At 44.3% G+C, this 72,089-nt stretch overlaps 3 long non-coding RNA genes across 3 annotated transcripts in view; 2 read left to right on the top strand and 1 right to left on the bottom strand.

Annotated features, from left to right (window-relative positions):
- The window catches only part of LOC137865613 (uncharacterized), a 3,603-nt gene extending 2,434 nt beyond the window's left edge, over window positions 1-1,169 (top strand). Inside the window, exon 2 of the long non-coding RNA XR_011102023.1 lies at window positions 1-1,169. This exon is cut by the window's left edge and continues 612 nt beyond it. This is a non-coding gene — a long non-coding RNA (uncharacterized lncRNA).
- Window positions 1,170-44,750: 43,581 nt separating this feature from the next.
- On the bottom strand, window positions 44,751-51,003 carry LOC137865536 (uncharacterized). The gene is made up of 3 exons (XR_011101970.1): window positions 50,719-51,003; window positions 47,061-47,137; window positions 44,751-46,144 (listed from the first exon to the last, which is right to left on the bottom strand). It is a non-coding gene; the product is annotated as an uncharacterized lncRNA (long non-coding RNA).
- A 10,663-nt stretch (window positions 51,004-61,666) lies between these two features.
- Window positions 61,667-63,131, top strand: LOC137865198 (uncharacterized). Its single transcript, XR_011101820.1, has 2 exons — window positions 61,667-61,784; window positions 61,925-63,131. It is a non-coding gene; the product is annotated as an uncharacterized lncRNA (long non-coding RNA).
- The last annotated feature ends 8,958 nt before the right edge of the window (window positions 63,132-72,089 follow it).

Genomic DNA, 72,089 nt, shown 5'->3' with positions numbered 1-72,089 from the left:
TTAAACCTCATGATTTTTTTAAAGCCATTTCCGTGTTGCCTCTGTGTGCCAGTGCTGAGAGAAGGAAGGACTGGTGGCCCGATTCATTGCTGCATCACTCCGGGGCCGTGCTGGGAGAGCTCTGCAGGAGTTCACAGACCTGAACGGGTATAACTGTGGCATTTCAGGCTGCCCGGTGGAGCCTCTTGATTCTGAGTCTCAGGCATGGTCAGCTTTGCCCAGCCTCTGAGAAGCCCTGGCAATACTCGTATGTGGACTCTCAAATATCCCGTAAAATAACCTCTTCCAAAGAAGTATCCCTCCGGACTCCTATCTGGGTCTCACTTTATGCAATTTCAGATAGTCAGAGAGCTTTACACGCTACATTGCTCTCAGAAATAGAATTCTCCTAAAACACAGCTTTAAGCAGCAAGTATTTCAGTGTCTAGAATTATGCTAACCACTGCTCATCTAAATTATTATATTAACTGGAAAGGGGGAGCACACACAATTTAGCAGGGGAGAAAGAGCAACAAATCTAAGAAGAAGAATTGGAGCTTTACAGAGAGAAGAAAGCCAGGAATCTGGTGACGATAAAAGCTTTGCTGGAATTAAAAAATCTTTTATTGGAGGAATTTCAAAGCTCTTTCTTCTCAGGGTACATGTTCTGGAAGGCGATGCATGGATCTGCTAGGGAGAAGCACGTTGACAGGGGCCTAGACATGAGAGCTGTCACTAAGACATTGCAGTGACGGAAGGAGGTTTGGATAGACCTCAAAACCACGCCATACATCACCAAAACAATTCGCGCTCCATCCTGCCTGGGGAAAGCCTTCCCTGCCAAAAGGATGAGTGTCTGCTGGATCTCCTTCTCCCACCTACACCAGGCTGTGCAGAGCTAATAATTTAGATCTGAGCACATTGATCTGAGCACACTGTTTCCCCTCAAGGTTGCTCTTTCAGAGATCAAACGCAGCTCTGCAGCCAGCAGTACCAGTGGAAGAGAAGCCTCCCGTAAGCCTCCCCAGTCAGAGGACAGAAATGATATTAAAAACATGTATATGAAAAGAGTTAATGATTCCCGCAGCTGCTAATTCAGCAGGGAAAAGATTTTCTGTGATTAAAGCAAAGCAAAGCAAATGGGAATCACAGCTCCTGGGTCTGCTACCTGGTCTCCCTTTAGCTCACTCTCATGCTCTGGGCAATAGTCCTTAGCCATCTGAGGACTTTGCTTTCTCCTCTGGAAACAGAAAAATATGTGTGCATATACATGCAAATATAAGTGTGTGTGTGCCTGTATGTACATCATGTTTATAAGCATATTTTACAAAGTGTTGTGAGCCAAATAATGAACGCTTTTAAAGTGTTTTGAAATCTTTTGTTGACAGCAGCTGAAGCAATGCAGAACATTATTAGCCATTTCAGAGCTCTTTTTTGCAGAGCATGCAAGGAGCTGTTAAATAAACAGAGTGAAATACAGTAACACATTGTAATTTACATTTCTTTGGGAGAGAGAAAACTCAACTTTATTTACTCAATGTTTTTGCTTTGAATATAAAAATACCAGTTACAAAAATGTTTCCTTATTACTGTAAAGCATGTTGTCTGAGATCTCAGCAGCAGTGGAAGGTATATTTATCATGTAGCAGCAGTAGGAATAGCTAACACATACATAAACCTCCTTCAGTCCCAAAGTAAACTCAAGAAAGGAGACCCTGTGAACACTATGAGAAGACAATACGAATTCATAAAGTTCTTCAACCTATGTAATGCCTATGTGCATGTATTGGTTTCTTATTGTATTGATTATATTGCAGTGATAAAATATAAATTCAGTATACTCAGCAAAGACAACTTTACTGCCTTATTGTGCTGATCATTACAGAAAGCATAAATTGGGTCGTAATTCTGCAGAGTCATCAGAAAACCATGTGCAACTCCAAGTTATTCTTTTGAAACAGTGCTTATGAGATCTTCAGGAGAAGATCAATATAGACGTGTGTGTCTATCAAATGGTGTGGGGGGGCTCTGATATCTGATGCACACACACACACTCAGGTGGTCTCTCCTTTGCTCTTCTGTGCAGTCAGGTTCCTGGAGCACACATGCACTGCTGTACACAGACCGCTGGCCACATCATACATCTCATCTTGCCTGCTCCTGCAAGTGGCTGTTTATCCAAGCAGACAGAGCAAGAGAAGCTCTGGATATTTATCATTCATTTATTTCTGTCCCTTAATCTCCAGTTTATGAGGCCTAGGTCGGGCCAGCATCCTTGCCAGTACGTAGACACTCCTGTTTGTACAGACAGCTTCAAAGGCTGGGCTGGCCTAGGGAATCACATTGTTTCTCCCTGCCATTTATAGGAAGCCTGAAATGGGAAAGTACAAAACCCTGGGGCTGGGCAGACATCTCCATCTCTGCCTACTGACCGTGTGTGCTCCCTGCCCTGGACACCAGCGCTGCTCAGGGCAGTGGCTGTGGTGTTGAGCCTGGGGATCCGGGAGGGGAATAGAGAAACCCTCACGTCCCCAGTGTGCGAGCACAGTGCCTGCCTTCGCTTCCAAGCCCCTCACTCCCAGTGCTAAAAAAGACAGTTTTTACTTTGCCCTCCCTTAACTTGGCTATGCAGAGGCAAAGCAGGATCTGTGCAGAGTGCACCAGCAGTGAGCTGCTGTGAGCATGTAGTCACATTGCCCTGTGGGGAGGTGGGGACAGAGCAGTAAAAGTCACAGGTATCTGATGTATCTGATGTGAAGAAAGGGAAGTCTTGAGGCATCTGCTCAGGCTGTAGCTGGTGGCAACATTAGCTTCTCAAACACCATGCTGAAGGATTTTTTCTTGTTTCAGTCAATCCTGAGTGTCATTCTCCCTCCTGTCCTCGTCCTCCATGCCATGTTCTGTATTCACATGAGCAGGGAGGAGCAGCACAGGGCTTTCCCATGGGCTTGTGAGCCAGGAGAATGCCCTATAGCAGTGGGCAGGCTGGAAAATAAAAAGCAAAAAGGAGAAAAAAAGAAAAGCAGGAGAAAGAAAAAAGGCAAAAAGAGAAAATGTAGAATACATTAAACAAACTTTAAACACATTTAATCTTCTCTCCTTACCTTCTAAAATTTTAGTAAAAGGTGAGCAGAGGAAAGCATGAGTTGTAATTGAAATGTGTGGTTATAATTAATCATTATTTTAGCAACATAAGTGGTCAGATTCCACCATGCCATGTGTAAAGTAAGGGTCACTCTTCTGCCAGAAAGGCTTATAGAGAAACAGTATGGACTGGAAAAAAAGCGAATGGCAGGTGAGTGCAGGCATGTAAAGACGCTTACTGGGGAGATTCCCAAAGACAGCATTTCACTGCTCTCTGCAACAGGTCAGACCCTTGTCACTACTTTTCAAAGTAACCTGTAGCAGGGGTTGCAATGCCTGGACCTGAGTCCTTCTGGGGAGTCCATGAGACTTGCACCCGGAGGTGCTTTACTCTTCTACAGACCAGCTAACATGCCCCAGACACTACCAGAGCCAAGAAAACATCAAGCCAGCTTGTCTGCATTCATCAGCCCTTCTAAATAGCTTCAGCACTCTTCCTCCAGAGAAGAGCTGAGCTTCATGACACTTTCAGTCCTGTTCTGGGAGTTAGGAAAGGGCTTGATAAATTTCCACTGTGTCTATTTGCTTTAACCTCTCATTGCCAGCCCCTCAGTGTCTGGGAGATAGAAAAACCAGCAGGGCTTCATTTCCCTAGGAAGATGCACGGGTGTGCTGAGGGCTCAGGCACCAGCCCTTACCCTTCTCTGGCTCCCTCTGTCCTTGTGTGTGTTCTCACCCTCAGAGAAACATCAATAAGACAACCAAGGACAGGACCATAATGCTGTTTACAGTGGCGGATAATCGCAATAATAAATATTTAATCCCCTCATTTCTGAAACACTGTCAGAATTTGATAAAAATATGACTCAATGAGCTGAGGAGACAGTGGAGGACACAGGACCAAAGCACTCTGAAGAGCTCTATCAGTTTCTATTTTGTCTTCTGCACACCAACAGCTACATCCAGAAATGATTCCTCGGCATGTGATCTTGGAGCCCCCCTGGATCCCACACAAGAAATCCTTGCTGGAACGGGAGAAGCATGCTGGGTGGGATCAAGGCTGAGCAGATATAACCATCTCACTCTCAGGAGTAGCTCTGTAGAGACTGCATTTTACTTTCCATAAGTGCTCAGCAAACAGCAGCCCATCTCCTCAATCAGGCTACTTTTGCAGGGCAGCACAGGTGTTTTTGTGAAAAACTGGACCCAGTTTTCAGGACACTAGTTCCCAGCTCTGGTCCCATCCAGCCCAGGACCTTTTTACTGACTGTTGCTTCACTGTAAGGATGAACTACACACGTTACGGAAATTACCACGTTCTTTTTTTTTTTATTATTATTATTCTAGAAATTGGTTTTGAGAGCACGACAGCACTAACCACATATTCCAGCCCTCACTGCAGACTCACCATCAGATATGAACACAGGAACCCCAACACCAGCTCACAGACCCGGCCTGCAAGACCCACAGGAGCAGAGGCTGTCACTGGTGTCAGCTGTGCACGGGGAGGTGAAAAGGTGTGTGGGCTGCTGGTACTTAGCATCTCTTGTGAAGTTTGATTGTAACGAATAATCTGGTACCTTTAAGCCACAGAATGAATGTCATAGTCTCCAGCTGCAAGAATTGCACATCTGGTAAAGTTATGATCACCAAAAAATCAGATAAGAGTTTCTCAAATTTAAATGGAGTGCATAGACTACTGTCTTCCATTGTACTTTATCAATTAACCTTCAGCAAGCACAAAGGTTTTCCTAGATCTGGTGCTCCTGCTGGCATATGGAGAAAAAGAATCAAATTGTACAGATTTATTTTTTTTAAGGAGAATATTTTTAATAACCAAAATGTTTCTGCACTTTGAATAATGAGAGTGACTTTTCTCTTTCAAATGCTAAATTATTTCAAGCTGAGCTGTTGGAAACCATTAATAATTCAAGGAACTCTGCTTTGGTTAAGAACAACATCTGTTGGAAGGTGTTAAAGCACAGGAATAACCTGACTTTCAAAGTTATTTCACCATTTTGTTATTCTCTTTGTGAGAAAAAGGGATGCATTGGTAAATTAAAGTGAGAAGTTGTTAATATGCCACTTCCTAAACAAGGAGGGCTGAATGACTGCAGTCCCAAGGGTTCTAACTGTGGTCTACTTTGCCGTTCTTTTCCAGAACATTGGCTTCTTAGAGCTGTGGTTTTCCACCTCTTCTGATCAGCAGACCCCTAAATGTTGCCAGAGTAAGTTCAGTACCCACAGGGCTATTTTAATCAGCTTATTGATAACAGGCTAGTGTTTCCCAGTTTCTTTTCCCAGAGTCTTTAAAAATTGTTCATGAGTCATCAGAAGATGATACTAATGAAGTTCCCTAGTTGTAGTCAATGAAGAATGAGAGAAAAAAAACATGAACCCCTGAAGAGCAACTCGCCTCTCAAGCTCAGGATACACTTCAGAGGTGCCTGTCTCTCTCCACTGATGTTATAGAGAAGTTGTGTGACTGAAGGAAACCCAAAAACTGGATTTTGGATGGTAAAGCTGAGCAACATTTTGTCCTCTTTCTTGAAATGAGTTAAATAAACCAATGCACTTTAAAGATTAGCAAGATTTAGAATACAGATCCACATACAGTGTGGTATTTCAAGATCTCCACATGTTTAGAGATGAGAATTTGAGTCAGCTTATTGACAAAGCCGCTTTTGCAATGTTTAGTCCAGATATGGGTTTAGAATTATGTCTCTCTGCAAAGTTCAGATGTGGAATTATGCATGGTGCCTACGTCAAACCAGAACCTCCTTCATCCTCGTGCAATACTCAGCTGGCAACTGAGTCGATTTAAGAGCATTCCTATTAGCTATAATTCTGTCTCATGTACACTGAAGTGTTGCAAGCCAGCTATAACAGTCTCCCGCAGTAGTGCTGTGAGGCTAAATCCATCCTTACTTCCTCATCAAACATTCCTTCCAATTTGCATGATTTTCAATTACATTGTGTATATAGGTGCCATTGATACCACACAAGCAAGGCAAATTACTACAGATACAAGTGGAAAGTCAAGTCCTTCTCATGTATCAGTGGGTCTGCAGAACATCAGCACTTACATATTGAGCGAGCAGAGTATGGCAGCCATCAGATACATCATACTGGTCTCTTTCCTTTTTTATTTCTGTGCAGTTCCTGATTGCGATAAATATTGGTACCATTGTGAATAGATCTGATGTGTATTGAGAACAGATCTAATGTGCTCTATAGTAATTTATTCAGATGCTGTTGGAGCTGCTAATTAAGAAGGTGGCTGACTCATTACAAGTCATTGCTTGTGACACTTGGAAAGAGAAGACTTGGCTACTTTGCCATGGGGATGACTGGGCATGCTTACCATCCATTATGTGTCTGCCAGCTATTCAAAAAGAAACCAAGTGAAGAGCATCAAAAAAAAAAATCTTAGAAAGAAATTAAAAAAAAAAAAAAGAAGATTTAAAGGTTTAAAAAAAGATTTTGAGGTTTAAAAAGCCTCAAATGTGGAATTCCTGGTGGATGAGAGATAGCAAAAATACAACCTTTAGAAGAAACAACAGGAGGCAGATTTATTCCTCACCATGACAAGGTGGAGGAGGGTGAAGGAGGAGGCTTCATAGGGATATAGGGACTGGAGGATGTTCTCACAAGGAGAGCCCAGACTGGCATGCTGCCTGAACTCTGCATGGATGGGCAAAAGATGGGAGAACCGCTGTTCCTTCCTGCCCAAACCATTCTGTGATCTAGGCCGCTGAGCACAGTGCCCACACGGCTAATGCTGATGCTGAACAGGCCACCAGGTTTTGGTTCCTGATCACCCGCACATTAACAAGAGGCTTTTGGGAACTGGGTTTCTATGCCAGAGGCTTAGAAGGACAAAGGCTTTATTTTATCAAAATATGTTTGTTCAACAAAACATTTTAAAAACAGATATTCTGTGATTTCCTGTGTCCTTCACCCTGATTTACTGAGTCCAGACATCATCTTCTCATTTTATAGTCAGCTACATAATGTGTGTTATAAATTCATAAGTTTTGTGTTGAACTTAAGAATCAGCTCGTTTATCATGTATTGCACTTCCTTACTAATTTTCCTTCTTTTTCTCTATCCTTTTGTAGGACTCTGCAACAACAGCTAAGCCAAGAAGAAAGTTATCCAATAAACCAGTACTGTCTAGAGGATGAACATTGATTTTCCTGACACAATTTGGAGCTCGTTAGCATTTTCTGTAGCAGTGTTATATCACCCTTTCTATCATGTGAGCTGCCTTGGACTGTATTTTAAGAGGTTCTCTCCTGAGATAATGTAGATTGTGGGGTTATTTCTGAAGTAAAATTCCCAAGGAAATTCAACAGTGGTTGTTACTACTGATAGACATTAAAACCATGCTGACAGCACCAGCCCTGCTCTACAGATGAGAGGAAATTTTCCGAGAGCCCTGTTTCTCCCCATGATGGCACAATACACAGCACCAGGGTGTCCTGGTCAAAGTCCCAGTCTCCAACACCAGCAGCAACCCTGGTAGAGCCAGTCCTCAGCTGGAGACTGCATGATTTCCCCTGCCTTCATCAAAGTGTGACGTAGCCAGACAGGCTTCAGGGCTGTTACCTGCCAGGACAAGTGTCACCGTATGCTCTCCATGGCCCTGGGAGCGCTGGGCAGGGTCAAGCGTGCTGGTGGGACAAGGAGCATTTGGAAGTATCAGCAAACAAATTTTACCTGTGGATGCTTGTATTATGTTTTCATCTGACAGGATTCAGTGGCTTAAGAAGAGGGGAATTACCTTCTCTCATTATCCCGGCTTACACATAAAAAGAAGGTAAAGATTAATGCCATTAAAACATAACCAATTGGTGCTTAAATGTAACATGACAGATTTACTCAGAGCACATTCAAAACTATGGACTTTTAGCAGTGTTAATAAAGCATTAAGAGAGATGCTGAAGCTTGAAGTAACAGCAGAGAAACAGTTGCGTGCTGTGGGAACAGAGATGAATCCCATTCGGTTTTCAGCCTGTATGGAAATGGCATACGTGCTTAATGTGAGAAGCAGACATTTATTCCCTGGGCTAGTTCTTATAACTACTCCAACTGCAGAGCAATTTAAAACCCATGCATTTTTATAAGTGTCCATTTTTTACTTTTGATGAAAATAACCCTTTGGCATTGGTTAAATTATAAATAGAAAAAACAGGGATGATGCATTGCCAGAATACCAATAGAACAGCTGTAAGGCACCAGCAGCACTCACATTGGTAATACATAACAGTGTACGTTATGAGCTGGAGTGACTGCTGGTGCAGAGAACACCCCCATAAAGGTGATTTCATGAGAAAAGTTTCAGACCAGCTGTTCTGGATTTGTACAACCTTGCATGTCTGTGCTGCATGGTGATACGGAGAGGGGTCTTCAGGAGGAAACGTCACCGAGCCAAGCGGTGCGCATAAACTACGCTGTGCATGGACAGCAGCCAGTGGTTTGTTGCTACTGATATCAGCTCAGCTGGACTGCACTGATTATGTGTGCTTGTGGTGCTTTTTTCCCATGTCTGTTTAGTGCAATCAAATAAATACACCAATGAGAAAAGCACATGCTGCTATAATTTACATATTTTGGTAATGATGCAATTTGATTACTTTTCCCCTGTTTCTTAGTCTAGCTCCCAGCAATTCAGCTCAGTGCAACTCTGCAGCAAAATGCTCAGATCTCCTGTGTCATGCTTTTGTAGGCTTTAGATTACGCTGCTGAGCACATATGGATGTGTATGCACTCATGTATGCTGCGCAACCTTAGCTCATCCCCTCGGATGCATGCGTCATGATACAGCATATGCCTACACAGTCACTCAGAGAATTGACTGCAGCTCATTCAGCCATTCATGAGTTGTCTCCACGCAGAACAAGGTCCCTGCAGTCATGTTGCTACGTCAGCTAGGGCTGCGTCGTGGCTCTCAAAGTGCGCGGGACCAACCCACACTCCTCATGCTGGTGCCAGAGCTGGGAAGCCAAGAGAGAGCACAGACATGTCTCTGGGCAGCCGGTGAAGCACACTTCTCCCCCATTTTTAAAAATATCATGTGTCAGAAATTGTGTGCATATGAGAGACATGCATGAAGTTGAAAATTCAGCTCTGCTTTCCAGTGTTAAGGGGGATGTGGGCAGATATCTTCCATGAAGGTGCACACAGTAAACAGAGAATCTAACCCAATTTTACAAATCTAAGCATATAACACTGAGAAAGAAATAAGTACCTTTGAATAGGTCCTCTCCTGATATTGGTTGTGCACTTACCATCAGTGGTGAGCAGCTGTGGAACACATTAAAACTCTTTTTTTTTTTTCTTTTTTCTGCGCACATTCTAGTGAATATGACCTTCAACCCCGAGTTTTAATTTCTGATACCTTCCAAAACGTAGGACTCAGAATGGCTCATTAACTTCAGTATATGTGGTTTAAAAATTGACAAATATATAGCAAACCAAAGGTTTTCCACCTTTTAAGGCTTTTCCCATAAGTATGTTAAATTATGATCAAGCTGTCAGCCCTAACTACACATGGCCTGATCCTGGGGCTGTCCACCAGGGTGGTGGACACCTCCTGCCCTTTTTGGGGTCCCCTGCTGTCCTGGCACACAGACTGTGTGGGCTGTGGCTTCCAGCTTGCCCAGGCAGGCAGAGTGGCCCCGGCAGGCTAACACCTCGCTCATGGTATCTGTGCTTCTGTGCACTGATGGGTAGGTGCCGTAGGATGTAAGGTGCTGAACTTGGGATCACTTGAGGATGTGCAGAAGAGCGGTGGCTGGGATATGCCCTGCCTGTTTTGCATCCTGCACCAGCTTCTGGCTCCTTCTGCTGGCCCTGAATGTGCTGTGTGCTTCCCACCGCACTCATCAGGATTTTGTGGTTCTTATTCCCCTCTGGAGTGAGACGCTGCTGCTCCACAGCCCTGTCTGAGAGCACACAGCAGCTCCTGTTCCTGGAAATGCATTGCCAGCCTGCGTGATAAGCTGGAGTTGATCATGAGCCTCCAAGGATGCATTTGCTTAAATTTAAGTTCTGTGTGCGTGCTTCTTAGTTATTTGTTAGCACCCAAAGAGCTGTTACTTTCATTACGTTCCTTCATAAATGTAAAATAACGTCAGACAAATTGCACAAAAGCCACTCTTGGCGTCAACCTGACTGACAAGGATTTATTTTATTTACTAACTCCTTGGCCTCTTGGCCAATTAAGCTAGTTGAAGTATACTCTCTGTCTCCATCTCCCCAGAGGGGCTCCTGCACAGCTGTGAATGGACCCCCAGGCACAGGCAGTGACACTGCCCTGCCTGAAGGTTTACCTCTGGTCGCCGCTCCTCTGCTGGGGGGTACTGCCCAGTCCTTCTCAAACACCTTCTTGGCAGCTCTTGTGGTCACCCCCTCCCCTGTGTGCATCCCTCATGGGGTGGACTTGAAAAAAACCACACTGTGCTACTAAAGCTGTACACCCAGTGGGCACAGGTGGGTCTCTGATAGTTTTTCTTCAGTCCCATAGTCAAGGTTGCGCCTTCAAAATCTTCACACCAAGCAAACCCATGTGGCTTCTCCAGAGAGACACTCGGCGAAGCAGGACAGGCCACGTGGCATCTGGGGAAGCCTTATGCTGATGCCTTTGCCTAGACTACCTTTACATCTCCTTTTTCTACCAACCACACAGGGGCATCCCTTGTGCAGCTTCCACTTGTCCATCCCAGCCCCTGCCTTTCCTTTTGTTTTCCCATCTATTTTTCATCCTGTCTTTTCCCACTGCCTACATGTCCCATGACTTGCTATGGGCATTTGCAGGTGCCAGCACTCTGAAGTCTGATATAAATCAAGATTCATAAAACTAATAGCAATTGAAATGCATAATAATTGCACAATCTAATACCAAGCAAAAAATATGTGTTTCTATGGAAGTCAATGCTGTCGTTGAAGTAACAGAGGTAGCCAAATTCACAGCTGTTATAACCCTGCTGAAGTCAAGGGTGGTTTCTCCTATGGTTCATTTGACTCCGTGCATCTGGCTTCCCTGAGGAATTTCAGTAACCAGAGAGAAAGGACATAGAAAGGGCAAGAGCTGGAGAAAAAAAAAGAGGTTTTGAACGTCAGTGAGAAAAGTAGGGAAAGCGAATTCTGCTAGATTTCAGCCATTTAATTAGGAATTAATAATTAGGAATTAATTTATTATTTCTCCTGTGAAACCTGGGGGAAACCCTCGCAGATGCAAGGGAAAAAAGCAGGAAGCAAAAGCAGCTTAATGCAAGGGATGCCTGGCTGCATTTTAAAATTCCTTCACTTTCTTTTTGTGTTGGGCCAGCCCCAGGGCTGTGCAGAGGGCGGGAGTTTAAATTCACAGAGGATTTCAGCATCCTCCAATTTGTCTTCATTCCAAATCAGAACTCGGGGAGAAGTCTTTGAAACTACCTGCTGTGACAAGGGCACGTCCTTGTTGTTCATTCACCTGTTGCTCTGTAGGTGCTGTGTCCTTTTTCTAGAAAGGGTGCAAGACTGCCTGTGTGCCTTGTCCTGGCTGCTGGACGCTGGGCCATGGGCACCTTGCTGGACAAGGATGCAAAGGTGAGAGCTGGAGGGGCAGGGAGAGGAAGAGGAGGAGCGAGCCCCCAGGATGAAGCACAGAGGACTCCTAGGAAAAGCAGGAGGCTCCCCCGGGGAAAGGAACAGAATTGCCTCCCAGGCATGATGTTCCTGCAGGATTGCTACAACCGTGGAAGCTGCTGAATGTTACCGGGAGAAACCTTGGAGAAGAGGCTTCACCCTAAGGGCATGTTGCTTGGGGGAAAAAGGAGAATTTGCTGTTGGCTTTTAAGAGTGCAGTCCTTGAATATCTAATTTAAGCAGAAAAATTCATGCATTTAATGTTGAAATGAGACATTTTGACACTAATCCAATTGGAATATGCTCTCCTCAATAAGGACAAGTGTGAGAGGCTCTGGAAGAAGCATGGGGCAATGCATCTGTGCAGTGTTTGCATACTTGGTTCTGCCAGCTCTGTGCTGGGGAGGTCCTTACACCAGAGGCCTTGTCCTGGAGTCCCAGAGGAGGTAAAGCAGTGGTTTGCCATGGGCTTTAGGAAGAACTCACAAAATGTGTATATGGGCTTATGTATGAGTTAACCTCCCAAATACAACAGGGTCCCAAATGCTCGCATGTGTTTCCTTTGTATTGCCTGCAGGAAAGACTGAAGACACTCCCCACCACTTATAAACACCTTTCTCTGCAAGATTTAGGTGAAGGACTTTGTTATTCAGGCTGGTTGGCCTGGATTTTTTTATTCAGGCCCAGGATTTACATTGAAGAATGGCCAGCAACAGCTGGCTGAAGAATTTGAACTAACCCCATCTGTTTTCACCTGGATCCTACTGTTCTCCCAAGGGATTTGGGTGGTTCAAGGGGACCCAGATCTGCCTCTCCAGTGGAAGTTCTGATAACTTCTTCCAGCCCAAAGTTTCTCAGGTCTCCTGGTCTGGCCAGATGAGAGATGTGCTTGTTCAGGGGGGAGGAATGCAGCTTCTCTCAAAAAACACTTTAAGACAGCAAAGGCAGCAAAGTAAAAGATACAGATTTTTAGATGACCTTTTAGGAAGAAAGCTTATTTTCAATGCTTTTCAGCTCTGAGAAGAAATCCCATGTGGTAAAATTCCCAGTCTTCAATCAAAGATTTTCATCACCTACATCTTTCACCAGATTGTCAAAAATCTCCCTGACCTTCTAATGTGGCATAACTGTCATTTCGTAAGTGAGAAAATGAGGCATGATGGATTACCCATCACCAGCCCCACCAAGGCTGGTCACTAGCTAGTGGGTTTTGTTGTTGTTATTGTTTTGATTTGTTTTGTTCTCTAGGGATGTGTTGCCTTGTATCTTGGAGCTGCCTTTATCCACAAAACGAGATGTCTTGGGGGAGTGAAGCAGACAGGTGGAAGCTCTGTGGAGCAGGGGAAGGTGGGATGCTCAGGACATACTGTGACAAGACAATGGTGCATCTCATGCTGCCCACGGATGCTAAGTAGTCACTGAACACAGCTGGGGGATGCACTGAACACAGCTTTCAATATTTAATTCAGGACAACCACTGATTTTTTAGTGTCTTTAAATATTTTATAAAGCTACATAATATTTGCCATTAAAGAAATTCTTACACAATATAGTGTCACTTCCATTGCTTAAGAGACCTATTATGCAAGATACAATATAGCACTAAAACACATCTTTGTTGACATAGGTGAAGTTGTACTGAGACAATTTCTGTGTTAATCATGGAAGGATTTGGGCAAAATTCTTGGCTGCTTTTCTTAAACAAACAAACAAAAAAACAAACAAAAAACAACACAACAGCTAGTTACTGAATCTTGTTAGAGTATTGGTATTAAATAATCATGATAAACATTTTAACTGTAATGAAATAGAAAATAGATATGATAATGGTAACAAGAGAAAAACAGCTCTTTAGACAACCAAATCATCCTTCTCTAGGTACTTCTACTCATCTTTTTAATTACCGGGTAGGGTGATATTCTTTCATCTTTTTCAATTTGGACTTGTCAAGATCCAGATTTGAAAGCACCCCACACATTCAACTGCTCACTGAATGTGTTTGAGAACCCACCTGTGAGGGTTTCCCTGGGGGAAATAAACTGTAAAAAACAGGACTTCAAGCTAGCTTAATCTGAGTTAGGCTTGCAGCAGGAAAGAAATGTGTTTCAGGACCAAGATGTCGCAGCAGTGATCCAATCAGTGGAACAAAAGCACTGGCCAGTGGAAGAGTGAGAAAAAATGAAGACACTATAAAATTAAAACGGGACTGTCAACGTCTATCTTCTAACCTCTGCAAGTGATAAAGTATTTATAGGTGTGGGCTGAGATCAACCTGAGGGGTTGTGCAGGCTTGGAAGGGAAGGAAGGCAATGGGAGGAAGATGCCAAAGGTATTCAGGTGTATTGCTCTCTGGCAGTAAGCACTGAAGTGTGTTCAAAACCATTGCTCTGGAAAATTTGGCTGACTATCACATATTCCCTCTCATTTCCTATAGAGACACATGTACAGGGACATTTTTGCAGAAGAGGATCTGGCAGTCCTAACTCTCCCATTCTTTTCCAGACAAGCTCCCCGTGGTGTGTTACACATTATTTTTGATGTTGATCCATTAACATGCTACTGAAAAATTTCATGGACCTACTCTTTTTTTTTTTTTTTTTTCCCTTCTTCTTTCTTTCTTTTCATGTCTCTGTCACAATCTGTGTTTGAATCAAAAGGGAAATGCACAGTCCTTTGTTTCTTCCTCCCTGGAGGCTGAGGGATGGTAATTATCCTTCAAACATAGTAGAAACTTTCTGAAAAAATCAGGGGGAAACTGGCTAATGAATCCAACTTCAGGAGCACCACAGATTTCAAACACGGCTCTTCTTCAGCTTAGATCAGTTCACATCCGAACATATGCAAGCTGGCCATTCTGCTGAATCCCCTTTGGGACAGGGAAATTAAATGACTGAAAATAGATACCCCAAAGGTATTCTGAAACTGGAAGCTGTCGAGTGCCTTGTTATTCTCTTGTTGGGACCATACAAATTTAACACTGTGAAGGAGAGATCTTTCCTATGGCGAACATCCTTCTATTCTAGGGAAAATCAGTGTAACAAAACTCAGTGAGTGATCTTATGGAAAGAAAAAGTGATATTGAGTTACAAAATCACTCATCAAGATGATTCTATGCACTCACATGCTTACAAGCACCAGGATATGTGTCCAAGTGGTGGGATCAGAATGGCTCCTGTGTGACACAAAAGACAAGGAGTTCTGGTTGTCTGTGTCTCTGGAGTCTCCCTGACTGGCAGCAAAAACTTGTACACAATTTCTCTCATCCTGACAAGTTAGGGACCTCCAAAATCTCCTACAGTGCAAACTTCTGGGTATGTAAAGGGGAAGCTCAGAGATATAGAATCATAGAAGAATAGAACCACAAAATATCCTGAGGTGGAGGGGGCCCACAAGGATCACCAAGTCCAGCTCCTGGCTCTGCACAGGACCACCCATAAATCAGACTGTGTGTCTGAGAGCGGTGTCCAAAAGCTTCTCGAACTCTGGCAGGCCCAGTGCCATGACCACTGCCCTGGGGACCCTGTCCCAGTGCCCGACCACCCTCTGGGTGCAGAACCTTTTCCTAACCCTCCGGCTGACCCTCCTCTGTCCCAGCTCCATGCCGTTCCCTCGGGTCCTGTCGCTGTCCCCAGAGAGCAGAGCTCAGCTCCTGCCCCTCCGCTCCCCTCCTGAGGGAGCTGCAGGCTGCCATGAGGCCTCTTTGGGCTGCACAACAAGAGACCATAGCCACTCCTCATGTCTTCCCTTCTAGACTCTTCACTATTTTTGTAGCCCTCCCTTGGACAGTCCTTATTAGTTTTATGTCCTTCTTACACTGTGGCACCCCAAACTGTATGCAGTACTTGAGGTGAGGCCACAAGAGTGCAGAGAGGGATTCTGGCTGGCCTGTCTGTGCCTCAGGCACCAAAGCTGGGTTCAGATTTTGGAAGGTAAATGGATACATTGGGATGGAAGCCGTGACAGAGCTGGCAGATCCTGAGGGCTGCATTCATATGGGTATTTTGGCATCAGGAGGATGAGTGGCCCAATGCCGAACCATTGCAGCAGTCTGCTCAGCCCATGTGCTGGGCATGCCATCCCGCTTCCAGTCCCAGACAATCCTCAGCCTCATCAGGCAGGGAAGGACTTGGGGCAAATGTATTCACAGGGCTGCTAAATTAGACTGGAGTAAATGGTTAGAGAGATGGTCCAGGGAAAAAAAAAAATATGTCTCTCAGCTGCTGCTCTTGACTGACCAAACCATGAGCAGTATCTCCATCTGCCCACCACTTGCTGCTTCAACAAGTCCCAAACGCAGCTACCACATCTTCCTGGTCAGCTGTTCTCCCCCTCATCTGCTTGTCTTTAGTTCTTTGTGGGAGGTATGAGCTGTTGAACATCCGTAGGCATCAAGTACAAACCAGTCATTGAGATGTAGTCAATTAGGTGAAAGCCAGACCTCTCCAGGGAAGACACTGTCCCACCTCCCAGAAAGCAATGAAAGCACGTGGAGGACTGTGTTTGGAGCAAGGGGTTTGCTGGATCCCTGGTGGTGTTAGTACCAAACAGCCCATCACAGGTCTGCACCCAGCTGTCCACATGGCTCTGGCAAGTGTTGCAGCATGCCAGTGCTCAGCACATGAGGGATTACCTGGCCATTCTGGCAGGAACAGGGGACCCACCTGCTGTAGCCAAAGGTTAGGCTGATCTGAAGATGTGGCTCCCAGGAAACAAGTGATCATGTTGTATTTATACAGGTGTTCATACAGGCAAGTTTTCAACGTGTCCACGAAGCAGCTCAACCACAGCACCAGCCATGTCTGCGCAAATAAAAAAAAAAGCTATTGAAAGGCCATTGGAATCAAAACCACTTTAAAATGTCAGTTCCCCATTTTACACGGGCAATCCTCTGCCACTGCTGCACAGCTAGTGCCCTGTCTCCCATTCACTGGGTGAGCCAGGCATTGCCAGATCACAACGAGGTTTTGATGCTAAGGACACTTGGTCACAGGGAAGCTGGACTGAAACCACTTCCTCATTTCACACAGGCTGTTGAGCAGCCATCAGCTGGTAATGACTTTCATCTCTATTGGCCTGGACAAGACCAGAGCCTGGCAATGAAGTGCTCCATAGCCCATGGCTAAACCTCTTTCCCATCCCCTCTCTTTATTGCATGCATTTCACCATAAAGTCCTAAATAGCTCCCATCCACCACTCCATAAGTTAAGATGCACTTTGTGTTCAAACAGAAGGAACTGGTGAGACGTTGCGGTCTCTTCAAATCCCAAATATTTACGTCTTCTGGAGTAAATGAGTGATTTCTGTGAGATATTTAAATATTTACAGCATTTAGCATCCTCTGTGACAATCTGTGTGACCTCTCCATGACTTTTTCCAGACCTTGCTGATAAAAATTAATTAGTTTTCTGCATTTCATATAAATCCAATTACACTCACCTCGTTCCCCACTTAGGATAATTTTGTTGTGTGAAACCTGACTTATTAAAATGACCACCTCATAGTATTTAAAATTAGTTGCTTTAAATTAGTTGCCTTAAAATGTAGTTGTTCACTCATGTTTCCATCACTGATGCTGCAAGTGAAGAACAAACTTGCAATAAAAATGGGTTGTGTCATTTATGTTGCATTAAAGCCTAATTGAAGCCTATGAGGACCCTTCTCCATTAGGTGCTCCATGATGGCTGTAAGAGCTAGGCAGTGCCCTGAAGCACTTACAGTCTACAATGGATAAATGCTGTCTTATTAATACTATTTTGCAGAGGAGAATTAAGAGATTAATTATGTTTTTGCCAGTCCTGAACATCCTAAAATCATGAATCAGTTAATTCTAGCCTTTCAATTATGAGTGAATTAAAAATCACAGAATGCCTTTGGTTCTCCATAGCATAAGTCTGCAGTTATTTTTTCATTTGCCTACTATCCTCCTAACCTTCATTTACAGTTACATTTCAAGCATTTTGTGCAATGACAGTGACTAAAAAAATTACAGAAGTGAAAGCTAGGACATTCACTTGACTCCAGATGATGGGACTTCAAACAGAGTAATAAATATGAAAAGACTCGGCAGCATAATAAATAACTTGCCTATGACTATGAAAAGAACTAGAGTGAAACCTTTGTCTCCTGTTACAATGCCAGTATGGTGTCTTCTTATTCAATGCCCAAATCTTTCATTATGAGGAAAATTTAGCAAAATTTCTGTCCCCCTCCCCATGCTTTGTGTTCTTTGACTGTAAGCACAGCTATAACTTGTATCATCAGTGTCTAGGACAAGACAGCAAAATCTCTCCCACTGTGCAGACCCAACTCTTTCTCTCTCCAAAAGGAGACTGTCCCTCAGATACATGTAAACATACTGGCACTACTGCAAATCCCCACAGGGAAATTTTGGAAGAGCCGAAGGAACAACACCACAGCTGAATTTATCCCTTCAGCTTGTGACTGAGATCTCTTCACTTCAAATTCAGTACAAAGAAGGAAACTCTAATTTCCTTCTATTTTTGATTAAGGATTCTTAATTCCAAATGGCATATGGCTTCATCAAAGAGGCTCTTCTGCCACTTTTGGGGTAAACAAACAACAGTCACAAACACTCTTCTAGAATCTGGTGTTTGGAGCAGGCATAAAAAAGAGATTCCTGCTTACACAGCTTTCTTTGCAGCATTACAATTACTTCCCCGTTGCTGTTAATGACTCTAAATGATATGTTTTGCTGCAGCTCATTAGTATGGAACAGCAGTGCTGTCCATTGGGAGGTCACTGTTACGCAGCCTCCTCCCTTTACAGGCTTGATTACAGCTTGGTACAGAATACCAGCATCAAAACTATCGAATGCTACTACACAGGCAGAGCAATTAATCCAGCACAGCCTGGTCACTCCTCCCTAATGTGAATTGCTTTGACCACTGTTGATTTAAGAGTGGACCACTGCACTGAGAAGCAGCCAGTGAACCTTCAGGAACAGGAGCCCTCGCCCAAAGTCAGTCTTTTCTCATTAAAGTGGCTGCATCCTCCTCTTTCCCTTACATCTAGCAAATTAGAATAAAGTTTCTCCCTGCCTGTTAATGTTTTCTAGTTCTTAAAGATCTGACATGTTTGAAGATAAAAGTCCTATTGAGATGAAAGACCCATTACATGACAAGTGGTATCTACAGAAGAAGAAAGCAAGAATTGAGGTTTTGGGGGGTTCTTGCTAACAGCCTAAAGAAAGGGTGTGCACTGACTGCAAAGGACTGAATTTTCTTATTACTTATAACTTATCCTGGTTCCTCAACCAAGAGGTCCCCATCACAGGTCAGGACTTCTTTGTGCAGGCTGCTGTGCAAACGAACAAATGAATGCAAGGGCAGTCTGTACAGAAGGGAGCAGAGATGGTACCAGTCGGGCTGCTGGATCCGTGCGGAAACAGCCTGCTCATACCAGCACATGTGATACTTTTTCCAGCATTTCTGTGGGTTCGGGGGATCAAGTTCTTGGCAAACTGAAGGGGAAGGATTGCATTAGAGTTTTAATTTCAGTATGGTAAATGCTTTACTCTGTGCTGTGATGACTACTCTGTCATATACAGTGAAGGCAAGCAATAATCTAGTTTTATATTTTTATTGTGCATCCCTTCTCTGCCACTAACATGACTACTGTCATAAATAATTTCCATTTAAAAAGCTTTTTGTTAAATATTCAAAATCTGAACTGCTCTAGCCCACAAATAAATTTATTTTGGCTCTGAAATGTTGCTGCGATGTATCATGGGAGCTTCTGATTTCCCTTCCCAGTCCCCTCTGGACTGGCTCCAGTTATCATGAGATGCCTGGAGGAAAAACTGACTTTGAGAGGGGAGCATTGACTGCTCTCAGGGCTCTGAGTGCACCAGCAAAGTCTGCAGCCTCTTCCCCAGTGCTGGCATTTCAGCTGCCTGTGCCTGATGCTGGTTCTGGTATGGTGCAGCTGGAAGCTGGGATCAGACTGCTGGGAAGCAGGTATGTGGGTGCCCTTCTGTTTCTGTCTGCAAGACCTGAACCACTTTCTTCTCTAATCATGTAAAAATATTTGCCATTGAAGGTACCTGATATCACTTTCAGAACAATCACCTCAATTTAAGATCAAGTCCAGCTTAAACTGGGGCTAGTAAAATTACATCTCATTCCTAAATCAGCTCCGGCATGATCAGTACCTTGTTGGTCTGTCCTCTTTTTAGGCTATTCATGCTCCCCATGGCCATGCCTACCTTGCACAAGCTACTCAGGCTCAGACCTAGCAGCCATTGCCTGGCCTGAGCTATTGATATTGGTGTGGCAGTGCTTGGAGGTGGTCAGGGTGCTGAGGGTAGTGCTGAGCCCACCAGGACATGAACCCACTGGAGACCAGCTCAGTACACACTGGCCTCCCCCCCACCCCATGCAGAGCTCTCACCTTGGGGGTACCTCAGCACCACGCATGTACGCAGATAGACAGATGCGCAACTGAATTAAGTCAGCCACCAAATGATGGACAGGGAAATGTCAAGAGCCCATGAGGAAGGGTGGGGCATTCCTCACTACTTCTGCACTAGCTGAAATACAATGACACGGGATAGCTGATTGCCTCAGGCCATCTGGGATCAAGCAGCAGACTGGAACCCACCAGACTATCATCAGGGACAAGCCCCTGGGAACCAGCTAGAGCTCTTGCCAGCTTTCACAGGATGGGTCTATCCACATCGACGTCCTCCAGCAACACCATATTTACTCCACCTTTGCTTCCAGCACTCAGGATGGGTCCCCTGCAGCACCACAAGTTGTAGCATCCTTCCCCCAGCCACTGACCTTGTTTCTCCCCATCCTGCTCCCTGCTGTGCCTCCACCCCCAGGAGTCCCACTGCTGCCAGTGCTGCATGCAGAAATATTGTTACTAGATTATGCTGTTTTTTGTTGCACACAGGAACTGGCAGCAGGTGATGTTAAACAGCCCCTACAGGGCAGGATTCTGAGTGGAATCAACCTTTGTCTCTAGGAGAATGACACCGAAATTCTTCCTTCTTTCCTTTGCATCTGTATACAACATCCCTTGACAGTGGCTCTTGTGCAGACATTGGAGATGTAAAGCAGTTCTCATTGCCTCTGTTGCTGAACCACCAGTGCTGCTGCTCATTCATCAGTGATAAAAAGTGGTCTGATGGACCTGGAGACAAATGCATTTCTTGAACTTACTGTGCTGGGAGGGATGCATGTGAAATTGCATGCTCTAAGTAATGAAATGAGGTCAAGATCAAGAAAGGACCCTGCAGGGAGTGCCTCTAAATTGATCAGCTTTTCATTGGGAGGACATTTAAGTGTCAATTCCCCAGAGGCTTCTGTATTGCATCATCCCACTCTTGTCTTTCAAGGGAGAAAAGCTTGTAGAGAACCTGCTATTTCTTTGAAAGGATCAGACATTAATTTTAAAAGTACTTTCTTAAGGACTGCATACTTGTATGTCAATAACCATGCAGAAAACTTCAAATTCCTCTTTTCCTCTTGACAGCCACATCAGCTGGAGTCAAAATTAGCTGAAGAGCAGAGCCTCTTCCCCCTCTGCATTGCCACCAGCCAAGGTCTTGACAAGAGGCAGTGAGATCCTGATATATCCCAAGCTCTAAATATTTGGACCTTTCTAAACATTTGTTGCTTGTCTGGTACACAAGCATGCACTGGGGACAATGATTGTATGTCCCAAGGGTGTTCATGGGCATTGAAGTCTCAAGAGCCCCAGCATGACTGCAATTTGCTGAGTGAGGACTCAGAATAGTCCTGTATGTGACTAAGGCAATCGGCACTTGTGGTTTCAGAGCAGGATGCTCACAACCGAAGATGCAGTGAAGTCTCCAGTGAACATAATATGAAAGCTGTTAAAATTAAAGTATATACTGTGCAAAATTATTTTTAGCCTGTTACAACAGCCCCTGAGCAGCTGTGTCCCTTTCTTTTGTACTTGGATTAAATATATTGTTAATTAAAAAATGCAATTACCGTGGAAATACCAACTTTGAACCATGTTCTCCTTTGCTGTGAGGACTAGATTCACAGAGAAGGGCTCTGAGCTAAGAGGCCCTCCAGAAATATTTAACCCAAGAATTTTTTTCCGGCCATTTAAGATTCCATGAATTGTTAATAAGCATTTAAGTACAATAATAAAGTATGTATATATACCATTACAGAAAAAAAAAAAATCTTAGGCACGGCAAAACTGGTTGCCAGGAAAAAGTTCAGGGCCTGGTTATTTTGTGGGCAAATAAATGACTTTAGATATGAGCTGAAAAGGGCAATTCCAAAACAAATAACAGAAATATACAGCAGCTCATGTACGCTAACTGTGGCATCAAAATTACAGCCATAAATAAGAGACAAAAAGGAATAGCTTGGTGAGGCAGATGGTTGAAACTAGGAAGGAAACTCTGCAAATTATATTTTCTTTTGCATATGGAAGTATTAAAGTTTCTGATGAGCTCTCCTCCTCCACAGATTGGCACTGTGCTCCTGTTATCCCATTAAAGTGTCTAAATAGGTTTTCAATAGATATTCTATCAATTTGGAAAATATCGTGTCTGTCTTTTCTGCTGACTGAAGTGTTGTGTTGTTAAATCTCTGGCAGGGTGGGCGGGTGAATTATACCATGCTTCACACTTTTATTAATAAAGTGCAGCATCGTTCTTGCTCAGGGGATGAATCTTCTGTTTACGCAGGGTCTTTGCTCCCCATGACAGCTGGTGTCATGCATCTCCAAAGGTCTAAATGCTAACATCCTAATGAAGTGGTTTTTAAATAAGCATAGAAGCAAACACAGTAATTGCTTGATGTTAGCTGGTGGTTTGATCTGAAATAAGAAGACTTCATGGTAAATTTTTTAGCTAAATGAGAAGTGCCATCTGCTAACAGAAGCCAGGGAGAGACCCAGCAATTAGGGCTGGCAGTGGGAGGTGAGAGGAGCTTAGCAGGACAGGGGCAGGGTCATGGGCAGGCATGGCTGAACATCATTTAGGCCTCTGGAAACACAGTATCCCTTCAGGGATATTGCATGACATGTCACCACCCTTCTTGGTGTCCATGCCAGGGGAAATATCAGTGTTTTCTTCTACTGGCCCTGATGTTGAAAGTCTGTCCCCATGGCCCCAGGCTTTGGTTTTTAGAGGGATCTGGAGCAGCTCAGACACCAAAATGATCCATCTGAGTGCCTCCTGAGTGCTCATGGTGTGCTGGTGGTGGTACAACTGCTCCTAGCAGTTTAGAAACAATTCTAGCTGCTTCAGGAACGTCTTCATGGCCCTGTGCTGTGACTTACACTAAGGTGGTGACAACACCTGTGTGTTTTGAGAGCAAAAACTGAATATCACGCTTTCTGAAGGCAGAAGCTTTCTTCTGCTGCTGCGGGCCTGTGGCAGCAACAGCACAGGTCAGTGCTAGTGCTCAGAGCCATGCTGAGGTCCTGTTGGTCGTGCACAAGATTACAGCCTTACAGATCTTTCCTTGCAACATCATAAACCTGTGTTTGGCAACACAGGGAGATATTGGTTATTAGAGGAGCACGGGCTTCCAGGAATTTAGCAGAAGATGCCCAGGCAAAACTCCCTTTGGAGGCATTTAGCAGTCACGCAGTAGATTTGCACAGCTAATAAGAACAGGGGGAGGCTAAAAACCTCAGGGCCTTTGTCCATCTCCACAAATGCTCACAAAATAAACCTCAGCCAGCTCACAAGATATAAGGGCTCATTTTCACTGGTTATTTCTAACACTCAACATTTGATGGAAATAGCTGGTATCCAGGTATTTTCCTTTATCTGTTTATGGATTGTAGAAACCAATAAATATGAATACGCATCAAACATCTAAAAGGAAAATGATTCAAAAATGCTTCTAGGTAACCTCGAGTTCAGGGTTTTTCCACAAAGATACAGCTGATAGTCCTGAAAAAAATATATTTTTTTTTTGCTCTCCCGTACAGCCCTACTGAAGTGCATAGGAGACTGTGTCTATGCATCATGATTTTCTCCTCTAGGAGATTCCTGACAGCCAAACTGTCTGCTGTGCTGTTCCATCTTTGCTTGCCAGCACACCACAGGTACCCAGGAATCAGATTGTCAGAGAGCTGCTTGAGGAGCCCCCTGAGCCTCTGAAGCCTGCTGGTGTATCAGATCATGGAACTGCCAAATTTCAAGAAACACTGTCCTCATTTACCTGACTGAAGGAACTCTAGCTATTTATCTTCATGTCAGCTTGCCCAGTCTCCTTTGCTGTAGAAGGCAGTGACGATGCTTCAACCTCTCAAAGAAAATCAGGAGGACTCCAGCTGGATGACACACATTGACTTTGATGGGAGATGGATGGTTAGATTCACCCACCAGCTGTGATGTTTCAAACTGGGAACAGTCATTCCTCTTTGGAGAAAACAAGCACTTCGATAACCCATCCACAGTAAATCCCTCTCACCCTTCGAATAATGGCATCCCAGGTATTTCTCCTATACCTGTAGCTACATTACCTTTGGACCTGGTATGCATGTGGGGAGGACCAGGCATACAAAAAAACGATATAAAATTTCCAAACTTCTCAACTCCCCACATTCTGTATAAACTGCTTAGCATTTGCCAAACACCCTTGATATGGGCTGACGTATTTGAGTACAAGTATCCAGTTCAGGGGGGGTATTTTCAAGAACAGTTTCAACAAAAACATCAAAACTTTAACAGAAATACATGTATAGTGTCAAGAAGAAGGAATACCATAATTATATTATGGTCCTGTTACATACACTGATTATTATAACATCAAATTTATCTTGGGAGGTGCAGAACTAATTTTACGGAAAGCATTTCAGTTGGGTGATGTGGTCTCAGATCATGTCAGCACAAATGAAACCATCCTTGAAACGCTGCAAGATTTAACTAAATAAACCATAGCTGATCTAGTATTGACCAGTTTTTCTCAGGAGGATTCACAGGAATTCCTGCTTAGAATCTTACAGAGATGTTTTCCTGCACTCCTTCAAGTTATCCTGTTGAGACATTACTCAAAGAGCAGACCCTGGACAAGGGTCAGTCAGGATTTACTCTCCCCATTTGTCAGCCATATCTCACTTTTGTTCTTCAAGCCTGAGAAACGGAAACTGTAAATCATTATTGGTGATCTTTAGCCTATCATCAGCAAACAAGGACTGTTATCCTTTGGAAGCATCTTCTGAAAGCCGTGATTATGTACTGACCTCCACATTTACTACTCATACCCTGATTCATTGCAGTTTTTATAAGATTGGCAGAAAAAAATCAATAGTCATTTGCATTGAGAAACCCTTTCTCATAGCCAAAACACACAGCAGGTGTTGCATGAGCTGTATTTGTGCCCTGATCCTTAGTTTATTTGTTAAACAGATCTTATGATGCTGCAGCATCCTGGCTTGTTTAGCAGGTATCCTCACTGATGTGGCAAATTCCAGTGCATGTGTTAGGGTCAAGTAAATCTTTGTAAACAGCCACTTTTAGACCACTTAATTCTGCAGAGCACATACCTACACAGCACCCCCTGGTGTGAAGATCTCCCTTCAAATTGGCAGTGCTCCACTGATTCAGCCACATAGAGGGAATTTTTTTTGTCTTTTTAATTCTCTTGATGAATCAGAAGCACTAAAGATGCTTGGGCTTTGGGCATTCTGCAGCATATTTGGTTTTCCTGCAAACATTTAGTCATGTTGGTTTAATAGTGCTCTTAAACTGCGCAATGGGTTGCATGAGCTACTCTTCATTATAATAAAGAAAAATGCTGTATTTCTCCCCCTTCGAGTCCACCATTTAAACAAGTTGTTCCAGTTTCCACGTGCTAGTGGTCCAGATACTTATCGTGTTATGGAACAGATTTGACTTCCCCCAGATTTAGCTAATTTTCTAAAAAAATAATTTTAAAAGTTTGCTTGCTGGGCAAGCTCCAAGACAATTCAGACTATATTTGGTACAAATCTGGAACTACAGACAGGAGAGAGGCACAAGCATGGAGAACCCCAGAGTAAAGAATTCAGTCAATTCTTTCATGCATGCCTACAGCCTGGTGCACCTGGAGGCACAGCACATCTTGTCTCTTGACAACAGGGTTTCTACAGATTGAAGTGGGGCTGTTGCAATGCATGTGGAGTAAGAGGAGGCACCAGGCACATTGGACCACAAGAAAACGTCCCACTTTCACGTGCCAGCTGCTCATCTCCAAGTAGGAGCTGGCCCAAACCCAGCAGCTTCCTTGGAGGTTGCTTCTGGTTTGGTCTCCATTGTACAAGGAATCGTAAGGGCTTTTCCTCATCATCTGACAGCCATCACACACATCTGACTGTATACAGTCACATAAATCCTGCAGCTATGTAGGGTTTATCTAGCTGATTATCCTGTGGAGATTTCAAAGGAGCTACCAGACTACCTAAATGCTCCATCCATCCTGCTTAGATCACCGTCACCTTCTCTGAAAGACAATCCCATATACATTTCCAAACTAAGTAAAAAATTCCTTGTAACCTAGTGCAAAAGAGGTGCCATTTCTTGGGATTCTTCTGTCATTCCTGCTTTGGCTGAGAGGAGAGTAAATGACAGTGTACACAACTTGGATTAAAGTTGCTATTTTTGTGAAGGAAATGCTTGGTGTTTCAGTAATTTTAACCTGGAGTCTATCTATCAATGCTATCTTGTGTCATAGGAGGCTGTCAGAGTGAACTCTCTGCATATTGATTTTAAGACTTTTGGAAAGTAAATCATCATTTGTGCTCATGCTTTGACCTGCTTCCTGTGCCACACTCTACTGCCTTTTCCACTGTATGAAGAGGTTGCAAAGACACTCCAGGAAGATAAAGTTCATGGTCTCAAACCCTCGGTTTGAAATTACAAAGTAGTATTTGAATATATGAATAGTTTTCCCAGACTCACATGATTTGGGTTCAGGTTCATGAAATTTGTCACAACACATCTAGCAGGTTAGTGAAGTCTGTTGTCTCTTTTAGAATTCACCTCTTCACTTTCTTGTGCCTGCTGGATTAATGAAGCAGACAGTGAATGAAACAGGCATTTTATCAGATCAATTATCATATCTAACAATCTGGGAGGAAAAAGGAGTGAAAAATAATGGATTAGTCAGTGAGGGATATTGGGGAAGACATATTGAACTGAGCAATTTTCTACTTATTGCAAATATGGGGTAACAAATTAATAAGAGAGAAAGCTGAATTTGGGTAATAACCATCACACTGCTGAGATGAATTGTCTTATACACATTGCATATATCTGTAATGTAATGTAATGAGCTGGACAGGAAGATTCTGAAAAAAGTCTTGAGGGATTTAAATATTAGCAATCAGTGGTGCTTCTGTCTCGCCTCCATAGCTATTAGAAATAATATATTCATTTACTTCTGGAGTACCTGTCCCTCCTCTTCCCAGAAGGGTAGCCTCACTCTTCCAGGAGTTTAGAGCCCCGGAATCCAATCTGAGTTTCCAGGCAGCCTTGGTGACCTTGCAGGGACCCCAATCTGGTGCGCAGCCCTTGGGCATCCATCCCACCACGTGGGGGTCAGACTCTGAGAGGTCAGTCCCCAGCTGTGAAACCAGGGTGAGGATTTCTCAACATCTGGTCTTTTGCAGAGAGGTTTGTAAGAAAGCATTTTATTGCACAGTACTGTAGAACATAGGTCTGTGCGTTATCGTTACAACTATTTCTCTGAATTTGATGCAGAGACAGATTTGCTAGCCTTTGAACTCTCCTTTGTTTCTAGCACTCCAGGCATGGATGGGACTTAGTTATCTTCTAAAGAATTTCTGTCAAAAATTAAAACAACTAAACCTAATAAAAATATTAATAGCAAGGTTTTATTTATAAGCCATGTCTGACCTTTCATTGACATCAGTTACTGTCTCATTGATGTTGAAATAACAGGTAAGTCTTGTACTTTTGAAGTAAAATGTTGATCAAGCTGCCTTGTGAGTGTGATGCCAGCCAGAACAGAGCAGTGAGCACAGACACTTGCTAACCCCTAATTATAATATCTCCCATTGGCAAGAGGCTGTCCTGACACATTGTGAGACACATTCTAGTTTCATGAGAAGGGCTGAAACTTTGATCTATTTGCAAGGGGTCATTTTCATCAGAAATGTCCAGGCTGAATATTGCTCCCTTCTCATCTCTTCTTTACCATGCACCTTCTCTTGCCTGGCTAATAGCAATACCGAGGGCTCCAAACACTCAGAAATCATGGTTCAGGTCTAAAAAGCATGAGGAGAATATTCTGAAAATCCTGGTACTTAAAAAAAAAAAAAAAAGAAAAAAAAAAAAAAAGTACAAATTGGGAGTTCTTGTATTTGCTTTCTGGGGCCCAGCAGGAATAAGGTGACTAATGTGCACTTATTTGCATTAAGAGACACAGACCTTAATCACCAAAATCTTGCCAGCTTGCTTTTCTGAGAAATTCATGCCTCTTGACAGGGGTTGTTCAAAGCCACAAAATTCTGATTGCAGACAGCCTTACCACCTGTATGAGACATGGCCCAGCTTCTCACTTGCAGAAGCCCCTTGAGGAACATGGTTGCTACTTCTGTATTGTCATCTGACCAGCAACAGGTGGGCACCAATGTGATGGCTGATGGAAAATCCAGAGTGATACACTGGGGGGGGGCTTATATGGCCTAAAGGGGTTTTCAGAGAACCCCCATCAGCTCCCTAGTCAATATCTTGTTAATCCCACTCCCCTGTGGAGCACCAACATTCAAGTGAGATGTCACCTGTGGGTGAATCAGCTACAGACAACTGCTGCCTTTTTGCCCTCTGAGGTAGGAGATACATATCTTGTGTCTCTCCACACTTAAATGCTGGATGTAAGGCTATAAAGTCTGGCCAGTCTTGCAGGACTGGTGCTCCTACCATCCTGCATATAAGTCAAAGCCAAGCCATGGGAAGTTGTGAAGAATGCCTGGTTGTCAGATGAATGAGAACGCAGACACTCAGCACAGCCATCACTGACCTCCTGATGCCTAGCTGCCTGCTGCGTTCAGCAACTCTGATAAGCTTTTGGTCCTTGGAGGTGTATGTACAAGCCCTGCGTCATTCCAGCTCACTGTGTGCAAAACACTGAACAGCAGAAGGTAATTCTCTTGGTCACTACTGAGCCAGGTCAGATAAGTATCAATAAGTATGTATAATTTGTATGATAATCTTCTATTATTGCTTTATATACCTACATGGATGGACATCTTAAGGAAGTCCAGTTGGTGTCACAGGCCCAGCTTTTATTTAAGAGGGTTTTCCAGGCTATCCAAAACCAAAACAGGATACCAGGTTTTGTGCAGTGGGTAATTCTTTTGTCTCTAGAAAGTACAGGTCACAGGTCATAGGTGCAGTCCCTTTGCTATTCCTACCACAAAGTTATTCTAGAAGAGCTGCTACAGGTACTCAGTTCCCACACTTCCAGGGCAATACAGTACATTAGACAGGTATCCAGGTACGAGCTGATGTATCTAGACTGTTCTTTCAAGCCTGCAACTCCCTACATGTGATCTCAGCATGCAGCTGGGAAATCTCATGGTCCCCGTGACAGTCTTTCAAATGGGCACATAGCAATTCTGTGCCAACAGCTTGAGCCTGCAGGAAACCTGGCCCTGCTCAGAGGGGTAACTGCTTCTTCTCCTTCATCTGAGACAGCAGGTCTGACATTAGTAGCATTAACTATTCACTTGCTGATCATTTCAGCTTGTCAAAATAAGGAAATGTCTGTAGTGAAGCCCTTGGAAAGGGTACAAGACACATGCTGCTTTGGGGAAGGACATCGGTTGACAAAGAGAAAGGAAAACAACAGAAAAGCAACACAGCAAGGATGGTGAAGAAGCAAAGGATAGAAACACAACTGGCCTGCAGCAAGGCAGATTCTGAGTAGAACAGGTCAGAGGGGATTTTTTTCCTCCTTGCACAAAGTTTTGACTTTCCATAGAGAGCAGAAAATCTCAGAAGAGGAATTTTGTTTTCAACAGCTGACAACAAAAAAATGCTTGAAAAAAAAAACAGTCTGGGAAAAAGAATAAAATAGCTAAAGAACATCTGTTTCTCTGGGAAACAAAACAACCATCAAGGAAAACATGCGTGACTTAAAAACTAGTGGAGGAGTCTGCTGGAGCTTGCCTTCTCCTGGTGGGCAGGAGAGAGAGGAGATCTTCTGAGCCCCTGGCAGAGCAGCTTCCAAACACCAGCTCATTGCGCAGCTACTGCTGGCTGCCTGAGCCCCAGCTCCTGCTACCTGCAGGGGCAGGAGCATCGCTGAACACAGCCGAGGCTTTACAGGGGATTGTACAAGCAGACTCATTAAGCAAGAGAAGCTTTAGGCAGGAGAACAAGAGAAGAGAAGTTTCAGAGCAGGGATAACTTATGTGCTGTGAAGCTGCCCCAGGGTGGGAGAGGCAAGATGAGAGGATCAAGTTCGGGAGAAAGCTGCAAAGGGCACAGGCAGTTCCTGGGCCACCCCAGAGAGCCTCCTGCCAACCCAAGAGATGGTCCAGAATGCTTAGATGGAAAATAAAATAATAATAATAAAAGCAACAGAGAAAAAAAACAAAACAAACAAACAAACAAAAACACAATGAAAGCCATGCCAGATTTCATGTGAGCCAGGCACTTGGTGCACTGTCACCTGGAAGAAGGCATGGGTCAGATGGTGCGTGCTGCCTGCGTTTGCTGGCACATGTCCTAGGAAAACAGCAGGACCTACACAGCTGGTGTTTTGGGAGAGGGTGGGCTTTGTCACTACTGCCCAAGAACATCAAATCCCCCTTCCCGTCAGGAAGGGCTCTGGCAGAAGAACTGAGCCCAGGAGGGCACTGAAACGCAGCGCTGGGCTCTGTCCAGGCTGCAGGGGCTCCAAGTGCTGCAGCCTCGAGGTGCAGGAGCCAAAGCAGGAATCTCATCTGTGAGGGCACAAAGAGTTATTTCTTCCACAGTAGTATATGTGTCTTACCAAATTCCTAACGTGTAGCTGTAGCCCTGAAAAAATCAGCTCAGGTTGCACTTGGATGTCCTCTCTGCTGCAGAATTTTATAGTGGTGGCTGGGAACAGATCCTTAATGCACTTGGGGCAAGACATTAAAAGCAGAGGTCAGAGGCAGAAGCCAGTAGTGCTACTATGACTTTTTTATCATCTATAATTGTATTAGGCCAACGTAGATGTGCACAAAGTCTCAAGAAGTGCTGTCAGAGATGAAGTAACAAAGCAGACTGACAGACTTGCTGCAACACACTGCAAGCTCAATCAATTTTTGGCTGAACAAAACACCTGTAAAGCTATTTTTTGAAGTTTTTCCATGGCAAGTACAGAATCATGAAAGGCAGTGCAAAAGGTGCTAGTGTAAACTCAGCTCAAATCCAGACCACAGCCCAGCCTAGGTTAGCCTGAGTTAGACCTAAGCTAAAGGAGATTACAAGGACGTCTGAGAAAGTAAACTCCTCATTATGGTGAGTTATTAAAAGGTCTTGATTCATTTAATACAGTAAAATGAAGGCTGAGAGGAGTCAGCTAGCTACTGTCTATACATATATCGAGGAAAAAGGAAAAACAAATACATAGAATAAAGAAAAAAAGTAACGTACTTGAGCTAAAGTCAATATTCCATTAAAAAAGTCAACATAAATAAATAAAAGTAACAACCTAATTTATTTTGATGAGAAATGAGCAGATCCTGACCATCTTAATAGTGATGGCAAGGTGATGTAATAGTTAAAGGCAAGGTGCTTGCTAATAGCCTCACAGAAAGGTAAGAGAAAGTGTAGGCAGTTTGTTTTTACTTTATGTTAAAAAAATAATAATAAAAATCCCTGTTTATTTACCTTTTCTTTTTTCCTGCCTAGATCACATGCCAGCATTTTGTTAGAGCTGTTTTGTTGCTGCATATCTAAATTTCTTTTCCCTAGCCATAGCCCCAGTAGTGGGAGCTTGAGGAAACTGGGTCTAATAGAGCCTGCAGATAAAGCTCTTCATTTCACGTGGTTGTTTCCTATGTTCAGCAGCTGGACTATGCTAACTTCAGTACACTTCAGCAACTTCATTCTTTGCTGCAGTACAGGTAGGTGAGGTAACAATTTTGGGGTGCCCCCAAAGCCCAGCTGTGCCCCCATCTCACCCCATAGAAGTTGCTCTTCTGCTGTCAGCCCCTGCTTGTGACTGCTCCCAGACCGTCTCCTGTACCACCCTGTTGAGCAGGGTAGATTCTGTGGCAATCCAGTAACTTAATTATACGGCTTTCAGCAACTTGGAGATGGATCAGCCTTAGTTTAAATAGTGTGTAAGCAATAAAACCTTAAATAACAGGCATACAAGAAAACTAAACAAAAACAAGTGAAACGAAAAAAATGTTGGCTGTATTACTTCTGCAGTATGCCCTACAGTGTAGAGCACTGTCTGGGGGAAATCAGGCAATGCTATAATTAGATTTTATCATAATGCATTTGAAGAAGGAAGATGAAATGTGGTCACAAAAAAAGCAGTAAGTCTGGCACAAAACCTCACCTTTGAGTCTGGTGTTCAATCTTCAGTAAAATTGGCCTCATATAGTTTCCTTGTATGTGTTTTCATTTTTCTTAAGCTTTTAAGAGCTGCAAAGCAGACGTTCCATCTTATGGCATCATCTTTGATCTCCTTGGTGTTCATTAATGGATCAGGGCTGGCTGGATGCCTTGCCTGGCTATGTGCCAGGGGGGCTCGAGGGAAGGCACAAGCCCCTGGCAGCGCCAGGCGTTCAGCCCGCTCTGTGGGGCAGCTTCGAGGCTGCAGTCCTCCGAGTTCGGCCTCCGAGACCCAGTGACCCAGCCTGCTTTTCTGCCATGCAGTCTGCCTTTTGTGGCTTACAGAAAAACTTAGTCTGGAAGAACCACTTGGAGGTCTCTGGCCCAAAACTGAGCTGAACGGTGGCCATGTACACCAGGTTTTTGAGGGCCTTATTTTGTGAGTCTGTCCGAGGACAAACACTTAATATTGGGCCCCTGCTCAGGTATTTAATTAATCTCATGGGAAAACACTTCCAGGGTTAAAAAATTGTGGTTCAGTTGTTGCTGGAGGGCAAGTTATAAATGTTGGTGTAGCCCTTTTCGTGTTGGTCTGGAGGAATAATGAAACACAGCAACAATTCCCAATTGTATTTCCTCCTTGGAGGGCTGAAGGGTGAGGCTGCGAGCTCAGACACTGCATATTCAGTGGAGCAGAGGGAGCCTGTACTGGGTCAGAAGTGTTCCTTTGTGCTGCCCAGGCCTGATCTGGAACTCTCTGCCTTGAAGAGATAGAAGATGGTGCTAAACATCTCATCTAATGGAACATCTGCCATGTACCTTCCTACAACTTTCATTTATAGTTATCTGTAATACAAGGTTATGTTCCCTGAGATCCTGGGAGCAGAAAGCCCATCCTTCACTATTATTCTGCACAGATTGTCTTGATGGCTTGGTAAGTGAATTATGTAGGAGACATTATACTGTGAAGAGCTGACCTTGTCCTTAACCTCAGCACATTCTTCAATTAATGCCCTGCAAGATAAATTAATTCTGTTAATCCATACAGGCCTCTGAGAAGTTGAATTTGGATTTTTGCATTTCTCACTAAACCAACTTCTCCCTTTCCCTTCCTAATGATCCTTTGCTTACAATCAATAGATAAAGGCTCGGTGATATTTGAAAGCAAAAATACACAGTGCTTACTGTACTTACAGTCTGCTTGCCCGCTGCAACCCAGCTGTGAAGGAGCAAAGATGCTGAGAAGCTGATATGTATTTTTCTGGTCCCAACAGACCTTGCATCTTTTCCTTACATGATTGGTGCTACGAAAGGCAAACAACCTTATCATGAGCAGCAGTCACCCCAGAGCCAACAGTCTGCAGTGTCAGCCCTGATTTGCTTACACAACTGTCTGTAGCTTTAAGCAACGTGTTCTGCAGTCACACATGAGTGCAAATGCAGAGGGTGGCTCTATAATGAGCTTTTTGGGAACATGCAGAGGTTCATGTTCTGGGAGGCTTCCATGTCAGTTCCTGCCAGGGTGATCTCCTTGCAGTGTAATCCCCAGTCAATGCACAAGAATCTCTAAGCACAGCTGTGTCGGTGCAGCTTGTCAGGAGCATGCAGAGATAGCAATGTATTTGGGATCTCATCCAAAAGATGTAGCACTGTTTGTCCTGGAGGGTGCTGGAGGGTCTGAGTGCATCAGGCTGAAGGTGGAAATGTTCCAGGTTCAGTGTGCTAGAGAAAGACCTTGGCCTGGAAAAACAATTTTGTATTATGCCAACAAGAGGCAGCTTCGTAGATGCCTTCCCATGCCTGCTACCTCCTGACCCTCCAACACCTCTGAAGACCAACCCTAGACTGTGTCTGCAGCTCCAAGCAGCTCTGGGAGTGCTGCTTCCCTTGGGTTTTCTTGCTGTAATAATGAGCACAGTCAAGCAATGTGGTCAGGAACTAGGAAAGAGAAGTGAACAACTCCGGGAATTTGTTTGGACTGCTTCTCGTTCTAGCAAAGCACCAGAGGCTGTGGGAAGGGAGCCCAGATTTCAGCTGCAGCCCCTTGCCCACTGGTTCCATGGCAAACAAGTCCCTGCGCTGCATTTTGGCTCCTCAGCCATCCTTCAGACAGGAATCCTTTGCACAGGCAGGGCACAGACCTTGGAGAAAATGTGCCTGGTTCACCATAAGGCAGGTGTCCAGCAGAGCTCTCCTGGGCTGTGCTTCCCAGGTGCAGATGCAGTGTTCAGGCTGCTGGCTTAGCCACCAGGACCTCAAGTGTTGCTTGAGTATCACTACCAGTTACGTGCTGAGTGCTTATCCATCAAGTAATCTAGGTGTTTTGGTTTGCTTTATTATATTTTAGGCATTAGATATGGCAGCTGACAGTATCTAGGATATGTCAGTGATGATGAAGGAGACCATTTCTTATGGCATAATAATGATGATTAAGGATGGGATTTCTCCAAAGCAATCAGGGATGTCAATGAGAGTCAATAAGAAGTGGGTGCCTCATTTCCTTAAGGTGCTTTTGAAAATCCTAGCCTAAAACATTGATATTTCATGTGGACAAATTAAAGTCTGTGTGGGAGAAGTCTCAAATCCTTTTTGAAAAATGATATGCATGTAGTAATTGGAACAGATTAAATAGGAATATCTGCAGCAGCTTAACCTTTTATTCTCCTTATTTAAATAAAGCACTGGATGTTTTATCCATAAACAACTGTAAACTACAGTTAATAGGGGGCCAGATTCAGACATGTCAGCTGGCTCAGCTGCCCTGACATGAGCAGGACAATTCTGATCTAACCCAGCCAGGGATCAGAGGCTAAGTATAAGATGTAACCAGAGCAATATTATCAAGTTGCAAATACATTCAGAGAAGTGCTGGCTGTCCAGTGCTCAGCATACATAATGTCTCTGTAGGCAGCCAACATTCAGACTAGAAATAGGGCCATGGCTCTGTGCAGTGAGGCTAATTAACTGGAGCAATTTAACTTAGGAAGGCAAGAAGTTCTCAAAGGTATGAAATTACCAGACCGGGATAGGAAACCATTGGAAAGGCAATCTAGAGACAAACAAACAAACAGACAAACAAACAGGGATCCAAGTGCAGTGGTCATGGAGAAACCCTGTTCTGAGTGAAAGAGAAGGTTGGATTTGATGGCCAAAATGGGCTGGGTGTAGATGCTGTGCTGCTGCTTCTGAACAGGCAACAACAGCAGCCTGGCTTCTCAGGGTGCATGCGGATTTTCCCTTTCCTCTGCAATCACTCGGGCTCACTGATCACATATCACATGTCTCATTTTGTTTCATGTCTGATGAAACTCTAGGTCTCAATAGGAAGCCTTATGGAAAAAGCTGCGTTTCACCTGGTGTCACACCAGAGCCATTACAACCAGCTGGTTTCATTTGCTTTCTGTTTAAGCTCATCAAATGGCTTGGGAGTGCTCACAACTGGCTTTCCCCATCCACTTCATTAGTCCCCAGCTTGCAACGAAGTCTCAGCTCAAAGGACTTTCCTATAAATATATGTGCAGTTCTGACTATTTCACACCACTCTGACAGCACAGGCTTGCATCAAGCGAACTCACCACATGATACATCAGCAATGAGGAGGAAGGAAGAGACAAAGAAGGTGGTATTTGGTCTGATTTATGAATGCTGGGTGAAAATGAATATATACCTGAATGCTGACAGACTTACAACTGCTGACAACTATAACCTATGCATTTCAGAGGGCAGTGTTTCATCAAATGCTCCTCAGGTATTCTGGAGTGGATTTATGCAGCAGGCAGTAATACAACACAAAAGGTAAGGTAAACTGGGTGCAAGTAAATCACTAACTTTTTGTGAGCAAACAGAAGCTCTTTGTGTCTTGGTTGGCATATACAAATGGAGAGGATGGAGACATACTTCTAGTGGCTCATCCTTGGAGTTGGGGGCTGTGTCCAGAGCAGAGCTGGGTGACCTGTGCAGTAGGATAGCACCAGAAGTCCCTGCAGAAACTTCTGCCAGTGCTGCATTTTTCCAAAGCAAAGCTCCCCGAGGGATTGCTGCCCCTCTAAGGAGGTGGGAGAGCAGCCATGGGTGAAAGGTGCTGTTCTTTGTGAGAGGTTGTGGGCTGGGTCACGCTGGAGGGCACTGAGCCCAATGTCCTGTCCCTGCTGGTGGCCCCTGCTCAGGGAAACCCTTCAGAATCAGGCAAGAATATAGAGATGCTAGCCCAAAGCACATGACAGTGCTGAAGCTCATGGTAGCAATGCCACAGCAAGGATTAAGCCCTGCTGGGGAGTTACTCATGCATGGCTTTAGGAAAAGCAAATTGCTCCCATCACCTGCATGTTCAGCTGAGGATCCCTTGGGGCACTGTAAAACTGCACCACCTTACAGCTGAGCCCACTGGTGATCCTGCTCTGGATCAGATTCCTCCCTGCCTTTGCTGTATTGGCTTGTTCTACTGTGTCCCACCCAGCTCCCTGAAAACCTTCCACCTCCAAGGCCTCTCTGGATCAGACCTGCCTCCTGAAGCTCCCTCTCCCTCTTTCTGTGACCCACTGAAGTTCCCACTTCTCCTCTGGGCCAGCTGCCTGGCTTCAGACCCCTTACGGGGTCCCCACCTGCCTGCTTGCTGTCCTCAGGGTGCTTCAGGTACCTGCAGGCTGCAAGCTGGACTATAGCCTTGTGGCCAGGTTCCTGCTGCCATCAGCCCCACATTAAAGCCACTGTCACCCGGGGACAGGACACCACCTGCATGTTTGCCCTGCCTTTGCCTTCCTCCAACTTATGTCAGGCAGACCTTGGGGTGCAGGTCCTGATTCGCTCCAGCAAGAGTGAGAACGGGTCTGGTCCATGAGCTGCTTTTCCAGCTCTTCCTGGCTTTGTCATTTGAAATATTTTGGGGGCACTGAGCACATTCCCCATTATGTACATATCATTTGCTTTTCCCTTTGTATTCATGATTTAATAATTTTTGAGTCTGTCACAATCAGTGTTGAAAAGAGCGTAGCTAGGTGCAATGGAATAATTTGAAAAGAAATGCTAAAGTGCAGGAACAGTCTGTGTCCTTTTTAGCAGATGCAGAGTGAATAACATTTAGGGACATGTTTATAAATCAGTACACCCTTTAATTAAGCAAAACATTTTGCTAAGAAAGAATTAATTAGCAATTCATGGCACAAGGCTTGGCCTATTATCAAAGAGCTTGTACACGATAAAGCACAATTGCCTGTGTGTCTTTAGAGCTAATTATCAGTTACTAGTTTTATTTTTATTTCAAAGCTCCTTGTGAAGAGACAAGATTAAGATCTACACAAGGGGTGGTAGGCTGGTGCCTTGGCTTTCCTTTTGGCTCTCTTTAGAGTTTGTACTAATTGTAGTGAGCAGAAAGGTGCTGATAGCTGCTGTGCAGTCCCAGGCTGAGGGGTAAGGGAAGGAGAATAACTCCAGTTCTCTGTGAGGCAGGGCTGGGGTCAGCCCTTTCCTCTTATGTGGCATCATGGAATGAGCTTGTAAGTTATTTTAAGATCTTGATTTCTCATTTGTAAAGTGGGGACAGCAGCACTGCTGGCCTTGTGGGGTTCTGCTGAGAACAGGCAGGTGAGGATGTGATGTTTGGTCCTGGGAGGAGGCAGAGAAGGACCGGGAATGGGTGGGAACAAGTGAGCAGTGATGGATAGCTGGGGTTTCCAGGGCAGCTCCCCAGGCTGTAGAGCTTGTGACACAGAGGAGGCATCACCCAGGTCTAAGAGAAGAGGGAACCCTGTTTGCCCTGCCAGGATCCCAATAGAAATGGCAAAAGGGCCTCAGACCCTAGGACTGGGGGGACATCGCTATATAAGCTACAAATATTTGTCTCTTGGGCACAAGCCAACAGAAGAGCTTAAGCTTGCCATATTGGCAAGAGTGACAGGATTATGAGCAGTTTCAATCTGATGCAGATGGTCTTCCCATTTGCTTCCTTGTTTAAACAGCAATTTGGCAAGTTTGTCATTCATAAAGCTTTTATAGTGCTCTGCACGCGTCTCCCCCGTGGCTCACTAGGAGCTGCTTGGATATTTGTCGATGCCTGGAAACATGCATTAGTCTTTAATGAGGTTGTATTCATATTGTTTCCTTTGGTCAGAGGAGCCTTGGGAATTCCACACCATAGAACATATTTCCTTTTAAAAACCTGCAGCTACTCACCGAAATCTCACTCGGACGCTTGATGCTCAGCCTTGCCACCTAGGTACTGCAGCTAGTATGCAGCAGCTATGGGGAAGAAAGAAGTGATCTGATATTGACTGAAGAAAAAGCCATGTGAAGATGCAGGTGTTGCTCAAAACAGAAGTGGGAGGTGGCTGGAGACCGGGCCCAGGTGGGCACATGGCAGTGGACTGCTCTCTATCTCTGGAGACAGAGCAGGTAGAAATCGTCACACTTTATTGACAAGGAACGGCTGAGAAACCAGCTCAGGGGACGGTGTGGTTCAGCTTCACACACCTCAGATAAGCTCTTTTTTCATTAACCAGGCAGATGGACTGCAGGAATACTAAAGGGATTTGTTTGCCCACAAATAATATCCTAGCAAAGCACAACTGAAGTATAATCAATTAATAGCTTTCATGTGGTTTTGCTGAGTGTAAAACAACAAGGCATCATGGCTTGCATTGGCACAAGCTGCTCAGATCTTAAGGCAAGTAAATATTTAGCCAATAATTTTGATTTTGAGCAACAAAATGCATCTTTGTTCTTTAGCAGCTGACTTGTGTCTTTAATTGCAGGGATAAGGCGCACTAGGATAGCAGACTTAAACTCAACATATTCTGCAGTGGGACATCAGTGTCTTTGCAGGAAATCAGGAAAAAAAAGCCTTGGCCTCAAGATTTCTGTATGGTAGAATAACTTCTCTGTAGCTGTCACATCCAGAGCTCCTATCCTTGTGTAAACCAGCAGCCCTTACTGCTCTAGGTAGGTTCTCTTGCCATGAGTAAGGTTTGTGGACAAGGACTCTGTATTTATTTTTCAGCCCCCCTGGTTTGCTATAGATCAGTGTATTTGTATGCTTTGCTCTATAGTAAACAGGCTAAATTTTACTCCTTTCCTCATCCATATGTTCTTACAAAGGCTGTTTCATGTTAAGTGCCAGACAGGTGTGAAAACAGTGAGGTGGGAGATGGCAGCTGGAGGCCCATAGGATAATCTTGCTGTGGGACCAAGGCACCAAGGTGCAGGTCTGTCCTTGTGCCTGGTTGTTTTTACTCTGCCTGCTCTAGCCTCTGCTCTGTGCTCTGAGAGGGGCTGGGAGGATAAAAAGAGTTGAGGGAAGCAACTTTTTCCCATTGACATAAAAGCTACTCACAAATTCATCTCACAGTTCTGGGGTGTCTGCTGCCATACAAATGCCTCTCTTTCTTGACTCTGTCTTTGTACAGCTCACAGAAAATGTATTATCAGGAGGATATATTGTGACATTTTTGCAATACTATCCTCTGTAGCATATTCCAGAACATCTTCCTGACAATGGATTTCCTTCACGTGCAGCTTCTGTTATTAGTGCTGTGTGCTCTTCCCAGAGACGTTCTTAGGAGTGATGGGTTTGAAGCAGTAACAATGTGCAAGTTATAAAGGGGACCAAGGGGTTATGCAGTAGTCTTAATGGAATTCAGAGGAGACAGGTTTGAAAACACCACAAGCTTTGATTTCTGGGGAAACATAGCCCTAGAATTCAGCCTGCTCTTTTTTTTTTTTTTTTTTTTTTCCATGCTATGCCATCTGATCAGCGTCATTTGCTCTGAAAGCAAATCCAGTTACAAGATAGGATTAGGCAGGATCTTTTTCTGTATTGCATCTTTTTTCTTTCAAATAAAATAATACAGATGGGAAATTTCTTTTTTGAGTGCCATAAGAAAGTTGTGCACACAGATGTCTAAAGGAAATTTGCCACAAACTCTTAGATTGTATACAGAAGGATCAGGTTGTTAGGAAACCCCACAATGGGAAATAAACTCACTTCCTTGCATCTCTTGTCAGCTCTGCCATAAGAACTTGTCCTTGTCTGAAACACTGGTTTGGGCTTGCAAAGAGGTGTAAATAGCAGCATGAGTGGTTTTTGTTTATTTTCTTAAACAAGTGCTTTAAGGTTTAAGAAAGAGGGGGAAAAATCTGAAGCATCTGTAAATAAGAGTGATCAGAGTCTGTAGCTGAGAGCATGCCATCCCCTCTGGCTGGACTTCATCTGCTAGAGGAAGGCAGAGCAAGACTTGCTTTTTGTTTTGTTCCCAGAGTCTTGGCCTCTGCTTTGACAAGTTAAAGGATTGAATGGTACATGTATTTGGAGGCCATCCATCTCTACAATGGTGCATATAAATGCTAGTGTCAAGCTTTGCTAATGATTGCCAGTACCTGCAAAAGGATTAGAGCTTGTAGGTTTGCCAAAAACCTACAGGCTTGGTATGAAATTGGGCCCACATGAACCAAATGAGGTTCAACAAGTATAAATGTAAGGTGTGGCACCTGTATTGGGGCAATCCCAGGCATGAGCACAGAGTGGGAGAAGAACTCACTGAGAGCAGCCCTGCAGAGGAGGACTTGGGGGTTCTGGTGGACAAAAAGCTCAACACGAGCCAGCAGTGCGTGCCTGCAGCCCAGAAGGGCAACTGCACCCTGGGCTGCATCAGCAGAGGGGTGGGCAGCAGGGGAAGGAGGGGATCGTGCCCCTCTGCTCTGCCCTCCTGAGGCCCCACCTGGAGCCCTGCGTCCAGCTCTGGGCCCCCAGCACCAGGAGGATGTGGGGCTGCTGGAGCGGGGCCAGAGGAGGCCATGAAGATGCCCAGAGGGCTGGAGCACCTCTCCTGGGCAGGAAGGCTGAGAGAGCTGGGGGTGTTCCTCCTGGTGAGGAGAAGGCTCCGGGGGGACCTCAGTGCAGCTTGTCAGTACTTGAAGGGGGCTTAAAAAAACAATGGCGAGAGACATTTTGCTCAGTCAGATATTGACAGGAGGGGGAATGACTTTAAACAGAAAGAGGGGAGATTTTGCTTAGATGTTAGGAGGAAATTCTTCACTTAGAGGGTGCTGAGGTGCTGGAGGAGGTTGCCCACAGAGGCTGTGGGTGCCCCATCCCTGGAGGTGTTCAAGGCAAGGTTGGATGAGACCCTGGGCAACCTGATGCAGTGGGTGGTGTCCCTGCCCATCACAAGGGGTTGGAACTGGATGGGCTTTAAGGTCCCCTTCCAACCCAAGACATTTTATGATTCTATGAAAAAGAAACACTGGAAAAAATGTATCCAAACTTTTGGGGTTGCTATGGGAAAAACAAACAAAACCAAACACCACATTTATTCTTAGTGTTTTTCTAATTGAATACTTTTGTTGAGTTTTCAAAAGAGGCCTAGAAAGAGCACAGCCTGGAAAAATATTTGCCTCCAAAGCATGCCATGTGGCCACCAAGCAGTACTCCCTGCCTCCTGCCCAGCCCACAGCTAACCAAGGGGCCCAGCAGGAATTCAGAGATTCTGGAAAAGCAATGAATAGCAATGAGAGCATGTGAAGAGGCATGGAGTTCCCTTGGACAATGCGAAGAAAAGAGGGAACATAGGAGAGAAGGACCAAATACTCTTTCTGTGTGTACCCTTGCTGCATTTACTCTACAACCACCACTGCCACAAACAGGTTTTTGCTCAGAAAAGGTAAGATGTAGGGGGGAAAAAAAGCAGCTCCGAGAGCTGAGGATTCTACAAGTCACCAACTATCACAAAGAGAAGCAAATCCATTGTAGGATGTGAGATGGGAATAAATTTCCTGTGCTCTTCAGGAGAGGCAGGTACACTGCTCTGCACTGCTACACACTTAATTGTTGTCAGTGCTGTATGTTTTCACAATGTCAATGATAATGACTGGTATAAGATGAGGTATTTCATCTTACTGGAATTCAGTTCCCCTTGCATTGCCATGGCAATGCAGGAAAAATTTTGATCACTAGCTGAGACATTTCAGTATAAATTAATACAGCTTTTGCCAAGGGGAGCTGACTGACAGCTATGTTTGTAAGTTTGATTTGAACCTTCTGTTTTTATGCTGTATCAAAAGCCATGAGCCCAGAGAAAGTTGAAGGGAAAAAAGAAATCTTACGGCAACTTAAGAGAAATGCCTGAAGTTGAGAAAATATGTTTAATTCTTACTAAATTGGCATCAACATCTTTAGCTGACTGCAAGGCAAGAAAGTCCAAACTCCCTTGAGGCAGCAAGTTCTAAAATAACCTCCTACTGCAGCACTTTGCTGTCAGAAGTTCTAACTCGTGTTTCTGCTCATCTCTCTGTAGCGTCTTCCTGTTCGCTGGGGCAGGAGCTGTTTTTCTATCGCTTATTTCTATAAGGTATGACATAAGAATAGCAGACCCATGTCTGAGACCTGTCGTGTCCAGTACAAACAGCCTTAATTTGAACTTCTGATGGATTTAATTTCTACTGTTTCATAACTATGCGAATAACAAGTCATGCTTTTAATGGATATTTTAAGTCTGAGCAGAGTGTGAAGACACTCATGTCAGCAGCCAGGTGTGGAATGCAAGTGGAGGGTGGCATGAGACCAGGGGAAGTGGTTCCTCCAAGAGCCATCCTCCCCAAACAACCAAGCAAGCACCACTCTGGATATCAAAGGGTCACAAACCTGCTCTTTGTGACCCAGACTCAGACCACATTTTCCTCTTTGGTGCTAGGGAAAGAGGACATGTAAAGAGATCTTGATCAGGACACCAGAAACACAGAATTTTTTGCTGCTGCAATTATTAACTATTAATTTAACAACTCATTTGACAGTAAGAAAATGGTTCTCCAAAGTTTTGGAAAGGTCCAGAATATGATAAAGTCAACAATGCTCATTGATAGCAGTGCAGTGTTCATGCCTGCAGTACTCTGCCTGTTGTAAGAAGTCAGGGATAACGTGTTGTATGTGACAGCGTCTGCCAACAAAAGCCTGTAAGTGTTTAGAATTGGAGCCATTTGAATAAGTGCTTACCATAAAGAAGACCTTTTTGTTCTCTGTCAGATTAAATAGCTTGCCACCCAATTTCTTGGTGATGTCTCTGGCTTGTCTGGACAGAGCCCACTAATGGTTAACACACAGGGATCTGCAGTTCAGTGCAGTCATCTGGAACAAAGCAGAAGTCTGTCCAGCCTGTAACTTAGCAGCTGTGACAGTGCTTGAAAGCCAGACTGACATCTCTCTAACTTAGACACACATTCATGTCAGCTCTTGTAAAGTTTGCACACTGGGGATCTCTCTCTATGCAGGTGACTCCTAGGGGCACAGACTTCTGCCTGCAGACTCCTACAAGGCTTTAAAAGTTTTATATATATATTCCCTAGCTACAACTTTTCTTTTTCCCTGCCTAGCATTTTATTGGAACTGGAAGTATTCCATAAGGCCACCAGCCTAATTGAAAAGATAGCATCTGAGATACTGTTCTGAAATATGTATGCATTTAGAGTTAACTGTACATGCAAAATAGAAATAGATGCATATGTATGTATCTACAACCATTTTTCTGTTTTTGGCTGTGTGTGCATATTTCCTGGGATCAATTTAGATTCTGATCTCTGACAAATTAGTGTGCAGGGCTAATACTTTCCAAAAGAATTTAGTTCTGGATAAGAAAAAAACAAACAAGAAAAAACATGTTCAACTGCATGTCCAATTTGCAAATATACTTTCTGTACTGCTATGGACTGATCAGGAATTGCATGCAAAAGAAGTGGCTGTCCATTTGCATTACTGGTTATCTGATTTACCAGCACAACCATTCATGCAAACTAGGCACTTGGCTGAATTTAGATTTTGTACATGCATGTGTATAGCTAAGTCTCTGGAAAAATCTAGGTCGAATACTGCAGACAAACTTGTCAAATACAGACTTCGGTATCCACATGCACTTCACTCTATAGGAAATTGATTCTAAGCACATTAGAGACGGGACGCAGAAAGAGGAAGTTCTGAACAAACAAAGTGGATTCAAATCACTCACTCTCCCCCAAATATAGCTACTGAGGATTTCTTAAGAGAAACACTTGCCATTTTGTTCAGCTCCATTAAAATGGAATCAAGCAGTGCCATCGCTGTAGCATGGTAACGCAGCCCTGCAATTTGATGTGCATCCTGCTGTTCCACTTAGAGGTTCAAACCTGAGGTTGAGCCTGCTTGAGGATTAGTCTAGTTTTCAGCCTTTCTTTTCTAAAGCTCACAGGTGCTTACACCCTAAATTCAGGCTTTAGCCTATCCTTTATTCTCTAGAAAGTTCCTCAGATTTACTTAGTAGGAAAACAAATAGGCACTGGCAGAGAGTAGCAATGAGTGGAAACCATCACCCTATGCTCAGGAATGAACTAAACCTTTAACCCAAAGATCAACTTGGATGGGTTTGGTGGAATTTTTTTTTCTCATTTTTCACATGCCTGTCACAAAGTTTGAGGTCTTTGATAAAGTGAGACCTCAAACCATCTCATTTTGCTCAGCCCATCAAACGTGTCAGCATTGTCACAGCAATTTCTAAAGCTAACTGATCAATATAAAGGAAACACCACTATGAAACATGTACATGGCTCATGGATATTTTTGGCTTAGTCCAAATAAGTAGTGTCAGGGAGAAAGACAATGTTCTCTGGCATTCACATTTACTTGACAGAGGCATCGCTGCCATCACAGTTAGATTGACTTAAGCTTTTCCACCACAAGGCCCTGCTTGTCAATCCTTTTAGTCTTGACTAATGCAAATAAAGAGAAGATCCAAAAATATAAAGACTAAGCAAACAGATACAAAGACTGACAGCTCCAGAAAGAGCCACCAGGGTCATCCAGGACAGCTGTCCCAAGCAGTCATGCTGTGGACTGTGGCTCCCACTGGATCCAGAGATCCCCCTTTTCATACACACACAATCTATAAGACATCTCTCAGGAAACTCAGGAGTACTGCTAAAAAGATCAGTGACAGAATTCCCCAAAATTAAGTGTGCCAAATATGTCTCACCCTGTCTGAAAGGAGGGAGATCTTGCATTCTCTGCTTGTACTGATGTGTCACAAAATCCTTGCAAAATGCCAGGAATAAGTCGGTACCTATCGTGCTCAGGACACGTTTGTCTAGTCATTAATTCTGAAGACACACAAGACACTAACTAGCTGAGAGGAGGAAGCCGATACCGGTGAGCAAGGGCCTGGTGAATACGTGATGGAAAGAAGAAGTCTGATCCTGGTCCTCTCAGACCATATTTGCATGAAGATGCAGGTGTCAGGAGAAATGTGGCTGTCCAGGAGGCAAAGCAATTAGAAATGGTAGAGTTTGACAGTAGCTTCCTACCTGAGAGCTGGAAAACTGTCCCTGCTTCCTTCTGCTAGTGTAAAGCCGGAGTAAAGAATGTCACTCAGCACAAGGAGAGCAGAGGCTGACAGGCTCCAGGAGCCAGCAGGGATAAGGAAGGACAAGGGGATGATCTGGTTGTGTGGCAGAGAAAGGCTCTTCATCTGGGGATGCCAGCTGTGAAGCATGCTGCATGGACACGCTGAGTGACAGCCGAGACCTGAGCTAAGGAACAGCTAGCTGGTGGAAGGGGCTTTGAGTAATGAACCTCACACCTTGCAAAAGGAGCCTTGCTCCTTCCCTCCCAGTCCATCCCAGTCAGGAGGGGCCTGGGGTCTGCACAGCTGCAGAGCCATGGCCACATTGGGACTGGGGGGACATGCTGGGGTTGTTGACACTGCTGACGTGCTGCCACGGGTGTGCTCAGCTCCTCGGGAGGGACAGGCTGGGAGGGCGAGGGCAGGAGTTCACCTGCACAGAGCCCGGTGGGACTGCAGGATGGCTGGGTGGGAGGCCTGCTGCTGGGGCATCGGCATCACCCTGGGGCAGGCTGGTGGCAGGGAGACAGCCTGATCTCCACACAGAAAGCACAGAGGTGCAGCGTGCCGGGGAAGAAAACCGTCATTCCTGCAATCACGACGACATTTTCAGGTGAAAATAGTTCACAAATTGTGTGTGTGACACTGCAAAGTTTTCACAAATGTGTGTGCATGTGCTTGTGTAAATAAAACGTGCACAGAGCCCTTTGGTCATGTCCTTTTTTTACACTGTGTCTGTTTTCTACTTCACAAAAGGCTACCAACGCTGAAGGCACTTCTAGTCACCCTGTCCAACAGGCATCTCAAGGAAGCCCAGAGGAAATGAAGCTGGAGGTTGCAAAGCCAGGATTTCCTTGGAGGCTGATCCTTCCCCTCCTCTGTCCCCAGGCCTCCTGGGTGTGTGGCAGCAGGCGGGACAGGAGCCTGCCCTGCTCTTCCCCTCTTGTTTGTGACTGTAGGGTTAAACAACAGAGCTTTGGCTACAGGTCTTTCATTCTAACAACCAAACCCACGCTGGCAATAAATCAGGTGGCAAACAACTGAGTCAATAGATCCTGCCAAGTCCCTTTACACTGCAGTTGTTGGGTCTTTTCTGCAACATTTTGATGTATATTTTTGGCCTATTAGAAAAATAACTTCATTTCCAACCACAGTTTCTGTAGTGAGATGATTCCTCTCTTCACTGAAGATCTCTCTGGATGGCCAGATTTAAAAGAGCACCACACTTGGCTCAGGTTAGAGGTAAACATTGTAGTAAACATAGAGGCACCATACAAAAACCCATTTTTCAGAGGCCTGGCAAGAAGACAGCTCAGCTCTGAAGGGTGACAGCAGTTATGAGGGCAATAAATGGAGGCAGCAAATGCAGCACAAAACAGGAAGCACTCCCTTGGTCCTGTCTGCAGGCAAGTAAGGAGCAGCAGACACTTTTTTTTTTTTTTGGAAATGCTTTTTGTTACAGGTCCTTTTAGGGGCAGGGAGGTGGATACCTGGCATAAGCTTACCTCTCTGTTCTGGATGTCTGGGACCCATTTGTTCACCCCATCATCCAGATTTGACCTACTGGAGCATGAATCCATGTCTGTGGAAAAAAAAAAAAGCCACCACACAATGAACAAACAACAACAACAAAAACACACACACAACAGAGCCAGGCAGAGTCCTCCACCAAGGTGAAATGTTGCAGGAGCTGGAGCAACTACTGCTGCTAGGAGTAGCACTGAGAAATTCAGAGGCAGAACTAAACTCAAAGGTGAGGACTGAGAGCAAGAAATAACCAGAAAGTCATCCCGGTGAAAAGCTGTGGTGGCTGTGAGCCCCATCAGCAAACACTCCCCTTCTCTTCCAGCCTCCCCAGCACGGCCTTGGGATGCAGTGCTTAACATTTTTCAAGACTAAGACAAGAAAAAGAATCCTTTGGCTGAATAATGACCTATAGGAGAACAGGAAAGGTTTTATGAAAAACTATTGGCTTTTTAGAAGTATTTCCCCTTTTTTGATGACATCCTCTATCAGTCTTTTTTTTTTTTAAAAAAAAACAAACAACCTGCAGCATGCAATGTAAACTAGCCCTTCGTTTCTCCTCTAGAATTATTCTTATGCTAAGATACTTTTTCAATCTGAGCACTATCAAAGTTTTTCATCTACAGAAAATCTGCCTTTGAGAAGCTGAAGCTTTCATTTTTTCTGGAAGCAGACACATGGAACACACTCGCTCAGTTCTGAATATGTCAGCATGTAGAGGTGACAGACAGACTGATCCCGACCTGCCCCTCCACGCTCTGCCCAGACCCTTATTTTCCTGCACCAGGTGCCAAGGTACCCCATAACCTCTCCTCTCACTGGCCCTATTCCTTGTTCTTCCTCTGCTTATGAATTTCTAATGCAGCCAGTGCAGCAGCAGCAGCCTGCTTACCTACAAGCTACATGCATTGCTCCCCCCAAGGTCTCCCAGGAGCTCTGGGCAAAGCAGAGAGGCGTACAGCATCTCCTGCCAACCTGGAGAGGTAAAAGGCACGAACTAGTAGCTCCACAAAAGGCCTCTTTGTGCTCATTTCCAACATTTTGCAGCTGATATCTTAAGAGCAATATCTGAGAAGATATTTGGAGAACAGCCTATGTGATGGTTTTGTTAACAGCAGCAAGAACATGCACAGGGAAGCTTATTGATTCTGTTTATTGGGCAAAGTTTGATTCCTAGAACTCAGCATTAGAGCTGGGTCATGACTGCAATACCAAATTACGGTGAGCTACCCATGTGTAGGAACTGGGCAGAGCATGCAGCTGACCCAAACAAGCTGCTGGAATAGCTGCTGAAACCCTGACCCACTCACAAGGAAGGGGTCAGGAGAGAAAGAAGAGAGGGAAAAGAAAGAAAAATTAGAGCAATAGAAGATGGGAGGGTTACAGAAGGTTTCTTTGGCCCACCCTGCCCATGGACTCTGGGAAAGTTGCTACCGCTCAGTGATAGACCAACAGCAGCTCATGGAGGTGTGGGATAGCGAGTATGGATGGCCAGAGAATGCATGTGTGTGTGTGTGGAGGGGATGTGTTGTCAGTCCTTGTACATTACTTTCCCACCCAAAAACCTTCCCATGAACTTGGATCAGATGGGAAATCCTTGACACCTGGCTTCTAGTCCAGCAGATAAACAAGTGTCCCAGTTACACTGAGGTCCTCGAGCCAAGGCTGGGTGTTGTGACAGGGTGTGCAGCGACAGGGACAAGGAGGGAAATGTTCTGTGCAGAAGGGAAGGGAGGGGACCCAGCAGGACCCTCGGAGCAGGGCAGGCAACAGGAGGGGAGGGCAGCTGCAGGCAGCCCTCAAGGCTGTTTGCAGACACCATGTACCTCCTCATCCTCACGCATTCACAGAAGAAAGAATAATAAATTTATTGTTTCCGCATCCTGCTGGTCAATCTCACAGACCTCTGGTGATCTGCAGTTTGGGAACATCTACTCTAGACCCACTCATCCAACCAGACAGTGGGTGTCAGGGACACTACCCACTAGATCAGGTTGCCCAGGGCCACATCCAACCTGGTCTTGAACATCTCAAAGGACGAGGCAACCACAAAATGCAGAAAACCAAGCCAGCCAAAGAACAAACAAACAAACAAACAAACCACAACCAACCAACCAAAAAAACAACACAAGAACTACAAACATGCATGCAGACAACCATCCCTCTTATGTGCTTTAGAGCTGTTTTCCACCCCAGCACCCTGCAGCTTCTGCCCACTCACACAGGAAAGTTGCAGGCATCCTGCTCCATGCTGCACCTGAACAGAGAGCCCAGACTTCACCTCATTCTCCCAGGAGCTTGGTCCTGCTTCCTCACTTTTCTCTCTGACACACTCAGAAGTGCTCCTTTGCTCCACAATCAAGGATGAGTTCATTCTGCAGAGGATAAGGATGTCCTCTCCCAAGTTAACCCTCACCTCCTGGTAACACAGCTGCACTTTCTGAGAATTTACAATTCCGTCTGCTAATTCCTAAATACGCATTCAGCATCCTATGCTAACCCTGCTGGGGACCTGAAGAAACAGTAACAGCCTCTCAGTGGTGCTTCCTCAATTGTCCTTCATGAAAAATCTCACCACTACTGTATACCTACTTTTTGCCTTTTGTTTCTAACATTATAATATTTTTCAGCATTACTCTTTATCCCTAGAATGATCAGCATCCAGCAAAGCAGATCAGTGATGAGCTCTATCTGTTACCAGGAGCCCTGGGGAGCAGTGAGCTGGGGAGGGGGAATGGATCTTGCCCAGGGCTGACCCCAGGGTTTTGCAAGAGGATGTTTGGTTGTAGTATATTCTCTGTAAAGCTTCTGCCAACTGACAAAACATCAGTTATGAAAACCAATAGTAAAAAATGAGAAAACAAATACATCTTAGGGAACTACCCAGTGAACCAAAACTATTCAACAAGAAAAACTCAATAGGGAAATGTGTGTTTGCGTGTTTATGTACAATAGCTGGTTTGTTTGCTCTAGCTTTTCTCTGTTGCTCCATAGCAGAGTAAAACAGCTAGAGAGCAGTCAAGAAGCTTTTTTTTTTTTCTCCCTTTTTCAAAGGCAAATTTAAGAAAATTTAATAACAACATAGCATCATATTCTTATAGGCACACACTGGTTTTGTTTCTTGCACTGTACTTACATTGCAATCCTTTCAAAGTTAGTTACAACTATGTTAATTTTGAACAGGATCATTTCAAGATAAAAATGATTTCTGAGCTGCTGTAAGCGTCCCCCAGGCTACTAATGGAAAGTCAAGACACTCAAGACCAGGAATGAAAACCAAATGCATAGGTTTCTCTTTTACTGCATTCACAGCAGTCACATCCCTGTCCACCTACCACTAAAAAAATAGAGTAAGCTAGTGAAATGTGAAGACAGAAATAAAGTTAACTATTGCTTCTTTAAAACCCTCTTAGTTCAGTCTGTAAGATCAAACATCCCCGTGATTCAATCAAAATGGGGTCTCCCATCCAAGGGAGCATTATTGGTCCTTAATAACCTGGGCATGACACTTTTTTGGATTTTCCATATTTTTAAAACTTAACTCCTTAATCCTGAGTTTCTAATGCTTGTTTGTGCAACAATTGCAGCACATCATCACGTGTTTTAATTTTAGTCACAGATAAGCGCTACCATCCTTACCTTTTCAGTGATGTTTATGCAGAAATGAACGTTGCTTTTGGCCCAGCACAGTCCTCAGTATGCCAGTTCTGTTTTCAGAGATCCCCTTTATTTCTGCTCTATAGTACTACTCTGCTATTTCATTCAGTGTGTGCACAGCAAACAGACAAATGCTTTCCAGCTGTGGGTAACACCTTCCCAGGGGGCAATACCTTGGGAACTCCCCCAGGCTCCACCTTTCTGCTCTGTATCCCACCAACTTTCCTTCACTGCTGTGTGTCCTTATACCTTGCACAGACCCATGAGCCCACCCCCTCACTCTAATTTTAGCCCCAAAGTGTTAAAAATTATAATTAGTTATTAACCATTTCCTAGCTGTCACTGTGATGCTGTCTCTGGGGAGGCCCAGCAGCTTAATGATGTCTTTCTCAGCTGGGACTGCATAGGACTCCAGCCCAGTTCCAGCAGCTTTGGTTTATTATGATGAACACCTGGATGAAGACATTTAAAGCACATGGGGTTGCCCTGATGACTGAGCTGCTTAAGCTTCATATCTAAAACATTCTGCTATCACCGTAAAGGTCCCCTGCTTCAGTCTGATTTCACAGGTCACATTCTTGGTGTAACTGGGGATTATATGGAGTGTCCCCAAGACCAGTGAAAAGTGCTCAAAATCATCTGCAAAGCTGTAGTAAAAAGTGCTTGATATTAACGCTATTTCATTATTATTCCTCAGAGATCCCAGACTGTGTTGTGTCTGGACCACGCCAGGTGCTGAGCCACAGAAGATGGTAATTTCTACCTTGCAGACAAATACCGTGAAAAAGCCAGCAGCTGCCAGGCAGTGCAACATTAGATGTCACCAGAATTTTCTCCTGTCTTGCAAACCTGAATCTTATAATCAGTTTCATCTCCAGACCTTACAGCTCATCCTTCATCATCATCCTCTGCCTCCTTCCTACAACTGTAAGGCAGCATTTGCTGTCAGAGATATGGGTATGAAATATACGCTTCTCTGGATATAAGTGGAACTGAAGTCCTGTGAGGAAGGTTCAAGGACAGCTAAAGGAAACAGTGCAGAGTGGCCAGCTGACTGGCTGGGTGCAAACCAAAATAAGAAATTACCTATCAGTTTCCTCCTCCAGGCATGCTCCTCCAGGGTATTCGCACTGTTATGATTTTTGATCAATCAGTAACTGATAAGATTACTTCAGGGAAACCAAACACAGTAACGCAGTAAATAATGCAGCAGCAGTGGAAATGGACAGAAGGAGCTGCACTGGGGCCACTGGTACACAGGAGTGCCATATTGGGGGTGTCTGTCCTTCTGCGCAGCTGCAGCTCCTGCTGCCCCTCCATCAGGCAGGCTGCACTCCATGGGCATAGTGCTGCTGGATGCTCTGACTGCTCGCAGCCACGCCAGCTTTGGAAAGTTTTAAATAAGGGATACAGAAGAAAGTGCCAGGCAACACAGATGACTTGTAGGATAGAGTTCAAAATAATTCCCATCTTTCATGCCTGAACCCTCAGGTCTTAGGTGCTTGCCTTTGCCAAACGGTGTCAGCAAAGGCTGGCTGAGTGTTTAAGAACTCCTCAAGAAATAAAAAACTAGTAAATAATAACTGTCCTTGCATGTTCCTCTCCTCCCTTCCCAGGGAGGCAACCCTGTCAGTTCCCAAACAGATGCTGATTAGGCTGATATTTAACCTTCAATACATCCATTTAGCTGTTCATTTTGCTCCGTGTGAGGTGACACACAGCTCCCCAAATTGCTCTTGGCACTGTACCCTTCACACACCTGCAGCAGAGCTATTTTGGGCTGCCAAGATGGGGCATGCCAGGCGGGTGCAGGTGGAGGGTGCAAGGCTTGGCCAGGAGCTCAGGGAGAACATCACAGCAAAAACTACTGCCAGGAGTGCCAGTGCAGGGAAATAGGTGCAAAACTGCAGGTGTGAGCACCTGGTGCATAGCATCCCAGGAGGCATCAGGATGGAAAGGGATGCAAGAGCACATGGCAGAGCAGAAAAAATGATTTTTGTTTTTAAAATTCAATGTAAGTCATTTTTCCACCGCGAAACTGAAAAATTGAAAACCTGTCTCCTCCTCCTTCCCCTCACAGATTTTGAAATCTTTATTGTGTGGGTAAAAAAAAGTTCCATCTTACTGTAAATATTTATAGCACTTCAAAACCAATAGTTGAATATTTTGCTGAAAAGATAATATCAAAATTTTCTCTATTCACGTTTTCTTGAAGGAGAAAACCAGGCACTTTCTACCATACAGAAAATGCTCTCATTGGGTCCGACAACTGTTTTGAGTACAGGACTGATAACCATCTGCAATTATCATCCGTAGACAGTTGGATGAATGTTCTCTTGCAGCCTGAAAGGGCAGGTCACTCGCGGCATATCTTACTCATTAAAAGTAAAGAATAACATGACGATGTGTCACTGGTACCTCCAGCCAGATTGGCATGTGGAGCCCTCCCTCCACACCAGGGCTGTGTAGGTGGTGACTTCTGTCAAAAATGAGCCCTGGAGGAGGTTTAATTAACAATCACATCTTTGTCCCATAAATAACGGGATCCAGGGATGATTGATGAAGAACCTGAAGGTGCAATACATCTTCACATTAAACATCACAGTGCTCTATCTCTACTGCTCCCTTACTGGCTTCGTCAGAGAACTGGTGAGCTCTGGATTCAGCCCGATGCTGCTGCTGATTTAAATAGGCATGGCTTTGCTCTGAAATCCCTACAGTGATGCCCACTGGAGAAGACAGGTGAGAGGATCTTGGTGCAGTTCCCAGCTGTTGATAACATTTGTGTTGCCCGAACAAAGACGTTTGATAACTTGAGTTTACCTGTCTGTTCAATAAATGGGGCATTTTCAATATTTCAAGTCATCCATACATGTGTGCAAAAAATGACTACCACGTTTTCCCCAAACTGCCCTTTTGCATGTGCGACTACGTGAGCAATATGATGAGGTCCTTCCTTAGGCAAATGCCCCACTGATGTCAGAGACACTGCCAAAGTGGCAGATGGGCAACACACAGAAAGGACTGACGAGGACATGTGTTTTTGGAGGTCCTGTAAGTGCCTTTGTGCTCATGAATATAGAATTGATGGCTTTCCGTTTTTTTGTTTGTTTGTTTATTTATTTATTTTCAAAGTCTCCAAGTGTCTCAACAGAGTCCCCTTGAACATGAGTCCCAGTAGGATAAACTCCAGGCAGTCACAACTTCGGGGAGATGGAAATTCTTGTCTCCACATCTTAGAGGGATGCTGCTGCAAGCTTCTCTGCCTCATTCCTATACCTTTCCTGAGATTCGCAGTTTCATGAACCCACCGATGTACATGCACAAATACAGAAGTACATACACATACGTACACGCACGCACCACATACATTTAGTTATTTATCCTGCCATTTAGAAATTATTGTCAACCTCTTCATAATACATTATTATTCTATTAGGATCACTTCAGCTAACAAACATTAAAGGTACAACTGCCCTGAGGTCTCCTGGTATGATGCACATTAAAGTTTAATACTGTATTGATGTGTGCATTGTGTTCCATATGAGCCAAGCTGTTCCATTAACTATGTGCAAAAGGCTATGAAGTTATAACATTTATCTCTACAGACGCTCCAGATTACTTTTTCCTGTTGCATGCCTCCAAGGCTAAACATCTAGTCCTCAATTTACGTTGAGCTGTTAAAATTTTTAAACCTTTGTAAATGATGAACACTTTATCAATGTAACTGCATTTTTGTCAGCCTTGGCTGGGGAGGATGAAGAAATATTGGCAACTTTCCAATGGTCTTTTTTTATTTTTTTTTTCATTTAAAACATGAGTTGGGTAGAAACAATATCCATTATTAATAGATAAATGTTTTATTAAAGATATAAAGACCACAAAGATTTGTAACTTTAATAATCTAGATTCTTATTTTAAATTCTGTAGCATTATTATTTATTGAACAACTGAGGATATTTCTTACAGGATCACAGTTGGGCAGAAACACAGCAAAATGGATAACTCTGTGCTATCTGGGGGAAAATATTCTGGCTGACTTAAGAGCTTCCTGACAGGATATTTTTTTAATAATTTTTAAAATAAATTTGTCACTAGCTGTTTACAACAAGACCTATAAAGTTTCAAAGGGAACTCTTTTTTTCTTAACTTTACTTCTGCTACTGCATGCACTGGCGTGTCCTTACAGCCCTGCTCAGATAGTCTGCAAGTTATTCATGTTTCCGTGTTAAGCCAATACTTTTTTTTAGCCTATGCTGTGCTATAGCAGAGTGATAACTGCATTTTCTCTTCTCTGCAGGGTGATCTGTTACTCTCAGGTGACTAAGTGAATTGAAAGGGGAAAAGGGACATAATTTTAAACTTTATTTCGTTTTCCCTCCTTGGATTTCACTTCATGGGCTTTTTTTTTTTTTTTTTTTTTTTTTTTTTTTTTTTTTTTTTTTTCATGTTCTTCCTGTACTTACCAGACATCAAAAGGGCCATGTGAATAACTGATTTCTTAAGAGTAAGGTCTGGCAGTCCAGAAAATTCTAAATGTAAAATTTCATGTTCAAAACTAAAATTTTATAATCAAAACTCAAATCATGGAAAAATTATTGTTTCAAAAAAAAAAAAAAGGCAAATTTTGTTTCCACTTTTCAGTAGAAAACTGGGTCAATCCACTTGAGTATTTTCCAATAAATCTTTTCCACTGCGGAAATGTCAGTTACTGAAACCAAAGCCATTCAAGGGAGGAAACAATGTCAATTAGCTATTACAATCACTTTTACCACAATACTGTTCAAAATTGTCAAAGTACTGCATTTTGATATTTTCTAAGCAAGCATTTCTGGTTTAGATTTATGCAAATGATGAATTTAAAAAAGATGTAATTACAAAACAAACTAACTAACTAACAAAAAACATCTATTTAACTGTTTATTTACTGTTAGACGGTTATTTAACTATCTATTGAACCATCTATTCAATCAAGTGTTTGCAAACATTTGAGTAGATTTAAATAAAACTTTCTGTTTCAGGAAAGCTGATAATTTTGAATGTTGGCCATGATTTAGAGAAGGCCATTTGGTGTTTTTGAAACTGCAGAAAGCCCCATGGGACAAAATGTCCCAGACTGATCTGGCAATTTCTTGTGAAGAAGTCTGTTCTGGATCTTGCAAAAATCATTAAGATTTCATGTGCTCCCTTTCACTCCAACAAGTAATATCAACCACTGTATGGATGGGGGCTAAAATATATTTTTTGTAATCAAACCTATACCCTGACTCTGAAGGAACATTGCTTATGTTGTACTTAATCTACTGGGAAATTCTCTAATATAGTGCATCAAAAAGGTTTTACACGTTTGGCTAAATAGTGCCAAAAAATTGTCTCAGGATATTGACTGCTTTCATGATCATACATTTCAGTACACGGTCACAGGGGTTTGTGCATGGCTGATGTGCATCAGTATGAACAACCCTGCTCAGCAGGAACATGGGCTTTCATCACACTTGGTACATTAAAGGACTGGTGGTGTGTGTAGCTGATGGCATTTACCTCTTGTTTATATTCTCCATTAAATGTGAAGCTGTGCATCCTGTACAAGTTTCAAAGCTCCCTCTGGACATGCAATTGTAGGTCATCTTCAACTTATTTTGCTGACCCATGAGACAAATTGCATTTCTATTAAATCAAGCCTTCAAGGAACATCTTCCCTGACTTGACAGTGACTAGTTAGTCTCTCTTGCAGCAAATAATTATGGAGCAACAGGCATCTGACAGCAATTTCTCAATGCCTGGCCTGTAGTTTTCTCTTCTTTTCCTTGGCAGGTTGCAGAGCAGCAGCAGGATGTCCGTATGTGCTTCAGGGAGGGAATTTCTCATTTCACTCCTAGCCTTTTCCAGGAAACTCTCTCTTGATAGCAGAGCTACAAGGTGTGGAAAGCTGAGATAGGCTGTAAGAAGGAGAAATGATTTCAAATTCAGCCAGTTTATTAGAGCTAAAGGAAAAGGTACAGAGAAGCTCCAAGGGAATGAAAGCCCCAGTGGGGAAGTGGGGAGTAATGTATAAATGATTCCCCTTTCGTCTTGAGCATTGAAATTGGAGAACATGGAGAATGTGCTGTGTTTTAACATTGCCAATGGTTCCTCAGACAGAGCTCCATAGCTGCCTGCTCATCATGGTGAGGAAACAAGACCATGGTGGCCTGTAGGAGCATCCGTGTCCCATTGGTCTGCCAGTGCTAGACCATACCCAGCATGTTGGTAGGACTCATGCCTGCACTCAGCCCAAACTCTCAGGATAGGAGAAGCACAGTCCTGAGCCCAACTTCTTATGCAGTTTAGCCATCCAGATCCTGCTCTGGAGGAGATCTGGAGAAGAAGAGCTGTTTGGGTGGTGACAGCACAGAACATTCAAGCTTGAGAAATTTCTTTGACAGTTGGGAACTAGGTATGATGAGATATCTGAAACATTGAATTGGCCAAAAGAAGTGACTAGAACTGGAAAACAAAAGAAAGACACAAGAAGGTTGTTGGGTATGAGATGTTTGCTAGGAAATGGTTTTGGTTAGTAACCAAATATTGTGATGATAATATAAAAATTAAAATAAGGTAAATGCCAATAGAAACTTGATGTAAGTGATGGTTTGATTAGCCAATAAGATTACGAACCTTGATATGTTTTCAAAATATGAGTAAAGAAATGCTTGAGAAATGAGTATGTGCAGTAGGTGACTAAAAAATCTCAGTGGAAGAGGAAGACTGAACATTTTTTGTTGCCCTGTGACTCGAGACCACATTAAAGGCAAACGAATAAACAAAAAAACAGGCTGACATCTTGATGGAAAACCACTGCATTGAGGCTAGTAACAAAAGACACATTAGTTCTATCTTGGTTCCTGCTCAGGAACATCTGTAGTTTTCCACAATAATTTCTAAGATAGCAATTTCAGCAAAAGTAACTAGTGTTAATTAGACCCTCTCTGATATTGGACTAACCCAATGTTGGTGGCAATTCAGAGGGAAAATGAGTAAGGGAAACCCTGTGTCCTGAAGGTAAAAAGTACTGAGATATCTGCTGAAAGATGCTGAAGTCTTCTGCAGTGTAACCTGGTATCTAAGCAAAGTGGATTTTATCATAATCTAAATAGGTCTTTGCAGGCAGAAGGATAAAACTTTATTAACAGCAAAGAAGTCTTGCTAAAGCTCAAGAGATGCTGTAAAATTTGGTAGAGTAGTAGGATATCTCAAACAACTACATCCTACACTAAGCCAGCAGGCAAAGAAATGCAGAAGCCAAAAAGCCAATGGGAAAGAAAGGTGAGGTGAGGGAAGACCTCCAGCTTGCTTATGGAGAGGGCTGGGACTGCTGTAAAAGAGCAGCAAGGCTGCAATGGGTGAATGAATCTCCCATCCTGCCTGTTCTGAGTATTGCTGGGACCCTCACATGGACAGGATGGAGGAGTGGGTGGGAAGCAACAAGCCTCTGCTGTATCTCAAGGTGTCCTGTTCAAGTGAGCCCCCAGAAAAAGTAAAATCACAGTTATTTAAATTTCTGCAGGGGAAAGATGAAAAAATAACAACAACAACAAAAGAGGACAGGGGCTGGTAATGTTCGTTTAGTTGTTGTGAAACAAGAGAAGTGATGGAAGAGCCAGGGTGAAAGCAGGATGGTGGTGGACTGGATGTGATTCCCCCTCCGGATGCCTGCTGCTAGTGTGAGGGCAGAAGATGGAGGATGCTCCCAGCTCCCATGTGCTGAAGGCACAAGCGCCACAGCCACCTTCTGCATCTCCCTGGGGATGGCTGTCCCTCCTCATCAGCTTCAGCACAAAGCCTTTGCTGGGGGCACAGGCATGAAGAGCAGGGCTTGTGCAAAAGCTAGTGTCCCCCGGGTCCTGACCTTGGGGGTTTGAAGAAGGCAGCTCTACAAAAAAAAAATAAAAAAATGAGAGAGAGAGAGAGAAAGTAAGAAAGAAAGAGGAAGGAAGGAAGGAAGGAAGGAAGGAAGGAAGGAAGGAAGGAAGGAAGGAAGGAAGGAAGGAAGGAAGGAAGGAAGGAAGGAAGGAAGGAAGGAAGGAAGGAAGGAAGGAAGGAAGGAAGGAAGGAAGGAAGGAACATTAGCTCAGAGGAAGCCCCGTGCCATGGGTGGCAGGAGGGTGTTGTACCGGATGACTCAGACTGCCCTGCACCCAGGCCTGCACACCTTGCCCCCTCCTGCTGCACCTCTCTCAGGTGATCTGTGTCCTCTGTGCTCACAGTATTGGCAACCCCAGGTTTTCAAAACTTCTTCAACTGCGTGTCATTCAGCTTTGCTGTCCCTCAGATGCTTCCTCTTAATCACAGAATCCCAGAATGGCCAAGGTGGGAAGGGAAATCTGAAGATCACCCAGTGCATCTCCCTGTCAGGCAGGATCACCCAGAGCACACTGTGCAGGAGGGCATCCAGGTGGGGGTGAATATCTCCAGAGAAGGAGACTGCACAACCTCTCTGGGCAGCCTGTCCCAGCACTCTGCCAGCCTCCCAGCACAGAAGTGCCCCCTCACATTGAGCTGCAACCTCCTGTGCTTCAGCTTGTGCCTGCTGCCTCTCGTCCTGCTGCTGGGCACAACTGAGAAGAGACCGGCTCCATCCTCCCAACACCCTGCCCTCAGATATTTATACACATTGATGAGGTCTCCCCTCAGTCTTCTCTTTTCCAGGCCAAACAGGCCCAGCTCTGCCCACCTCGATCCCCTGCTCCACTGCAGCACGTGTCTGCGTTCTTGCTTATCTTGCTTATCCTCTTGTTGCTTACCCCACAGCTCAGACTGCCAATGCACCACGTGCCTGAATTGAAGCCAGATGAACCTGTTAATGGCAGATCTTCAAGAACTGTTCTACATCTCCCTCCCTTCTCTGGGCCACCAGAGCCACCAGCTCTGCATGCTCTCAGGGCCAGACACAATAGCAAGCATTCTCTCCAGGGTAACTTTCGGTGGTTTTCAGCTGCTCTCACAGCTAGGGGCCTTCCTGGCATTTCTGCAAGTTTATGACACTGATAACAGTAGCCAGAAATTTCCTCTTGGGCAGCTAAGAATTAGCAGATGCTGTACATCTGGGGGTACAGAATGAATTAATGTCCCCTCACTCTGGCATGAGCTGTAGCTCTAATTTTTTTTTTCTGTGCTAAGATTAGTAGGATGTGAATCCAGCTAATGACATCCATGGAGGATGGAGCAGGAACTTAGTATTTCAGGCTGAAACCTTAGAAAACAGATGTCCGTCCTTAAGGCATCATCTTGATTATTAACAGATACATTTCCATTTTAGCTCAAACCAGAACTGCTTAGAGCCAAGTCTTCAGTCTAGTTGGATCCATGGCCCAGCAGGGAAGAGCAGTGCACAACACACCAGAGACATGCCTCGTGGCCATTGCCCGGGACAGAGACACTGACACTCCATCCCCAGTAACCCCAGCAGCACTATCAGCCTGACAGGAACAGCCCCCACGGGGATGAGGCAATAAAGCCACCACTGGAGGAGGATGAAGAGGATTTGTCATGCTGAGCAAGTGCTATAAAGGTTTTTATTGCCACTTGTTGGGGAAGTGCCTCACTCTTGACAGTGATGGAGTCCTTCTGAGCTGAAGATATTTATCCACAGGGATAAATCAAGTCTTATTTTACTGAAGAGCAGGGACCTGATATCAAAGCACAAAGCGTCCAAGTGCTTCCAGCATAGCTCTCTTGTCAGTTCAAAGCTGCCCCATCCCACAGCAAAAGGGACTGCATGGGGAAAGTACAGCGTGGCGGGGAGCTCCCTGTGCCTGGCAGGCCCCGGGAGCAGGAACAATGCCTTGAGGCCAGAATGAGGCAAAGACTGGAATGCTCCAATTTACATCTCACCAGCTGCCTGCAATTCCCTTGGTTATTATTCACTGCTAATCCAAAGCATCCAGGAGCCTTGGTCACAGCCAAGAAGCCAGAGGACAGAGCTGCTGCGGAGTCTGACTCTGCTTTTGCTTGAGCAACTGATGCCAAGTCACTTGTACACCTTGGTGATGTAGGTAAGACCAGGATCAGGCCCAAAGGAGCTCAGTCCTCCTCCTCCCTCCCTTCTCTTGCTCCATTTTGAGGCCCACACCAAACCTGCTGAAAGGCCACAAGTGGCAAGTGCAGAAGTGCTGAATTACAGCTTGAAAAACAACAGAGAGTGATTATTGCTGTCCAGGAGAGAAGGATTAATACATCAGCCCAATGTGAGACTCATATTTCGGCCAAAGTATTTTCATACAGGTGAGAATCTACATCAATTTTCACAGCTACTTGATTCATAGAAAAACAGTGATGAAGAAACAAGAAAAAAAAGCATAATATAGGCTCAGGAGATCGTTTATCAGTTAATATATTAATGTGCAGCAAGGTACCTATGACAGGAAGAAGCTGATTCTCCAGGCATGTTAATAAAAAACGCTGAGCTGAGGTAGAGGCTCTGTTGCTGATTCTCTCCTTTTTAAAGTGCCTCTCTTCAGACCATCAGGAGAGGTGAGGGATCTGATCCAGCACTTTGTCTGAGAGCAGGAGTGGAGAAAAGGTCTGCTAAGGCTTGGATGGTGTGCTGCTACTCCACCGGAGTGAGCGTGATGGATGGGGTGGCTGCTCCGCGTTAGGCAGGGTGCAGAGGGGCCTCAGTTACATCTATTAACGCCATCCATTTTCCCAGGCTCATCTGGCACTCACTCTTTGTCACCACTCTTGTTACCTTTTCCTGATGGTAAATGCTGGGGAACTTCAAGGTATTTGAACAGTCAGAGACGACAAATCCCTACTAAGAAGAAAGTGTAAAACAGCAGGAGAAACATGTTGGCTTCATCCTGAGTGAACATTAAATACACTTCACATTTGTCTAAGGAGACAGTTAATGGGAAAACGGGCTCTTTAATTGAACAGGCTGAGAGTTTCACACAGCTGCATATAACAAATGCTCAGGAGAAAGCCATTTTTCTAGGCAGGGATCCTAGCCTGGGTGAGGCAGGAGGGAGCATTTCTTCCAGAGAATTAACAGCAAATGCAAGTGGCTGGTAAGGACAATCCAGTGTGACTCTTTTACCCGTGCAGCTCTATTTACAGGAACAGAAAGGGGCCTTGGATAAGGCATCCAGCCCAAAACTGGCCTAAAGCAAGATGGAAGAAACAAGTTATTTTTTGTTGTGATTTACAGGTGTCTTGAAGCCCAGGGCATGCCAACTGGTGTATTCAATTCATCTAGGTCATCACAGCCCTCCACAGAGCTGCTGCTTTTCGTGCTAGGTGGCTCACTGGTAGCATTACTCACCAGGATGCCCATGCATCTCCACAACACGCTTGTGTTGTTTCATATCTTCTGCCAATCCCGGTGCTCTCAGCAAGAAGGTTCATTCAACATCATGATCCCACTGATGGAAAGCTTACCACGATGGGACTCCTCACAAGCCCCTCACTATCTGCAGCTGACTGCCGAGCAGGGCTGCTCCCTCCTGGGTCAGTTCTTTGCACCAGCTTCTGAAGTACAGGGTGTCCACGGCTGTTGCAACAAGGAGCCAGCCACACTAACCCAGAAAATTAATCAAGAACTGCCTATGGGTTGTATCAAGTGTATTTTCCCTGACATGTGCTGCATGCTACACATGTTCATTTGCATTTCCATCAGTCTTCCCATCTCCCCTTCAATTCCTCCTGTCTGTATGCAATCCTTCAAACACTTCCCCGCAACACAACCACTTCAGAGTCTAAAGAGCACAAAAGATCCTGGGATTAACCTGAATATTATTTTACTTTACTTACTAGAAATGTCATTCAGACACATAAGCCACGGAGGGAAATCCATTATCTGCCCAGGGTGCACAGCAGAGGGTGGTGGGGCCAGCAACACAGCCAAAGCAGTGCACCAGCTTTCACAGTTATCATGCTAATTAATAACATAATTAAATGAAGAGAAGCTCATTACTGGAGTATCAAGAGAAGGGACAGAGGTACAAATGTAGTAAGAAAAGGACTGAAGGAATCTCCTTTGCTGTCAAGCCCTCTTTCTTCTGATTCCTATCACACCAGCTTATTAAAGCCTGTCTTAAAAGCAGTGGCTTTTCCCTTGCTCCCCCGGGGAGGCTGTTAAAGAGCTTCCCTCATCATATATCAAGGAATCTCCTCATTTGCAAACAAAATTTATACTTAGCCAGTTTGTTCTTGTACTGTAGCTTAAATCATCTCTCCCTCACGAAGCTTTCTCTTTCCCATGAACAGCAGCCACCTCTCTTCTCTGATATTTATTGCTGAGCAGGCTGCAGGAGCATCCCCTCCCTCAGCAGCTCCTTTGTCCCGTGTGTCCTCAGTGCACTTCTCCACGGCTGCAAGCCCCAAACTCCTCAGCCTGCACAGAAATCTAGCAATGCCATGTGCTATGTCAGAGTCTGAGGGCAGAGCAGCAGCTGGGGACAACCAGGCGGCCGGTGGGGCTCAAGCTCTAGGCCAGGACGTCTGGGAGGAGATGGTGCTGAGTGGGTTTGAGCAGCCACGCCAGGTCGTTTGTTTGGCAGGTGGGATTTGCTTGAACATGAGTGGAGACAAATGATACCTGCTCATTTCAGCTGTCTCTGGGCAGGTACCAGGAGGCAGCGTCACACCTGTGTGCCAGAATGACATTGTGGTCATGCAGACGGACCTTAGGAGGCAGGCAATGCCCCAGGCACACTGTGCCAGGGCAGGGCAGGTTTCCAGGTGCAGTGTCTCCAAACACAGCTCTTTCTTCCACATTATTTTTTTTTTCCTCTTTGCTTTACCTGGAAGCTGAGGATATCCTCAGCTGCCCCTGTCCAGAAGAGCAAAGGCAGCTGACAGGTTTTCTATCACACCAGGGTCTGGATCTCTAATTCAAAGAGCAGCTTTGCAGACAGAAACCCTCATCAATGCCAGGAAATTGTCTCATTCTTTGGGTATTCATTAACTCCTTTTATTTAGCAGAAGGGCAGTCATGTGCAGCAGGTCTGATGTTTGAAAGGCCACAGGGAGCTCTCTTTCTGGCTTGCCTTATCCTTTTAACTGTGTTATCCCAATAACTGCTGAATGTACAATGACACCATAACTCTTCCAGGCTGAATTAGTGCTACCCCACTGCCAGGGTGTCAGCCAGGCCGGAAGATCTCACGTGAAAGCTCTGGCTTGATAGACTGGGAACACAGATGCACTCAAAGGAGCTCTGCATCCTCACAGCCCACACTGTGTTAGTTGACATTAAACACATTTCAAGGTCCTTGATATTCCTTTTTCACCCCACTGTTGAACTGAAAGGTCAATTGTAGCCATAGGCATTGAATGGCCAAGGACCAGTCCTCCCAGTCTTCCATACAGGGCACTCCAGGAGAAAGAGGAAGCCACCTGTACAGGATGAGACGTTTTGATTCAGAAATACAAAGAGAAGTCAATGCCATGAGAAAAGAGAAGCTGGTACTTGAATCCCTGCTGTTATTGCACTCTGTCTGGCTGACTCCACGCTCTGCAGATCTTCCTGGTGAGGGGTGCAGAAGTTTCTGTATGTCCACAAAACTCCAGCCAGAGCCAGCCTGGGGAAGAGCTGGATCTGTCAGGGACATGTGCCAGAGACCAGCCAATCCACTCACATAGACAAATCTTTGCTGTAAGACTGGTAGAACCTCAGACAGATGCGCTTTGGTCATGTCCTGACTCAAGGATTTTGTGTGTACTAATTTCCATCTAAGATTAAAAAAATAAAAATAAATAAATAAAGACTCTAGGCATAAGAGTTAAATAACATGTTCTGGCTCTTCTTTAACACAAGTCTGGGCATGTTGTTCCCACTAATAGAGGAAGAAGAACAATTAGCCTTAGAGAGTATTAACATGTTGAATATGCAGTGTAATAAGGATTTTTACATCAAATCTCCTTATGAGACTCCAGTGAAGTACAACTGGGTTTTCCAAGGTATTTGCAATGCTAATGTTTAGCAATGCTGTGAGTCTGGTGATGTTGCATGGCAGGGAGTGATGTGGGTACAATGTAAACCAAAGGAAGATGTGTTATTTAATAGGATATAAGTTACATAGGAAATGAGTAACCTACAAATATACATGTGATGTAAATAGTTCTGGAATTAAGAAAAAAAAAAAAGTTTTCTTTGAGGTTTTTCTTAAGAGGAGAGCTCAGAGATAGCTCTGATCTCCCTTACTCATCTTGTTTCTACTAAATCAGGGGATTTCTTTAATAAAAACTGTCTGGATTTGCCTGTTAGGGGACATGATATTAGTAAGAAAGAATATTAAATGTCTTGTTGCTTTTGCTTTTGAGGGAATAGAACACTTCCTTAATAACCATTCTGTGACTGCTTGGAAGGATGGACCTTAGTAAAGAACAGATATTTAAATATCTTGTCTTTATCCAACAGCTGTTGGATACTCTATTATAGCTTATACTCTATTACCGCTAAATCAGCTTGAGTCAGTAAGGTTCAAAATTCATTATTTTCTGATGTTTGGTGGTCTGTAGGCAACGTGACCGCCAGTACTAGTGCAGAACCTGTCTGATAGGTGTCCACACGATTGCTAATATCCACATACCAGGAAAGGAGTTCATTAAGGAAGCTCCACCCTGATGCTCTTCATGTACAGAATTTGCAAATGTTAGCACTAGCTGGGGATTTTCCAACAGATTATTTCTTCAGTGAAAAAGGTCGTTTCTTCCACTCCGAAACACACTGCAGGAACATGCAGATGTTGCAGAAATTCTAATGGAAAACAGCTTTATTTTCTGTTGCAGCAAGCTGGAGCAACAGGACAGAAAATTCCCCTGCAAAAAAAACAGCTCCACAGCTGTATTTTCAAGGGGTTACGGTTTTCTGTCTCCTTAGCAGACCATGCTGCTCATTGGAAGCCTGTCGGTCCTGGGAGAACTGGCTCCAAACACCAGTCTGTGGGTCCAGGCTCCCAGCATTTCCTAGTGTTGGAAACCCTCAGTCTGTCCAGGAGACTGTAGCGGAGCTGGTTCTGCCAGAGTGTGAGGTGATGGCTAAGCAGGAGGCCAGAAGCCCTGGTGCCACGGCCCAAATCACCTCCTCAGCTCCCCTCGCAAGATCCTGGGCTCCAGGAAAGCTGGGGAGCCTTAAGAAAATGGTTTCAAAAGTCAGAAGTGAAGAAACTATTTAAATATTTGTAAAGCAACCAAAGATTTCTCCGTGCTTAGAAGACAGCAGTTTTCATCCCACTTTGTAATATAAATATCTGTAAAGTTATTTCAGAGAAGAAATTCTCGTCCCCACTCAGCTATGCTGGTTGTGAAGATGTCAGTCTCAATGGACATTCCCCGGCACTTTTCACTAGCATTATTTTCCAGAAATCAATTTAAGCCCCGTTGAAACCAGTTGGCATTCAGTTTAATATGATTTTGATCTTTCCTTAAAGCAGAAATTAAGTTTTACTATTACTAGCAAAAACCAGACCCTTCCATCCGACTATTTGCTCCGCTGTTGTCCTTCCATGCACAGAGCTGAAGTCATCCAGGAAGTGTTAATTACCTGTTTTATGCTTTCCCTTATTCCTCACTTACGTTGGAAGGAAATTTTATTTAAATGTCATTTGCTTCAGTACTGTTATCACAAGTGCCCTGTAAAGCAATTTGGCATGCCCTGTTTCCAGGGGCATTCTGAGAAATAATTTATAACTCCATAGTAGTGACTAGTATTGTGCCTCTGTTCATGCTTTACTAAACTAATGTCTGCAGCTAAAAAAGGCAAAATAAAGACAAAAGGAAAAAAAGAACCCAAGCCCACAGACATCCCAGCTGGTTGCATTCACGGATCTGGAGATTCATGAACCAGTGAATACTCCCAGTTTGCCAAGCAGATGAATTTGAATGAGCATGCAGAAGCTCACCCCATAAACTGGGTAATAGGAGCCAGTTATTGTGGTTCATGCAGTAAATGCCCCCAATTTGCTGCCACATGAAAATAGCTCAAACCTTTCATTGCATCTGTGCTGAAGAATAGAGTTATGTGAACTCCAGTCTCCAGTGACGTAAAAGTTTTTGTCCATATGCGGCTGCTTTGCAGTTTCCTACCAATGACTCTAATTGCTGGTTGTGCTGGTTTTTTCAAATTACCACAATTTGTCTGTGTTATTTAATGAGAGTGTCAGTAAGCACTCCTCTGGTGCCGACCTCCTGCCCATGTTCCCCAGGCACGGCCAATGTTGAGATACAAAGCTGCTGAGGCAAACACAGATAATAGTACTCAAATTTTTTAGTCCCATTTCTTTAAAGAAGGGTCATCTTTTTCTCATGTGTGATGTAAAATTAGAAAATTATGTTCTCCCAGTATCCTTCTCCAAGGCATAAAGAAACAACCCCGGGCAGTTTCTGAATGTGGCTGATAACCTTCTGATTTTCCCTCATTTTAACAGCATACAATATTTGCGGTTCCTGTCCCAAACCACTTTGTACGAAGACAAAATAGTTAAGAGCTTCAATTTTCAAGAACATGGGCTCTTTTGAGCTGTTCAATACAGAGACACACCAGAATATCCCTAGGAAGAAAGAAAGCATCAAATAAAGGTGACATTTTTCCTCTGCTTGCAGAGGTGCAGGACACAGTGAGATTGAGGGGCTGTGCTGCCCTGGCTGCTGTGTGAGCCTTGGCGATATGTCTTAGGCATGCTGCATGCAGGAATGTGGCTACACAGCACTTGTAATTAGAAGGGGGAAAAATGGCCCGCGAGATTGCTTTTGAAAACGGTCTTTGGTGTTGCAGAATTTCAGCTCCCTCTGATTCATGGAGCGACCCTGGCTCACTGATGTCTACCCATTAAAAATTGGCTGGATTCAGGCAGTTGTGGTACAGAAGAAATAGAAAGCACAACGCAGAAGAGAGAAATAAATCCAGGCAGATCCACCTCAGTCCTGCTCTTAGCTGTATTTGCTCCTATCTGTAATACATTTCAGCAGGCAGGCTCGACAATGGGCCACTGAGCCAGAGCCATGATTCACAGCGCATCCTTGCTATGAAAAGATGGAAGGAGAGAGATGAATATGGGTGGTGAGCAGAGAGCAAAGGCAGAGACATGGAAGAGAGGAAGTCAGGAGAGCTTGGCTGGGTACGTGAAAAAAAAAAGTGGATGAAGACATTGTCCTCTCTTGCCACCCACTCCAACTGAGCAGCAGTAGAGTTTTGGATCAAAACTTTTCTACTTCTCATTGCCTACACTGCACCTCAGCAAAGCCTCAAAAGCTTCATTTGCTGACTGCTCACATCGTTCTTCACACCAGCGCCCTGCAGGTTGGGTCAAGGCTGCCCAAGCACACCCAGAAAGAAAACCAGGAGCAAAGGTAGGGAGCAGCACCGCAGTGCAGATGGAATTAAGCACCCTGCGTTTGCCTTGGTCACCTCAGCACGTTCCTCCTGCTTCAGCTGCAGGGGCAGTGGGGGACAAGCTCACCACAGGCTGTCATGGCACTGCTGGGTGTCATGGGGGGACACGGGTTTTCCAGGCAGCTTGTGAGCAGCTGTTGGTAAGGGCAGGGTAGCCCCACAGAGCTGTTTGTGGATGCTCAGCAAACATCAGCTCTCTCTTAGGATCACAGAATCTTAGAATCACAGAACGGCTCGGGTTGGAAGGGACACCAAAGCCCACCCAGCTCCAGCCCCCTGCCATGGGCAGCGACACCACCCACTGCATCAGGTTGCCCAGGGCCTCATCCAGCCTGGTCTTGAACACCCCCAGGGATGGGATGTCCATATCTTCTCTGGGCAACCTTTTCCAGTGCCTCACCACCAAACTCTGAATGAAGAATTTCCTACTAACCTCTAATCTAAGTTTCCCCTTGCAGTTTGAAACCATTCCCCCTTGTCCTGTCATTGTCTGCCTGAGCAAAGAGTTGCTCTTCATCTTTTTTAGGAGCCCACTTTAAGTATCGAAAAGCTGCAATGAGGTCACCCCAGAGCCTTCTCTTCATGCTGAACAGCCCCAGCTCTCTCAGCCTTTCTTCATCCAATTGCCCAAAACAGCCCCTTTGGGTGTTATTTCAGCCACAGTCTCACCCTGCTGCAGCTGGGGCTCAGGGCAGGCAGCGGGCTGCAACGGGCACAGGCACAGGGCTTGAGATGCCTTTTTACATCACTGGCAGATCTGAGGAACCAAAATCCAGACTGGTCTAGGGAGAAGTTTGTAAAAAGAGAGATATCTAGCCTGATTTTTAATGACGTGTTTCATTTAATCTGGATAGAAGCATCTTGGTTTGATCTTTGAGGATGCAGAGTATTGATGCTGGTGAAATGGGAAAGAAACTTTAAAAATGAAAATTATTTTCAAAGGTAGAAAATCTCAAATCTTTGCAAACTTGGAAATGACATTTTCATCTTGGAAGTATTTTTATTCTCTCTCTCCCTGCTCCCAGCTTCCCTACTAATGCACACCTTATAAAGTCAGAGATGAAATCACAGACTATTTCAGTGTCACCAAATTTGCATTTCTTGATAAGAAAACATTTCTAATCAAGGAGAGTCTCTTCAGGTGAGACATGTCCTGATCTCTTGCGGTGCCTCCTGGCAAAACAGCTCTCCTTCTCCAGCTGCTGAAGGTACTTGCTCTGCCATGGTGAATGAAACATTTGCTGAAATAGTGCCCTCTCAAAGTCCTCCCCAGTCCTCAGACGTCATCACCTACAGACAGTGCTGCAGATCTTCTGTAGGCTATGTTTAGGTGAAATCCTGGTTCTCTGTAGTCAGTGATAGAAACTCTGGTCAATCTGACCCAGCTTTCACTATATCTCCCACCATAAAGGTACACGAGAATCACAGCTTTCCTTTTTAAATAAATAAATAAATAAAATAAAAATAGGTTTCTAGGCCAGATAGGCTATAAAAAAAAAAACATTTTTCAGCATGTCAGGCATGATGTAATCCAACAGCAAGGCTACTTATTTTTTACCACAGCCTCTCAGGAGTTTTTCCAAGGTCTCAGAATCCTCTCCACCCAGAACTGGAGCAGCCCCATGTGCCTTGTACCATAGAAATAAGGAGAGGGGTGAGAAATACAGGAAATGTCTGAGAAGCCTGGGAAAAATGTAGTGACCAGCTGGGGACTCTGAAACTGGTCTTCTGCTTTTGGAAAGCCAATCTCATGATGGCTGCACTGTGGCCTGCAGGTAACCAGCCCATTAATCCCTTAGAAAGCACTCAATCATCTGCCAGCCAGCCATTGGGCCGAGTTTTCCAAAGAGCTCAGCTTATCAGCTGCATGTGGAGCAGCTTTTGGGTACCTTGCTTGAGCTGTGGATGTTGACCATTAAAATTTAGCTTGATATTTTAAACCTGTTCTGCCCAAAAGACTGTTGTGGTTCAACCTGGCAGGCGGCTCAGCACCACCCAGCTGCTCACCCACCCCCAGTGGGATGGGGAGGGAAAAGCGTGAGATAGGGTTGAGATAAAGGCAGTTTGTTGGTAAAGCAAAAGCTGCATGCCAGCACAGCAAAGCAAGGAACCCATCCACTGTTACCCCCACCGTGCAGGTGCTCAGCCACAGCCAGAAGAGCTGGGGCTTGTCAAGCAGAACTGTTCCTTGGGGAGACAATGTCACCACTCCCAATGTCCCTCCCGTCCTCCTTTACCCCAGTTTTATTGTTCCCTCTGCCATTTGGGCCAGCCGTCCTGGCTGTGCCCCCCCAGCCACTTGTGCACCCCCAGGGCAGCATGAGGAGCCAGGAAGCCCTGGGCTGTGTGATCACTGCTCTGCAACAGCTAATACTGGTGTGTTGTCACCACTGTTTTCAGCAGCAGCCCAAACCACAGCATCACATCAGTCTCTACCAGGAAAATTAGCTCTATCCCAGCCAAAACCAGGACAAACACCTAATCCTGAACCCTCCTCCATTTATCTCCCCATTATACCTTTCTGACAATGCTAATTAGTCAGAAACCAAATTTAAGTGATGTATTATTAAAAGGTTACGTGTTGAAATTTCTCTCCTGGGCTGCATGCTTAACCAATGTGTTTTGCAGCACTCATAGTCTTGCCCTTTGTCTAATACCCATGGACATTATCAATTGATACAACTTTCTTACGTATTTTCAGCCTACAATAACAACACTCTCAAAGGAAAATGTGTTCCCTTTCAAAGCAGAATGCTTCCTTTGTGACAGCAGGTACATTTTCACGATTATCCATAATTTGCAGCAAACTTATCATTTTCATAAAAACTCAGCAAGAATATAAATGTGCACAGTGCACAAATATAGATGCATCGTTATTCAAAATGTTCCTCCTTGCATTTCTCATATGCCTGCCTTGTTCTATTTCTAACTTGCTATTTGTTTTCTCCACCATTTACTTCTTCAGGATATTTCAACATACCACACCAGCTTGAACCCAGAACCTCTAAAACAGCCAGAAAATGATCAAAAACATTGGAGGAGAAAGTAAAACAGGAAAACAAAAACAGGAAAAGTTCAGCATTTGAGCTTCTGGTGAAAATTCAGGTTTTGTTCTTACTTTATGAAAATACTTTGTAACATCACTAATTTGAATGAATTTGATATTTCGGGAGCACAAGTTTGCTTCAAAGGCATTTCAGTGTTTGCTGGCTCTCTGTTGAAAATCTGGGAAAGTAAAATCACAAGAACTATTGCAAAGATAGGGATGGAGAACAGAGAATGCTCTATTCCCCCGAAAGAAGATCTTGCGCCCTTCTCCTGCATTTGTCTCTGCCTGTAGTTCTTATGTTCTTATCCATAATCTTTATTTTTCCCACTGTTTCTGACTCAACCGAGTCAGAAACATCACCCCAAAATTTCTGTTTCAGGAGAAAGGCAACCATGGTTAGAAGCAGCAGCTTATGGCAGAAACGTTTGCATCTCATTCCGTAACTATTGGTGCCAGAAGCCCATAAAACAGTTCCACACTTTCGTTCCATATCATAAGCAGCAGAGTCAGTTATTTTTAGCTGCATCATTCCTTGTAACTTCAGAGGAGGAGAGGAAGAAAAAGACAGAGTTCAAAAGCATCTTGACATCATCTGCTTCTCCGTACCCACAACAGGGAGGAGTTTGGGCATATCATGAGATGCTGTGTAGTATCCAATGTACTATGAGTGTGTCCACAGGAACAGCTCACAGTGGTGGTTTTAAAAACAATTTTGCAAAAAATTAACTCCCACATATCCTTGTGCAGCCTCTCCAGCAACATGCCCCTATGTGAGGTCGCTAATAAACCCTCTCGGAAACCCAGCAAGAGGCACTCAGCAGGTCGCCTCCTGCCCATTAGAGCTGCATGTGGCAGGGGTGGATTTAATATATACAGTTTGGGAAACTTACTTATTGCTTACTATATTTGAGATGGCCCTGTATAGACTGA

This window comes from Anas acuta, chromosome 16 (assembly GCF_963932015.1).
Source record: "Anas acuta chromosome 16, bAnaAcu1.1, whole genome shotgun sequence".
NCBI lineage: Eukaryota > Metazoa > Chordata > Aves > Anseriformes > Anatidae > Anas > Anas acuta.
This window is presented reverse-complemented; position numbering and strand designations above follow the sequence as displayed.